At 37.2% G+C, this 72,089-nt stretch overlaps 1 protein-coding gene across 1 annotated transcript; it reads left to right on the top strand.

Annotated features, from left to right (window-relative positions):
* Positions 1-11,838: 11,838 nt before the first annotated feature.
* ARHGAP5 (Rho GTPase activating protein 5) lies at positions 11,839-63,936 on the top strand. Its single transcript, XM_034061428.1, has 8 exons — positions 11,839-12,078; positions 20,365-20,471; positions 24,508-28,406; positions 38,709-38,856; positions 50,652-50,729; positions 52,125-52,256; positions 53,967-54,072; positions 57,909-63,936. Exons 3-8 carry the CDS (start codon positions 24,684-24,686, stop codon positions 58,237-58,239), a joined length of 4,518 nt encoding a protein of 1,505 aa, XP_033917319.1. The 5' UTR covers positions 11,839-12,078; positions 20,365-20,471; positions 24,508-24,683; the 3' UTR covers positions 58,240-63,936.
* The last annotated feature ends 8,153 nt before the right edge of the window (positions 63,937-72,089 follow it).

The raw sequence follows: 72,089 nt of genomic DNA, 5'->3' as shown, positions 1-72,089 counted from the left end.
GGATTTTATGATAGCAATGGTCTCATGGTCAGCTGCAAGCTGCTGGCTATTGGTACTGTTAAAATACTTAACATGTAGCATTAAGTCATTACTCCTCTGTAAAATGTAGACCTATCTAGGAATTTGTTGGTAGTGGTCTTAAACCCTGGATTTGCCAATCAGAGTCTTTTGGTCTATGTTACAACAAATGAAACTACCATTTTCATTTTCAAGAAAATGGGAGTTTACTTACAGCAATAGTAGGTTCTCTCACATTGCATTACTTTGTGCTGACTTTCCCTAGTACCACTTCTGAACTATCTGCTGACTCTGCCAACATATTAAAGGGCAATAGCAGCAAGCACTCACAGGGCCCTCAGTGTACATGGAGGAACAGAGGAAATCTTTACAGCTGAGTAGTTCTTCAGGATTGTATTTCTGCTAGCTAGACCATCAATTTATTTTGAAAAGTACCATATAAGAAAAACTTACTGTGTTAAAAATGTATTGAAAGTGACAGCTCACTTAAAAATATTAACTGTGGGGAGAAGCGAGAGATTCTGAGCAGCTGAACTACCTTACTTCAAAATCCCCATAATTACATTTTCAGCAATGGGAAATATTCCTGTAAATGAACGCTTTGTCCTATCTCTGAGTAATTTTCGATGTTACTTGTGTCACGTATCAGAAAGGCTTACTCATCAGAATTATGCACCATTTAAAATGCTGAGGAAGCACTACTGAGTTTTTGCAGCACTTCCCAGGCAGGCTGTGTTTAGATCTGGGTTTATCCCTTTTAATGCCAGGCCTGGACCTAATTCTTCAGCCTCAGGAAGTATGTATTGGAGGACTTAAATTAGAAAACAAGGAAGAGATTTAAAGGGCCTGTGTTTCAAAGAAATTAATTCAAAATTGTGTATCCACATCAAGGTAGCACTCTGTCTGTAGTACTAACAGTCAAGGAATCTGAATAAGCGGAAATGGAGTGAAAATGCTAAATTAGATTACAGCATAAAAATAAACAGGTACTCTGAACTGAATTAAACTACTGTCATTTATCTTAGAATGTAAAGGGCTTTAAAAACAGTATATATGTTAATGAAATGCCCTCAGATGATCATGCTTAAATCCCCTCAACCCCTCCCCCCCAATTTATGTACTTCTGGAAGATTTATTAAAAATACACTTATAAAACAAGATTGAAGAAGATGACCGGGGTATTTTTGAAAACTATCAAGAACCGAGGGGAAATCTCACCTGGAACAGGAGAACACATAGCAGACTTTTGACAGATTACATTTATTTAAATGATAAACTAGAATATTACTGATTTAACCCCTCAAATTTCTGTTGAATCTTGTAACTTTGGAAGTGAAAAAAAAAATCAGTAGTGATTTTCTTATTGATTTACTGAGAAGTATGAAAGCTATATTAAGGTCTCGATTTTTCTGAGATTTATGAAAGCTGAAGTAGAGAATCTTGGTTTCAGAGTATTCTCACTTTAACTGTAAGAGTAAATGAAAGAGAACATAGTAACCACTCAGTGGGAAAAAAAAAATCAAACCAAAAAGAATGTGTACTTCCCTAGGACTCCTTAGTCCTAAGGGAAAGCACTGCACAATAGAACACAGAGTGATCTCACAGTAGGTTGATGGGATTTTTTTTCTGGATAGGTTCGTGCCCTGTTTTATACATGTATTGATATTTTTTAAATCTGGCCCTGAGCAATTTGTTGATTCTACATAGCAATTTAATGGCAAGACTAATAACATGCTTCAGTACCGTGACCGGTGGTTGTAACTCCTGCAGAGTGCTCTTGAAAGAAATTTTAAAAGCCTGAGGCAGATATCAGCAATGCATGTGACATGCAAAGGTGTAGCAAATGCCAGAGAATCTGGTTACCTCCCCTGAGAAAGGGGTTTTTGGCAGCTGACAGAAGAGTTCATTTTTTTTTAATTGTTTCTCCACAGTGGGTTGCATATTGCAATGTAAAATGGGGAAACCATGTAAGTATCTGGTCAAGAGTCTTTCCTATAGCTGTATTCTAGATGTAGGTTTGTCTCAGCCCTGCTGGGGGTTACTTGCCACTCACTTCTTGCATTTTATTGTGGTAATGGACCATTTACATGTGTGATGGGAGAAATTTGGATCCTGGTGAAGTTAACAGCAAAGATACCACTGACTAAACAGGAAACTTAGTTGAATCCAGTGAAGATTAAGGACATGGATGGATTCCTGTGGGGTGTTTCTCAGCAAAAAAATTACCTGCCCTGCAGCTGGCAAGCCTCTGAATAAAGGCAACCATTAGCTATCCCATCAACTCTAAGTACTCCAGGTAATGTATCTAACTGGAACTAGAAATTTACTGTTACTTTTATTTTTCAAACAAAGCTGAAATGACGCTTTCAGAAGTGAAAATTAATGTTCTTTTTGTAAAGCAAAAAGCAAAATCAACTTGTCAGCTTTCCAAATGCAATCTCTGTGATTAATGTGTCTCGAAATACAGACATTTCTATAAAATATTAATTACTTCACTTCTGGACTGTATTGAATTACATTTAGCAGGTTTTTTTAAAATTCCTTCCATATATTTTAGTAAATAATATTTATTAAATCTTTTGATAATAGAAACCACTTCCTGTGTAATTTTACTCTTTTTGTAAAAAAAAAATCTAACTTGGTTGCCAGGCACAACAGAAGTCCAAGGAGCTTCCTAGGAGCAGAGATGACTTTTGTGAGCAAGAATCTGAGGAATGTGCTTATTTTTCCTTATAGCTATAGCATCCAAAATTTCAGACATGTGAATATTGAAGAGTGGCTGATTTCTTTTTAAAAGAATATTTTGCTTTTTTTAACAAGATAGCGTCATTCTCGTTTTTCTAATTTAAATGACTTACATAGACAAATCTATATGAAAGTTATGAATACAGCTCAAATGCTTGATTTACCTCAAAATATCCAGAATGGCTGGAATGTGTTTAATTTTCTGTTGGGTTTTTCTTTTTTTTTCTAAAAAGAAAAATTACCCTAATGGAAAAAGTGATTTGGTGCCATATTAGTTGTTTGATGTAATAAGGTGTACAGTTCATAAATGCATCTATCACTTAACAAGATTTTCTGTTTTCCTTTCAGTCTTACTAAGATGAAATTTAAAGAAGGATTATAAGATTAAAAAAATTATAATGCTGCTACCTACTGTTTAATAAACACCATATTTTCTCTTATTCGTGTGTTCAAAGATAGAGAGGAGTGCCATACCTCTTTCATGTGCACAACAGATTTACTGTCAGAAGAGGAAGAAGTTGGCAGGCTCATGAATAACGCTAAAGGAGGAGAGCAGCTGTTAAGTAACAAAACCTTCCTAGCAGAGCCTTTCAGCCAGTTGCTGTACCATTTGACGTGGCACTCATGAGAGTGTGCACACACGTGTGTAACTGGAAAGGCAGGAATGTAGAAAAAAATGTCACTGTGGAAGCACCGATTGTCGTATTAACTAGGTAAACATATCATTTTTAGAAGAGTATTTTAGTATTTTAGATATGAAAGAAACACCTGAAAGCAACTGACTCTTATTTTGTCAGTACAGCATATCTACACAGGCACTCTGCTACTACTTGTTTCTGCAATACCCAGTTAGGTAAATCATGGCTTTTGGACAGTCAATAGAATTGTGCCATTAATACCAAGCAGGAAAAAAAAATTATCCCATGACTTTTCTAAGTGCTACCAATAAACAAACAAATAAATAGAAAATCATGCAATCGGACAGTGTACAAATTACCGAGGAAGAAACAATGAGAAATAAGAAAATCACCAAGGAAAAGTGCACCTGAAAAACAGTGAAAAATTACTTTCAGACACCAAATGAGAAAAAATGCCTGTGTTGTTCTTTACTGGGACAGCTCCCATAACTGTAAGTGCACATAAGTTGTTCCTGCCCACTGGAGTAGTTCTCTTGACTGCAAAGTCTATATGTAGAAAATGGGAAGAATAGGCCTGGTATCCTAAATTCATACCATTGGGCAAAAGGAGAGAATTGCATATCTATTCAAGGCAATTAGCATCTATTATGAAAACATGACTGTTCTGTGTTATTCACACAGATTAAAGAGCCACATACACTTCTGGTGAAGAAATAGAACACAAGAACAATAGGTTTCTAGAAGATATATTCCATAGTTGTATTTGTTTTCTGTTGTCTGGGGCACCAAATCGCATTTTTCACACCAAGGATTTAGAGATCCCAAGGTTTTTCTTTTTTATCTTTCTTCCAAATTTGGTCTCTTATACTTAATGGCAGTAATTACCTTAAAGAAGAGAGGTATACAATATAATGTCAAAAATGCCATTACATTAGTAAACTTAGATTTGTATTTAAATATGCTCATAGGAATCCGTTAACTCATTATACAGTGACAACAAAAGACCTTTCTCCTGTTTATTGTAGGTTCATAATAACTTGGGCTTTTATTTGAAAACTCCTTTTAAGACGTGTTTGCTCAACTGACTATTTTAATGGGTATGTGTTTTAACATGTGATTTAGATGTAAAATATTCAGCATAGGCATACAGAACCCATTTCAGAGTCATAGTTCAGAATCCAAGTTTTGGGAGTAAATACTCCTAATGTTTTGTTAACTTACTCAGGGCTTGGGCTAAATTCTAATGGAGTCTCATCTGACTATATACTGGATTCATACTACAGGCAAAAGAACAGAACTGTGTATCTATTGAAGGCAATTAACACCTATGATGAAAATAATGGCTGTTCTTTGTTCCTCAGATTGAAAAGAGACACATACACTTTTGATGAAAACCCAGAACACATATCCACAAACAGTAGATTGCCTTTGCCCAGGATTCTGACACATGTACAAAACAGAAGCTTATTCAGCCTCTCCAAACTGACAGTCATCTCCAGCATACTTCTTTCCTAGGTCTCCCTTTACATCTAGGGAGTGAGGACACAGGAAGGTACAGCCCTATAATTGTAAATTGAGTGAAAGTCTTGCAGCCTACAATCAAATTCTTGGTAGCTGGTGAAGATTCTTTATTTCTATTAGATTTGCTCTTCAAGATAGTTTTGCATTAAGAAAAATATTTTTACAAGGGTAGTTTCAATAGTAAAAGTCAATATGATCAATGGTGTAGTCACTTTCTAATTGTAATCTGTTGGTAAAATTAATACCTGCTTTGCTCCTTTCCATAGAGTTTGTTGACTTTAAATCTCCTCAAATATTTGCAATTTGGATGAAACTGCTCTTATTTTTTTTTATATCTTGTGATACTAAAAAAAACCCACAGTATTTGATAACTTTTTATTAGAGAAGGAAAGGTGCTTGCCCTATAAGTAAGACTGCTTTGAAACACAATGCTTAGTACCATTTCTTTAGAAATGTAATATTTTGCATATTTTCCTTGTAACATCTAAACTGTTAGTATGTGATACTACAACAACTTTGTTACTGAAATCACCTTGATATGTTTGGAATTTGACCAGTAATATTGTAGTCAAATGAAGCGATATATTATTCATGCTTAGTTAGGTCAGCCGAACACATTTCAGCATTACCGTGTTTGCAATCATCTTGACTAGTGTCATAATATTTTCCATCACCTCTCCCGAGGCACATTTGGCACCTTTTTTTTCCCCCTTTTAGAAAAAGAAATTCTCAATTATAGCTGTAAAGCAAACAGGCAACTGAAATCCACCCATTTCCTAAAGCTCTGTTATCCCTGAAGCATCAGAAACAAAAACATATCAATACTAATTACTTAGTAGAAAGCTAAGACAGAAAAACTTCTTACTCCCAGCTCTCCTCCCCTTACTCCTACAACCAATATGTCCCTATACAGAAAAGCCTGAGTTGTCTGAAAGCACACAGGGAGACATGATGATAGCAAAAGCAAGCCTCCTTTATGACCTTGACCCCAGGAGTCTTTTCCAGTATCTCCTCCTTGCAGCCTTCTTCTTGTTCACCTATGATAAATCTAATCTCTTTGCAGCAGCTCACAGTGGTTCACTCACTGATTTCAACAAGCAAGTATGCAATAGAAGATGTGCTGTTCATAAAAATCTATCCTTCTTTCCCTTCATCAGACTGATGTCTGTACTAAAATGAAGTATCATCAGCAAATCAGTAGGAACTGGTACCCAAACCTGTGTGGGTTACAGCAGTAACATCTGTCAGCTGAAGAGGATGCTGAGGGCATGCCTGCTGCAAGCCTCCAGCAAAGGGTGCAGGGTCCTATGGGTGACCCGCTGCTCTGCTGAAGCCAAGGCTTCTGTAAGGCTGGGCTACAGCAGTCAGGGGATTGGAGCACAAGTTAAAACTGTCTCATTATAAGTAAAATACCAACCTGAAACAATCAGCTATTTCTCTCTTTGTGGAGCTGGGCAATAGCTCTCTCCTTGATGTTTAGTGTTAGTATTTAGGTTTTATTAGCATATAAAGAAGTCCTGAAAGGCTTTTTTTTTTTCCTAAACTAAAATATGTAAAATGTCTGGCTAATTTTCCAGTTAATTATTGGAAGTAGAAATGGATTCCATGCCTTTACACACTGTCTCTTTCCCATGTTCTGTTGGATCTTTCTGCACTCCTCAGGGATTTTCCAGTCCTGAGGAGTCAGGGGCTCCATACTGGCAGAGTGGAATGTAGCCTGGCTTAGAAAAAGGTAGGGAATCATGGCACAAAGAACTGATTATGCAGATTTGGTAGCTGTCATTCCTGTATTGGCGTGTGATAGGGATGTTTTTATCCAACTTAAATAATGGGACAACTTCTTTTGTATGCCAGAATTCAGTCTATTGCTCATTCATGAGCAGAATTTTTTGAGCCCTGCTCAGGAGTACAGGGGGACAGAAGAAAGAGCTTTCTTGTACAACATGCTCTGATCAAAGTACCCTTCAAAACTGCTTCTTTTTTTCACTCCTATGAAGTGAATATTTTTCCAACAGTACGTAGAAATATGGTCCGTGCTGGACCATAGAGAGTGATCAGGATGACAAGTATTTGGTGTACTGGCATCTATAAGAAGACAAAGAAATGTGTGAAGTAGTAGTTGAGTTACTGACCAGGCTCAGTTCCCTTTCCTATGGTTTGCCTACATGCTGCACACCATTATGCAACATCATCTAAAATAATGGATTTTGTGTGGAGAATAAATAAACCAACAAACCCAAACAAAAAACCTTTGGATGCTACCTGATTTTCTTATATGCGTGGAAAGAATGATGGTTCTGTCACTTGCACTTAATCAAATCATAGTGAAGCCATGGAATGAGAAAAAAGTACTTAATAATATTCATGCCACAGGAATCACTAAATGAAATTATGATTTTAGGTAACAATACTGCGTATAGGCAACTTGTATAAAGCAGTGCATTGGTGTATTCAAAGATTTATTTACATGTCAGTTTTCAATAGATAAAATAGTATTTTGCTGCACAAAATGTGAATAAAACTTTAAAGGAAGAAAATCTTCCATAATTTATTTCCAAAATAATTGACTTCTAGAAACCCAAAGAGTGATCTATGGCTAATTGATTGTTTATCAATAGTTTTCTGTATTTATGTGAAGAATCCTTAAAAGAAAAAGTATTGCAGGGAAGAATCCTTGGTTTTGCATAAACCAGGCTCAGTACAATCACTGATCATGCTCCTAATGTTCCTTTTGAAATGGCAGGTCACCCAAAAGTATAAAAAAGGTGATCAATTTTGTCCATAAAAATTAATAAAATACTTGTTTAAAAAAACACAACCTCAAAACCTTAGCCTCCCACAAGAACAAGGTTGGGGATTTGGAGAAAGGCAAAGAAAGGGGGATATTCTACATGCTATTTGCTTTGCAGGTGTACTGATGTTGAGGAAACCAGTAATGCTGGTGAGCTTTCCCCTTAACACCATGGAGTTATTCAGTGGTGTGGATCTCTTAGTAAGTGGATGCATTACCTAAATGAATTAACATAAGTGTAAATAGTAGTGCAATTTCAAAGTGTGTGAAAGTTTTCTCACAGAGAAGGTGTTGTAACATTGATTCTTAAACTTGACGCAAAACAGTGCCTTCTCCTTGAAGTGAGACAGACCTGGCAGTTCTGCTGTTTAATGACAGATGTTGGCGAAGAGGTCTGAAGGGCAGTTTGTGGTAAAATAATATATGCAGATCTCATGTTCTAGAACCAGAATCAGCACATTGATTTTTGCTTCAGTACACTGGTAAGATTGCTTGCTTTGAAGGTCCAGGTGGGATAGAGAAAACAATGATGGAAGAGTGAAGGCAATTAAGAAAATGCTGTACCCATGAGGAGTGTGTGCATCGCTGATCTGTGGTTTGAAATCCCCTGATTCTGGAAGGATGGGGAAAATGAGATCTGAAGTTTTCTCTTGTTTGGCACAAGAGAGACAGAAAGAGGCTGGAAAATGTTGGTTTGCTGATACTGTTGTTTTCTATTCCTAGGTCCCTGCTGCCCAAAAAGAAAGACAAGCAAAGTGTCCATTCTTAACTCACCTTGCATAGGCTTCCAGGTATCTAGAAGGTGCTTGCTTTATTTATGTTTATAATCAGCCTATGAAGTATGAGGGTCTTTCTAAGGAGAAATCTACTACAGGAAGAGGCTCAAATAGCAGTAGGCATTATAAATAACAAATGTTGCACATCATTAATTAGTTTCTTCTGAGTTTCTCAAAATTTACTAAAAGAAATGTCTTTCTGTATATTTAACTAACCTAGCTAAATTATTAATCAGATTCTACTTTATTTTTATACTGTGTCTAAGTTATAATACTCCCTGTATTCTTCTCAGTCATGGAGAAGATTTTTCAAAAGACTTTTTCTGACAAGTATTTCTGAAGTATTTTAATAAAATTTTATATTAAAAATACTTTGAACAAGTTGTTTTTATCTTTTTTGTTTGTTTATTTATCTTATTGCTTCATTAGTGACATGACGTTAGTGACATGAAATCTTTTAAGTAACCCTATAGCTCTAATGATTATGCTTTTGTAAGGGCATAAAACTACCTGTATGTCTACTGTTTTCTTATGGATTTGCAATTTTCTCAGCACTTTCCCTTTGAAACTTTGTAAAACTTGGATAGGCATCTGAAATGGGCTATGTGTATATCTCTACCCAATAGTTAATATTAAATTGCAAAACTTATGAATTTCATTTGGTCTAGGAAAAACAGTGTCATAAATCTGCTTATAACCTTGCTTGCTGGTTTGTTGGCCATAATTCTTGATTTTTTGTAGATTTATCCAAAATCAAAGGGTTTAATAAGCTCTGCAAAATCATAGCAAGCTGCCTGCTGTAGCCTGCCAGTACTTTACCTGGAAGGCAACAAGCAAATAGATTTTCTGCACATCAGCTTCCTCTAATTGTGGTGATCTGAAGTGAGGAAATCTATATGAAAATCAATTTCTGACTTTACAGTTTTCCTTTATTATGTTAATTTATATATTTTTTTTTTAATATTTAGGGTCAGAGGAAGAATTAGCTGATCTAATTCTGCCTGGAAACTTGTTCCTTTCTTTCACCAAGGACTGCCTTTGGAGCTGATGGTGTGTCGACCGGGGACTAATAACATAGGAAGCTACTTGTGCTTGCTGCCTTTCATCCGGTCGCTATGCACCCTTGAGAAGACAGTATCTCTACCCTCCCTATAACTAATGGCCTTGCTGTCTGCTTCTAACTGAAGCACTCTTGGCTGTCCTTGCATGCTTCAGTTTTGAGCTTGCTGGGAAAGGTGTCCTGCTATTCCCAAACTCATGGCCTGCTTCATTAATTACTATTTTTTGGGTTTTTTAATCTACACCTATGTGAGCTTACTTGCTTTGTTGAGGTTTTGGGGGTTTTTTGACTGACTCAGATCAGGATCAAAGTAAGTGAGACAATAGATTACTACCTGAGAGGTTTTCTACATGGAGACTCTTCTACATGATGTGACTTTATGCTATGTAATATTAACTGCTTAAGGTAATTAATATGTATGAAAAATTTCAGAAGGGTACAGATCTCACTCCTTTAAAATTCTATTTTACTAAGCCAAGAAATCTCAAAACTATTTTTTTTAAATTTTTTTTAATCTGAGTATAATGTTTTGATTCTGGTCCATGAAACGGAGCTTTAATACCCAATGTATTTTAAACCAAAAAACCCCAAACAACCAACCCCACAACCCCACCAAGAAACTCAAAATCAGGCAATTAAAATTAAGTTCTGATTTTAGGCTTGCTTAGCCAGTGTTTCTTTGCTTTGCTTTTTTTTTTATTATTTTATTTTTTGGGTTTTGGTTGTTTGGTTTTTTTTTTTTTTGGAACTAGGATGTGATGAGAACTCTTTACTGTGGACCTAAGTGTTTCCAGAAATACTCTCCTGTAAGGCAGTGCCCACACAAGGCTGCTCACTCAAATTTTAATACAAAAAATTTTAGTTAAATTTTCTCAAAAAATCAAGTCTACAGGTAATGTGTCTTTAGAAAGGATCTTAATTAAGGATCTGAATTTTTAAACCTTTCAATTCATTTTCAGATGTAAAACCTTCAGAAATGCTTGCAAGACGTAAAGTTGCATAAAATGAACCATACTGTTACCAAATATTATGGTTACACGTAAAATACTCAAAACTTGGACTGTGCAAGGAATAAGGCTGCGAGTAAAATAATGTTTCTTTGTGTTCACACATGAAAATGATCTTTAGTAATAAATGATGCATCAAATATGCATTTCTGTGCATGCACAAATAAGGTGTACGTGCATGATGCCCAGAGATGCCCTGTTCCCTGCAGCAGATAGAACAGTTCAGCATCTCTTTACTAGTTTTTCGCTGCATCCCATGCCTCACCTATCACTGCCTGTGGAAACAGTCCCACCTCCAAAGGCAGAAGCACAAGTACCTGTATTGGCCACCATCACTGAATGAGTGTTTAACAGGTCTTAACTACAACCCTCTGAGAAGGTTTGGAGGCCTCTGGGAGCAGGAGAGGGATTCCACCTCCCCCTCACTACCTGAAACATGGTGGCATGTGGGGATAACATAGAAGATATATGTGTACTACAGTGGGCTGCTTAATTCCACTCCTAAATAGTCGGGGTGGTTGGTGTTGTTTGTGGAGCCATGTCCCACATCCCCTGTGCAGATGAACTTTATCCTTGTAGGCCGCGGAGCAGGCACTGCTGCCCGTCCTCGCTTTTTAATGATTAAAACCAGAAACAAGTGTTGTGTTACACTGGCTAAACCTGGGAAACATGGTGAAAAGTTACCGGCAGCCTGGCAAGAGTGAAGAGGTGGGAGCCTGGCCAACTAACGCAGCATTTTAGCTCCTTTTAATCCCACCCGAGCCAACCGCCATTCCCTTCGCTTGGGGCACGGCTGGCGGCTCAAAGCACGGGCCGGGCTGCCAGGCTCTAAGCCCTCACTGTCCCCTCGCGGAGCCTCCGCGCTGCGGCCGGCCACACCTCGGGGCCGCTCCCGCTCAAGGTGGGGAGCCCGAACGCGACGCCTCGGGCCCGCTCCACCGTCCGTGAGCGGGACTAGAACCCGCGACCCGCCGCCTGCCGACTCCTCGCTCGTACCCACGCGGCCACCGGGGCACACGAGCAAGGCGCCCGCGCGCGCGCGCCCGCACGGGCCGGGGAGGGGAGAGGAGGGGAGGGGCGGCGCGCGTGCGCGCGCAATGGGCGGCCGGTCGCGCGCGCTCTCCCAGGCTTCCCGGGGAATCCAGCGGCAGCAGGAAGAAGAGGCGCTTCCCCCGCGCACGCGCAGCTGGCCTGGCGGGCGCGCGCTGAGCCGCGGCGGCGGGAGGGAGGGGGGAGGGGAGGGAAGCTGCTGAGGTAAAGTTAGGGGGAGAGAGAGACTCCGTCAGCGAAGCGAGAGCTGGGGAGGCTCGGCGGCCGCCATTACTGAGACGAGAGCGCCGGGGAGCGAGCGGAGAGGTGGGACTGGGGCTGCGGCGGCCGGGAGCGCTCGGGAGCTGCGGGCCGGAGAGCGGAGAGAGCCCCGCGGGGAGGAAAAGCCGCTGGGGGTGCCGGCGCGGAGAGAGCGTCCCGGGAATGCTGCCGCTCCAGCCGCCGCCGAGGAGTCGGATCCCGACGGCGCGAGGTGAGGGGAGGAATCCGGTCCCGTGGGAGCTGGCCCGGCCCGGCGGCCGGGAGCGGGGCGGCCGGCTCGGCAGGCGGAAGGGGAGCGGGGGGAGGAGGCGGCTGTAGCCCGGCGAGCTGGTGCGGCGGCCGCTGGCTGTAACCAGTTCAAAGGGCCGGGGCTGGCGTGGGGAGCGGGGAGCCGGCCCCCCTCCTCCCCTCGGTCAGCCCCCTCCGTTCGAGGGAGGGGAGGCAGGGAGGGCAGGGAGCCGGGTGCCTGGTCCCAGACAGGTGATGAAGGCCTGAGCAATGGGAGGGTCTGAGCCTGCTGTACGAGCCTGCCAGCTGGTCACGGCTCTCCAGGGAGGGAGGAAGGCAAGCAGGAAGGGGAGCTTCCCTGCTCCTCTCTTCTTCCTTCCTCATTCCCTTCTTCCCCCGACTCCTTTAGCTTCCTCCCTTCTTCCATTCCCACCACCTTTTCCTTCCCCCCCCCCCTTTCTGTTCTCCTTTCTCTGTACTTCTTTTCCTTCTCATTGCTTTCTTGTACTCATCTTCTCTATGCTTTTCGTTCTCTACTATATTTGAACAGTTGTCAATTTCTCTCCTCCTTCCTTTCACCTTCAAATATTGCTCGATATTAAATTTCAGAAAACTTCGCTCTCCTAATGATGTGTGTGTATTTCTGCTTTTCCACCAGGTGGATTTTAAGGCTTTGAAATAGGGTAGCCAGTTGCAGTGTTGCAGCTTTCAAGCATTTTGAATCTCTCCAGCCAGCATAACCTTTAGACTCTCCACCCAAGGGAAGCACCAGAGACATACAGATATAATGCTATGGTGTTGTAAATATAGGACATAAGGAGTATAAAACATTGATTTAATTAAAAATAGAAGACAGAGCTTTTGCTTGTAAAAGGAAGACATACTTGTCACCTTCCCCTCAGAATACACCCCACCCTTCCACTGTACCCCCCTTTTGCCCTCTTCTGTGTCGGTTTTTGATACCAGCATGGAGTATTTCCTTAATAAGTAGGAGGGAAACGTTTTTATTCTAGACCAAAATAGGCCTGTGGGGGTATGTGTGTATTCTTTAGTTTAGTGTCATGCAGATAACTGGAGGATCTTCTTCCTTTTTCTTAATAGAGATCCTTGACAGAAATTTAAAAACTACGCTGCAGAGTAAAAACAGTAGAGGTAACAGCGTTTGCTGGTCAGTTGGACGTCCATTTTAAACCTGTGTACTGAAGCCAGTTGCAGCACTGATTCTTGTATACTTATTTCACATATGAATGAAGAAATAATAGGTAGCTTATCTTCTGTTGTACTGTCTTACCTTTCTAAGGTTCTCCGGTATGATAGCTGTTTTCAGCAGTGACATCAGCTGCCAGAGTTAAGTGCTTTCTCAAAAAACCCATACATACTTAAAATTATTAGTACAGAACTAAAATTAGCATGTTACAAATATTAATCCAGATGCATTTTTCTAAGGGTTTGTTTTCCTTTGTGCTGCTTTAGAAATTATTAGGAAGTGTTAACATCCTTAAAATTCTATTTATAGTACACTACTGAAACTCAGTGCTACTAGAGCTTAGAAGTGTAATGTAAAGAACATTAGTTTTTAAGTCTTCAGTACTTAAAGTATCAGAAATTGTTTAAGCTTTGTTACATTATCACTAGCTTGTTTCAGTATAACAAGTTCCTTTTAAGCTCTGAACATACTGAGCGTAAATATGAGTTTTTTAAAGTAGCCCTACATAAAGCAGCTGATAGCATTGTATATGTAAATAATTGCAACCAAGTGCCTACCACTCCCTGGTATTGGACTTTTATTTTATTCAAGGTGTTGCATATGGAACATAATCCAATTAAATGCTTTAGGCTCAGACGGAATTGTTCTAAAATGCTATATTTAGTACTAACAGAATGAAATGTTGCACATGTTTCTGAGGTTAAAGATAAAATACTCTTTCCTAAAGCCGTAGGTGTTTTTCCATGTGCAGACTTCGTAGGAAAGAAAAGCACTGATCATAATAATAGGTTGTTCTGTGTAAGCTTCCCTTTTGGGATTTGCTGTTAGAGTAGATGGTGCAAAAATAATTCCATTCTGTTTAGTAAAGGTATTAAAAGGATGCTGATGGTATCTGAAGACTTCCAAAAGTACTTTTGTAGGAGAAGGTACATCCCATGTACCAGATCCTTCAGGAATATTTTGTGTAAAATTTCAAAACACTCCACGTCACTACTTTTAGTGGATTAGCTAGTATGTGGTATGTTCTTCAAATTGCGTGTACAAGGCATCCTTCAGGGATGATACTGTGACCTTTGCTGGAGGAATGGAAGTTAGCAAAGCCAAGTGATCTGCATGAAGTTCTGCTAGCATGGCTGTGTGGGTGAGGAGCTGGACGCGGGCACTATTACGGACAGGACGTACCTACGGGAGCAGAGCCCGCCGTGCGTTCTTGCAGCATGATAAGAAAGGAATGCTGTGAGGGAGCCTGCGTGGCTCGGCACAGCTCACCGCACCGGCGGGAGCTCCTGCTGCCGGTGCGGCGGCGCCGCCGCTAGGGGGCTGCGCGCTCGTGCGGGTGGCCCAGCCCGCCTCTCGCCGGTGGCGCGGCTGCTCTAACCCTTGCAACCAGGTGCTTGAAGTCAGCGCAGAAGCTGGCCGGTTTGAAGCGCTGCACCGTGCTCCGCACTGTAAGGAAAAGTTTAGTGGTTAGGCTTTAAGTTGTCTCAGGAACGGTGGCAGTTCTGTATTAGGACTGCCAGGTTTTTTTGTCCCCCATATCTGTCTTACTCAATCTTAACGGGCACAGAAAATCTGACAGTGTTAACTTATTATTTAATAATTATTATTGGTTGAGCCCTCTCATCACTTCCTTATATTTATGTTTAATTAAAGAAACGTAAGTTCAAAATTCCTCATAGGAAAATCTGAAGCTACTGTAGTGAAGTTGTTTCGATTTGAGTAATAACAGTGCTTTTCTAGTCACTAACACCTATGAGAAGCCAAGAAGTTAATCTGTGGTTAGTTCTGCACATCACATTGTGTGGTCAGTTAGAGCTGTTTCTTTGAGTTGCAATTCCCACACAACCATAGTAAAAGAACTCTTACATTTAAAACAGTGAAACCAATACCTGCATGGAGACCTCATAGCAGCCTTCCAGTATCTGAAGGGGGCCTATAAGGATGCTGAGGAGGAACTCTTCATTAGGGACTGCAGTGATAGGACAAGGGGTAATGGGTTAAAACTTAAACAGGGGAAGTTTAGATTGGATATAAGGAGGAAGTTCTTTACTGTAAGGGTGCTACTCTGCTCTTGTGAGACTTCATTTGGAGTATTGTGTACAGTTCTTGTGTCCTCAACATAAAAAGGACATGGAACTGTTGGAGCAAGTACAGAGGAGGGCCACGAGGACGATCAGGGGACTGGAGCACCTCCCATATGAAGATAGGTGGAGAAAGTTGGGGCTGTTCAGCCTGGAGAAGAGAAGGCTGCATGGAGACCTCATAGCAGCCTTCCGGTATCTGAAGGGGGCCTACAGGGATGCTGGTGAGGGACTCTTCATTAGGGACTGTACTGATAGGACAAGGGGTAACGGGTTGAAACTTAAACAGCAGAGGTTTAGACTGGATATAAGGAAGAAATTCTTTACTGTTAGGGTGGTGAGGCACTGAAGTGGTTTGCCCAGGGAAACTGTGAATGCTCCATCCCTGGTGGTGTTCAAGACCAGGTTGGATGAAGCCTTGGGTGATATGGTTTAGTGGGAGGTGTCCCTGCCCATGGCAGTGGGGGTTGGAACTAGATGATCTTAAGGTCGTTTGCAACCCTAACTATTCTGTGATTCTGTGGGTTGCCCAAAGTAGCTGTGAAGGCTCCCTTCCTGGTGGTGTTCAAGGCCAGGTTGGACAGAGCCTTGTGTGACATGGTTTAGTGTGAAGCATCCCTGCCCATTGCAGGGGGATTGGAAGTAAATGCTCTTAAGGTCATTTCCCATCCTAACTATTCTATGAGTCTATGCATGGTTTTGGAAATATGCATATTGTTGAATCTTGGCAATAATTTATTTAAGTTGGCTAATTGTTATACAGAATAGTATTTGCTGCTTACATATGCCTTTTTACTTGCCTAAATCATAATTTAAAAAAAGAAGTGAATATCCAGAGTTCTCATTTTACACAGGTAGTAATTACACATATGCTTTGTACAAGGTCAAACAACAAACTACTGTTTGAATTAAGTCTCAAAACTTAATGGTGTCAGGTCCTGCATTCTCTATTGCAGTTTCTCATGAAGTGAAGTAACATGAAATGGTCCAGATAAGTGAATCAGTGAAGTGCTGAAACCAGGTGGTGATTTTTCTTTTTGCAGGAAATGCAGTTTATTTCTTTTTCTGTCCTTACCTTTACCCTTTGCTCATCTGCTTTTCTTTCTTATGCTTTTATCAATTCTTTTTGGATCCCTTATGTAAAATTTCTCCATTAGTTCTTTTGTGTTCTTCCTGAATAACTTTGTAAGTAAGCCTGATCAGGTAGTCTTACACTAAGAAACTTCTGTGAGTGCTATGCCTGTCTTTAGTAGGATCTTCTGGGCAAAAAGAATTTAAGAATTTGTTTTTCTTATAAACTTGTACTTTTTCCTTTCCTGTTAAAAATACTGACTTTAACCTATATTGAATACTCTCAGATATTTGGAGTTTTGTAGATGAGTAACTCAAGAGGCCTGAGTTTGGACTTATCAATTATTATCAATGCCGATAATTTGAACTTTTGCAGTTTACCTGTTTCTTGCACCTTGATCTAATTTGTGATCTAATTTGTGTAGGTTGGTTTATGTGGGGTTTTTTTTCCATTTTTTTTCCCTCTCTTATTTTTTGTGAACAGCACTAGTGATAATAGATGCCCCTGGAATGCTAGCTTCCAGCTAAAGAATTGTGTTTTGGTTTGAATTTAGGAATAAAGTTTAGGCCTTCATTTAATTTGGGTAATACACTGGTGGTCCTCAGAGTATTGTTATTAATAGGAGAACTTTAGTGAGCTTAGTAAGAACTAAGAACTTTGAACTTCTGTTTTTAAGCAAACTGTTGCATTAATATGTAATATAAAGTTGGGCAGTAATTTTTTTCCCTCTTTTTTTTTTATAAATTTAGTACTTTGCTTTTGTGTGCAAAGAATTATCTAGGCTGCATTCAGTTAGTATGATGGCCATCCTTTAGGGATGGTGTTTGGCCATCATGCAAACTGAATCTGAAATGAACAGTGGTTGGGGTAATTCATTCTCATCCTTCATTTACCTAGCATGACTAATCACTATACCACTTAAACTGAATTCCTTTTCAGTCAGAGTGTCACTACTGAAGTAATTTCAAGGCATTGTCCTTTACAATCTTGTTACTGCTTGATTGACCTTATTTCCTGATAACCAATCCGAATCTTTTTTCCCTAGTGTTGGGTGGTACTTGCTGTACTTTCAGAATTTTACCAGGGAGCATTGTATTTACCCTTACTTGAAAATAAGATTACTAATATGGTGACTTAAGTAAGATTACCAGCATTTGTGAAGATAAGAAGGCCGTGTTAGCAAAGAGGACAGGACACATTAAGTGGCTAGAACCTCAACAGACTTTGGTGAATTGAAATTATTGATGACATTGGTATACTGCATACCTGTTGTTTTAGTTTCTAAAAAGGATTTAGATCTGAAGAGATTTCTTATGCTTGCTTGAGAGAAAAAGATAGATACCTCTTGGTAAATACTGAATGAGAAGTAGCAACATTACATAAAGCTACATCAACAGATTTTTATTTTATTTTTTAACTGTTCTTGAAGTGCAAATGGTTGAATTGTTATTCTGATATGTTTTGGGTGGAGCTGTAATTACTGATGTGCTGATGGGTCTTAGAATCTGGATACCATACTCAGTATTTTCCAGTGTCAAGTTTTGGTTCTTAAAAAGTGTGAAGTAAGGGATGACTTGGTATGAAAACTTACTGTCAGCAATAACATGAATCCAGAACTAAAACTTCCTTGGGTTCATGGTCTTTGGTACTTGAAAGTATTGTGCATTCAAAAGTCATCCTATGATCCATTTCAGTGAGTTTGATTTTTGTCCTCGTTTGAGCACAGCCAGTAGCTCAGAACCCAGCCAGTAACTCAGAACCACGCAGCCACTTGCTTGCTCCCTGTCCCCCCCTTGCTAGAATGTGAAGGCAACTCACAGCACTGCACCATCTACCAAGGAGGAGAAAAATGACTGCTATGGCTGGACCCCGGACTGTTTTACTTTGTGATCTGCTGTACTGGTCACAGTAACTTTCTGTTAGTGTGTTTATATACCTCACAGACTATGAGGGTCCTTTTGCAAACATTGTCACCTAATTATGGTAATTGAAACTAACCCTGAAAAATATGGTTGGAAACTGTTGCATCTAGACAACATTACAGAGTGAGTAAAGGAAACCACTGTTATTTGCCTCTTGTCACTGTTTGCAGCTGCTTAAACATTTGATGGTCATGAGCAATTTTGTAGTTTTCTAGGCAACATTTCTGCTTCAGCCATGTTAGGTCTGAAGATAGTAAACCTTTCTAGATTCAGAAAGCAATTTCTGAAGGTATTCAGAAATACTGAGATTTTTTTTTGTGATTTTATTAGGCATGGATACATCTACAAGTTTTGTAAAAATTGTGCAGCCACAATTTCTAAATAATGATAGGTGGTTATTTTAGTATTAGTTGCTAATAATATAGTATTCTATGCTAATGTTTGGGATTCTCCTTAGAAAAATCTTGGAGACATGTTTGGAAATAGGGCTTTCTGTGGCTTCTTAATGCTTTTAGCTGACCTTGTGGGGGACCTGTCTTTGAGCTCTCTCTTGTGGCAGTGTGCATTACAAAGTGGCTGATGTTCCCTTTCCCCAAGCCCCAGATGCATTCTTGCAGGCAGAGACTTTTCTTTTAGTCTGTCTTGCTCTTTCATGTACTCTTGTTCAGAGTCCCATAGTATGTTTTCTCACGTGCAACTCTCTGCTCTGCTCATGTAAGCTGTGGACAAAGTGGAGTGCCACAGCTAGGAGGTGAGCACAGGGAGTGTGACTTACCTCCCGTCTTCCCTTTCAAGTGGTTGAGTTTAGCTTTGCAGCTAGGCCAGGCTTAGTGCAGGATTGATTGGCTACTATCTAATGATTTTGGTGGTGTTTGGTGCCACAAGATGAGAAGTACAGTATTATTGTTGTAGTGATATATTGCTTATCACTATGGTTAAACTTTTTTTTTGTCCAAAAAACGTTATTAAAAGTTACTAAGAAGATAGTAAAGCTGAGACTTTTCAATTACCTGTGTTATTCCCAAAGCAACGTGGAATTACTAGTGAATATAATTGTAACTGACAAATCAGGAAAAAGCTCTGCTGTACTGTCTTGATGTTATGTTTAGCACATACACAGTGTAGTGCTGCATCATGCTTTAAAAACGACACCTTTCCTTAGTTAAAAGTAGCTTACATCACAATTTGGTGCAAGTGCCTCAAGTTCTTTTCCTTTTCTGCATCACTGCCCTGACATGCAAAGTCTGGGTTTTGTGTGGATGCAAACTGAAGAAGTTCCATTTTTTGTTACTTCATAGCAGCGTTCCTCAGATAAAATCAACACTTATTATATACTAATAATTTGTATCTTAGTTGAGAATTCACAATCTTCAGGTATAATTATGCTTTCAATTTCTGATTTGTCACAGCCGATGAGGCTTTTTTTTAATTTAGAAATGCTGTACTAAAGATAACAAGGGTTTGAGGTAGACTGTACTTTTTTTCTTAGTAATAAAATGTATGTACATGTATTTAGACATACATTCATTTTATGTATATTGTAAATACTGACTATACAAACTTCATCATATGAAACTATGTTCTAGGTATCTTAAAATTCCAAATTCTTCTACAAGTGATTAGAGGTATTATATTTCACAATTTGTGTTGAGACACTGTAGAATCATAGAATTAATTTGCTGTATTCATTTATTTTTCAGAATAGGCTTCTGCAACCTAGATTTTGTTAAAATATGAAGTTGAACTTGTGAAATCGTAGATAATTACTTAAAAATTGTGCCTTCTCTATCCCAAGTATTAATAGCTGTACTTACAGAATTTAAATCCCTATGTTTACAGGAAGACCAGCCTGAGCTCTTGATTCTGTTTATGGGTTTAAAATGAGGAAAAAATCTTCATGCATAGGTTCAGTATTGTACATTCTCTGATTGCTGCCTCTGCATTCATGATTTTGAAATTAGTAACGAATCTGACTTTCTGGTTTCAGGTCCCTCAGGGAAGGACTTGCTGAAGGACACTGTTTAAATGTGTGACATTACTGCAGGAAGATCACAGCAGGATAATCATCTTGCTTTGCACCTTGCTTTCCGAAGGGTGAGTTTGGGCTTTGGGTCTTCATAATCTTGTCTTTAAGGGGGAAAGAGGGTGAATAAGTACAAGATGTTGCACCTTATTTTCTTTATAGCTGCCTTTGGAAATCTAGAAGCTTGCAGAGACAAGGTCCTATGATTTGACTGTAGAAGGTCAGAGATTCTTCCTGCAGTGATGTCATACACTTTGTGTCTTCTGTAGTTCTCCAGCAGTTTTGTATTTAAACATAGAAATGCTCTATTATTTTAAATTTGAAGATTTAAATTTGTTAGGGAAATCAGACAGCCCCTCCTCTGAATCTGTAACAAAGATGAAGGGGGAGGGGAGCTATAACTTGGAGTGTTTTCAATTTGTTATAACAGAATTAGGCAGATTAAAACCATATAATTGAACTAACTTACCATGAATTTCCAGTGTGTATATTTCAAACCTGTACAATACTATGAAGTACCTTTAAATTACTGATATACTGAAAAGAGAAATCTTCCATTTGGTGAGCAATTTAATGATTACATATTAAATGTGAAGTCATTATAATGTCAGATTTTTACCAGATTTATTACTTAATTAACATAGATTTAAATTTGTGACTTTGCTTTGTACAATCAGTACAAAGTAGAAACTGTATAAAAAATGAAAACCACACTAGTTTTAAATATCTGTACTGATTCAGATCCCACTATGGTGAAAATCTTCCATGTCAGAAATTTGTAAGAGACTAATGTGTTTATTTTCCCTTTCTTGGTGTCCCATTTCACCTTACTCTTTGTACTTCCTCACTGAAACATGTATTGATTTGTCAAAACATTTATTGCTGGAGAAGGAAGAACCTTTGCTGCTTGAGGATGAAGAGTATCTGAAAGTATTGATTGTTTTGTATAAAGTAGTTGCAAATTGACAGCATCTTCCTGATTGAAGGAAATAATCCTGTGGCTGAAGGTTTTTGTGTGCTAGTTTAGTCCATGTCAAATCTGTATTGTGCTGTGGCAAACAGAAAACATTTTATAGTGGAAGTGCTGACTAAGCTTCTCATTCTAATAGTCTGAGTGATGCTACTATGATAAGCTTTGCTGTAGGAAAAAAACAACTGGGCTTTTTTATAGTAATATAAACACTGCTTATGAAGGATTTAGTTTTGGTAAGTATTTTTATTCCCAGAGCCATTTTCTGTTAGCTCTAAATTCTGTCTTTCAAGAATAAAAAATCCACAGTGGGAACAGTAAAAACAAAATTTAAAATACAAGTTGTTTTTCTGAACGTGCCTTTGAGAAAACTGATTTAAATGAAAAAACAAAAAATCATTCCAAAAATACAGCATACTTCTTTCATTGCTGCATGCCTTCATGTCTGGAATTAGTTTTACAAGTGTTAAAGCAGAAAGCAGATTTTGAGAGCTTTTTGGGTGACAGATGCTACAGATGTAGTTTTTTGTTTTGGTTTGGTTTGGTTTTGTTTTTTAAAGGAAGATACTACAGTATCATTCTCAACAAATTGTTACTAAGAATGCAAGATGCACAATGACTAAAGTTGAGATACTGAGACTAAAATTTCAGTATTGATGCTTGTTATACCTTCTTCTTCATATAAAGGTTTTTTACAGGTTTGTTTACATATATTTATGTTGTTATTTTGTACTCCAGAAATGTAAAATCAAATATAAATACAGTAGTCTGTATCTTTCATTTATAGTGCTGTGTGATAAGTGCTTTTTTACCAAGAAAATGAGAGAGGTATTCTTATTAAAATATTTTCACAAAATTATAGAACAGTGTAGGTTGTAGAAGGCACCTCTTGAGGTCATTTTGTCCAGCCTCCCTGCTCAAGCAGGGTCACCGAGAGCAGATTGCCCAGGACCATGTCCAGTGACTCTTCAGTATCTCCAATGAGGGAGCCTTTACAACCTTTCTGGGTAACCTCTTCCAGTACTCAGTCACCTTTACGATAAAAAAGTGTTTCCTGGTATGGCACTTCCTATGGTCTGTGCCCATTGCCTCTTGTCCTGTCACTGGGTGTCACTGAAAGAGTCTGGTTCTGCCTTCTTTGCATCTTTCCTCCAAATATTTGTACACATTTATGAGATCTCCCCTGAGCCTTTTCTTCTCCAGGCTAAACAGTCCCAGCTCTCCCAGCCTTCCATTAAATGAGAAATGCTGTAGTCCCTAATTGGCTTAGTGGCCCTTTGCTGGACTCTCAGGTAGCTCTGTAACTTTCTTGTAGTGTAGAGCTGGACACAGTGCATCAGGTGTGGCCTCACTGGTGCTGCACAGAGGGGAAGGTTCACCTACCTTGGCCTGCTGGCAGTGCTTTGTCTAATGCTGCCCAGGTTACCATTAACCCTGTTTGCCATAAATGCATGTTGCTGTCTTATGTTCATCTTGCTGTCCAGTGGCATCCTCAGGTCCTTTCCTGTAAAGCTGCTTTCCAGTCAGTTAGCTCCCAGCATATATTGATACACGGAGTTCTTCATCCCTGGATGCAGGACTGTGTATCACACAAGGTTTCTCTCAGCCCATGTCTAACAGCTTGTTGGTGTCTCCCTGGATGGCAGCATAACCCTCTGGTGTATCAGCTGCTCCTCCCATTTTTGTCACCAGCAAACTTTTTACAGCAAGTGGGTGTGCTCTGCCCCATCATCGAAGTCATTAATGAAGATGTTGGAAAGTATTGGACTGGTACCTGAAGTAGACCACTATTTTTCATGTCACTAAACACAAGCTATTGGGCCTAGCCATTCAGTTGTTTGTTTCCCTTATAATGTAATGGTTTTTAAAACAGTAAATATTTTTCCGTTTGCAGTATGTATTTAAGCAGAGTCTTCTGATTAATAACAGAGTTTGTGGGAATCATTATACTCAATGGCAGCTTCAGTAAAGCCACTGGAACCTTGTACATAATTCTGTGGAAGCTTGAGTGTAGATATAGAAGTTTTTGTTTACAGTTATTAAAAGTTTTTGATTTTTTCCTAGAAACATAAGAAATAGTACATTGTAATCTTAAAATCTCAGATGTAAGTCTCAATTTTCTCCATGGTAGTATCTCTGTGACATTATTTGTACTTTTCTGTACAATTCAGGTTAGAAACTTTTCCTTAAAAGTAGTTTTCTGCTAGTATACAAATAAAGTTGTTCTGCAGATAGGTAGTGGCTAAGCCACACTGGCAACTTCCTGGTTTTACAGCTTCTTATGTGAAAGTTTTGTTATTGAAATCTAAACCCAAAGCTACAAATGCACACAAAAGTAGTTAGTCACACAGGTAAGCATGCTGTCTAGTTGACATATGAGCGTGACTGGAAGTGTGTATGCGAATGTTGAGTTGGGTTTAGAGTTTTTGTGTTACATTTATTGTAGTGGAAAATGCTTCTAGTGCCTAGTGCCCTAAGTTATGAAGAAAACCAGTAAATTGGGGTTTTGGGTATGGGTTGTTTTTTAGAATCACAGAATCCCAAGGGTTGGAAGGGACCTCAAAAGATCATCCAGTCCAACCCCCCTGCAAGAGCAGGGTAACCTAGAGTACATCACACAGGAACTTGTCCAGGCGGGCCTTGAATATCTCCAGCGTAGGAGACTCCACAACCTCCCTGGGCAACCTGTTCCAGTGCTCTGTCACTCTTACAGTAAGGAAGTTCTTCCTGATGTTAACGTGGAATCTCCTATGCTCCAGTTTACACCCATTGCCCCATGTCCTATCACTGGATATCACTGAAAAAAGCCTAGCTCCATCATCCTGACACCCACCCTTTACATATTTGTAAACATATGTATGTAAACATACAGTATGCTGATCTATCAAAATAGGTATGAACTATTATTAAATGGTACCTAAAGCCTGTTTCATTTAAAATTTATAATATAAATAGTATTGACATGAATTAATTGTGACTTTAAGATTTCATTTAAAGTAGTTGTAAAATTTCATACACCTAGAAAACACTTTCAGAGTGAGCAGTCAAAAGTGCTTTTTGAAACCTCTTTTCTCTCTTGAATATTATAAGGAAATACCTGCAATCTTTAAATTTTTTTCCCTCTTTGTTTTCTTTAGGAAGATGATCCTCATCAACCTGGCTATCTGAGGTTCTCTCAATGACAAGCTGAAGCAGGAACAACTGGAAACTATTTCTGGAACCTTGGATATACAACTTAAATTTGTAGGAGCCTTTCCAGAATGAAAACCACGTACAGTTACCTTGATAATTGCAAAAGGATGAGAGGAAAGTTATGATGGCAAAAAACAAAGAACCACGCCCCCCATCTTATGCTGTTAGTGTTGTTGGACTATCTGGAACTGAAAAGGATAAAGGTAATTGTGGAGTTGGAAAGTCATGTTTGTGCAATAGATTCGTTCGTTCAAAAGCAGATGAATATTACCTTGAGCATACCTCTGTGCTTAGCACAATTGACTTTGGAGGAAGAGTTGTTAACAATGATCACTTTTTGTACTGGGGTGACGTAACACAAAGCGGTGAGGATGGAATTGAGTGCAGAATTCATGTAATTGAACAGACTGAGTTCATTGATGATCAGACTTTCTTGCCTCATCGGAGTACGAATTTACAACCATATATAAAACGTGCAGCTGCCTCCAAACTGCAGTCAGCAGAAAAACTAATGTACATTTGCACAGATCAGCTAGGCTTGGAGCAAGACTTTGAGCAAAAACAAATGCCTGAAGGGAAATTAAGCATAGATGGGTTTTTATTGTGCATTGACGTAAGCCAAGGCTGCAATAGGAAGTTTGATGATCAACTTAAATTTGTGAATAATCTCTACATCCAGCTCTCAAAATCCAAAAAACCCATAATAATAGCAGCAACAAAATGTGATGAATGTGTGGATCATTATCTGCGAGAGGTTCAGGCCTTTGCTTCAAATAAGAAGAACCTTGTGGTAGTGGAAACATCGGCAAGATTCAATGTCAATGTTGAAACATGTTTTACTGCACTGGTACAAATGATGGATAAAACTCGTGGTAAACCTAAAATAATCCCCTATCTGGATGCCTATAAAACTCAAAGGCAGCTAGTTTTTACAGCAACAGACAAGTTTGAAAAACTTGTCCAAACTGTGAGAGACTATCATGCAACTTGGAAAACTGTTAGTAATAAACTGAAAAACCACCCTGATTATGAAGAGTACATAAACTTGGAAGGAACAAAAAAGGCCAAAAACACATTTTCAAAACACATAGAGCAGCTTAAACAGGAACATATTAGAAAAAGAAAAGAAGAATACATTAATGCATTGCCAAGAGCGCTTAATACTCTTCTGTCAAATCTTGATGAGATTGAACGCTTGAGCTGGTCAGAAGCCTTGAAGGTAATGGAGAAAAGGCCTGACTTCCAGTCCTGTTTTGTAGTGCTTGAAAAAACACCCTGGGATGAAACTGACCACATAGATAAAGTGAATGACAGAAGGATTCCATTTGACCTTCTCACTACGCCAGAGGCAGAGAAAGTTTACAAAAACCATGTGCAGCATCTTATATCTGAAAAAAGGAGGGTTGAAATGAAGGAGAAATTCAAAAAAACTCTTGAGAAAATCCAGTTCATTTCACCTGGACAGCCATGGGAAGAAGTTATATGTTTTGTGGTAGAGGATGAAGCATTCAAATACATCACTGATGCAGATAGTAAAGAAGTGTATGGTAGGCACCAGAGGGAGATTGTTGAAAAAGCCAAAGAGGAGTTTCAGGAAATGCTTTTTGAACATTCAGAGCTGTTTTATGACCTGGATCTTAATGCAACACCAAGTTCAGATAAAATGAGTGAAATTCATGCAGTTCTGAGTGAAGAACCTAGATACAAAGCTTTACAGAAACTTGCACCTGACAGAGAATCTCTTCTGCTTAAACACATAGGATTTGTTTATCACCCAACTAAAGAAACTTGTCTCAGTGGCCAAAATTGCACAGACATTAAAGTAGAGCAGTTACTTGCCAACAGTCTTGTGCAACTAGACCATGGTCGCTCAAATTTATATCATGATAGTGCCAACATTGACAAAGTCAATCTCTTCATTTTGGGCAAGGATGGCCTTGCTCAAGAACTGGCAAATGAAATTCGCACACAATCCACTGATGATGAATATGCATTAGATGGAAAAATATATGAACTAGATCTCAGGCCTGTTGATGCAAAATCCCCATACCTGTTGACTCAGTTGTGGACCTCAGCCTTCAAACCACATGGTTATTTCTGTGTGTTTAACTCTATTGAATCACTGAATTTTATTGGGGAGTGCATTGCAAAAATAAGGGCTGAAGCATCTCAGATAAGGAGAGACAAGTATATGGCTAATCTTCCATTTACGTTAATACTGGCTAACCAGAGGGACAGTGTTAGCAAGAATCTACCTATTCTGAGACATCAAGGACAGCAGTTGGCCAACAAATTACAATGTCCTTTTGTAGATGTGCCTGCTGGTACGTATCCACGCAAATTCAATGAGGCCCAAATAAAACAAGCTCTAAGGGGAGTACTGGAAGCAGTTAAACACAATTTTGATGTTGTAAGTCCAGTTCCTACCATTAAAGATCTGTCAGAAGCAGACTTAAGAATAGTCATGTGTGCCATGTGTGGTGATCCGTTTAGTGTGGATCTTATTCTGTCACCCTTCCTTGACTCTCATTCCTGTAGTGCTGCTCAGGCTGGCCAGAATAATTCTTTGATGCTTGATAAAATAATAGGTGAAAAGAGGCGTCGAATACAGATAACTATATTATCATATCATTCTTCAATTGGTGTAAGGAAAGATGAACTTGTTCATGGATATATACTGGTCTATTCTGCGAAGCGGAAGGCATCCATGGGAATGCTTCGGGCATTTCTTTCTGAAGTTCAGGATACGATTCCTGTCCAGTTAGTGGCTGTTACTGATAGCCAGGCAGACTTCTTTGAAAATGAAGCAATCAAAGAACTCATGACAGAAGGGGAACATATAGCAACAGAGATTACTGCTAAGTTTACAGCTTTATATTCATTATCTCAGTATCATCGCCAGACTGAGGTTTTCACATTGTTCTTCAGTGACGTATTAGAGAAGAAAAATATGATTGAAAGTTCTTATATGTCGGACAGCACAAGGGAAACAACCCATACAAGTGAAGAAGTTTTTCCCAGATCTCCCAGAGGAAGTTCTCTTGACTATAATTATCCAGATTCAGAGGATGATGCTGAAGGACCACCACCTTACAGTCCAATTGGTGATGATGTGAGGTTACTCCCAGCACCTAGTGACCGTTCAAAGTACCGATTGGATTTGGAAGGAAATGAATATCCTGTTCACAGTACACCGCTCAATTGTCATGACCATGAACGCAACCATAAAGTGCCTCCTCCAATAAAACCGAAACCACTTGTTCCAAGAACAAATGTGAAAAAACTGGATCCTAATCTCCTGAAAACAATTGAGGCAGGTATTGGCAAAAACCCTAGGAAACAACCTTCTCGAGTGCCTGCGGCGCCAGCAGAAGATATAGACCAATCTGACAACTATGCTGAACCTATTGACACTATTTTCAAACATAAAGGCTTTGCAGATGATATCTATGCAGTTCCAGATGATAGTCAGAATCGTATTATTAAGGTTCGAAACTCAATTGTTATAAATACCCAAGGTGAGGAAGAAAATGGGTTTTCTGATAGAATATCCAAAAGTCATGGGGAAAGAAGGCCTTCAAAATACAAATACAAGTCTAAAACTCTGTTCAGCAAAGCTAAGTCTTACTATAGGAGAACACATTCAGATGCAAGTGATGATGAGGCTTTCACCACCTCAAAAACTAAAAGAAAAGGAAGACATCGTGGAAGTGAAGAAGACCCACTTCTTTCACCTGTTGAAACGTGGAAGGGTGGCATAGATAACCCTGCTATTACGTCTGATCAAGAACTGGATGAGAAAAAAATGAAAAAGAAAACCCACAAAGTAAAAGAAGATAAGAAGGTAAGTCAATTTAAATTTTATTTACAACTTTTGGTATGTTCTAAGAAGGGAAGAGTCAAAATATGCAGTACACCCTGTCTTGAAACAGGTTTTTTCAAATTTTGGTGTAACATTGTTTGATTTTTGTCCAAGTTTTTACTTAACTTCCTCAGAACTAGCAAACCTGGGGGAATGAGAAGGTTTGTCTATCTAATCAGCTGTTCAGTAAGTTTCTGTTCTTTTCACCTCTGTACATGTGCAGTCTCTCTTCCATGTGACTAAGTGAACAAAGAATTTGGTTAATCATAACATCTCAAAAAAAAAAGTTGCTCTGTGAGTTCTTGGGTAGAACTGGTTCTTGCAGTTCTGGCTGCTAGAGCAGAGTTTGGGACTGGTGAATGAAAGGGGTGGTTTCTTTTTAATTCTTAATTGTCTACCTGGAATTCTGAAACAAGAACACGAAAGGAAACTTTGTTCAGTGGTTTTACTGACTGCTGTGTTTTCCTGGTATGGGCAAGCAGGTAATCATGTTGAAAGCTGTGTTACCTGTACAATTCTTAATTCAAACAAAATAAAAGGAACAAAATGCCTGCCTGGTATGGGTTTCTAAATAATGATATGTTCTATTTGAAAAATGTCTGTGTTTTTAGTTTGATCTTTATGTTTGATAGTTACTTGTCTTCTGACCTGCTGCTGTAAAAATTTTTACATTGTTATAGTGTTGTGGTGTAGATTCTCAATGTATAGACTTTGTAGTTTAGATCTTAATTTCTGACTAGCAATCACTGTCTTCGTACAGTTTATGTTTAATATTAAATCAGGAGTGTGCCTGGTCACATAGGTATTTTCTTTCTAGTCTCAAAATGAATCAACCTTAATGTTGTCTTTTGTTAGCATTTTAAAAATGTCCCTTATAGCTTAAATCTGACAGTACTTGAATAGCATTTAGAAATAAGTTTTGTTCAAGCAGAGCGTAGTTAAATTTTACTAATGGATTAAATTCTGAATTGCACTTACTAGCATGCAGCTGTGATTTGAATTACACAAGTGACTTAAAGGGCACTAAATTTTCTTAAAGCTTACTCATAAGCATAGATAATGATGTCTTGTGGGCATAAAATCATATGGTTAAAAATACTTTGAAGTTGTTATTTTTGGGAAGCTTATTTTTTAAAAACAATAATTTGTATAGTTTTGATTGAAATAGTCTTGCTACATAGAAATTTAAATACAATATTAATAATCCTTCTACTGTCTGAGCTGTGTTGAATTGGCAGAGAGTTCTTCTGACTTGGGTGTTTGTTTGAAATGTGGACCTAATGTAGTGGTATCTTCTCTCCCTGGTGTTGTATCAGAATACCCCCTAATATCTTTACCAAAGCCCCTGCTTTGGGCTTTGGCCTGTTGAGAGGCAGTCTGAGCTGGAAGTTTCAGGCTGTTCTAAATTTTTGTAGTAGGTTTAGACTCTTGAGAGTGTAATGGTTTTGGTTTTGGTCTTGGTCTTTTTTCATTATAACTTGCAAGTTGAGGTCCAGGGCTGCTACTTTCAACTTAGAGAAAACTTAATAGTAGAAGTACAAGTTACTGTAATGATGGTGAAAGCAAATTTAACTGGATAACTGAAATGTTTGCAAGCATTCAAAATATCTAAGAGTGTTGAGTGCTTATTGCTTTTGGTAAGTAGTGACTTCTATATGTTTGACTTGCATTATGTCAAAGTGAGAGTAGTTCCAGTTCATCTAAGAATCATTCCAGTTTCTAATGTACTCCTTTGGTTGATTCTTTTGCAAGAGCCATGCAGTTTTACCATATTTGGAACTTATTCCAACATGTTCACCATATTGCTGTTTTAGATGAGCATCTAGCAGTCTTTAATTACCAGAACTGAAAAATTATTCAAATGATATTTTCCTTGTTGACTGTTATTTAGTCCATGTGAGGGATGTTAGTGCACCACTACTTACTACTACTGCAAGATTACTTGCTGGGCTTTTTTTGAGAATTTTGACCCTTTGAATGGGAAAGGGATAAAGAAAACTTTTGTACTCTTTTCTGAATGTTGCTTAAAGCTCTTACTGATACATTTCCTAAATTGTTGTGTGTAAAAGGAATATAAGATACACATGTAACTACTCTTGCTGTAAATACAGTGATTCTGAAATACAGAATTATTATGAACAAAATGAATTTGTTTGGAAAAACAGCCTTTGAAGTCTGAGATCCTTATTGTCTCTGTCAAAGATTACAACTTGATCTTGTGCTTTTGCTTTGAAGTATGCTGTTGCTTTTTAAAGCCCAAATGGGATGTAACATTCTTGATACTCTTTTCATCTCTATTGGTTTGAGGGGTTTGAGATGTGGTGCTTCTGGGTGGGTTTCTTGTATGGTATTACAGACAGCTCATATGCACAGTAATTTGTGGGTTTTGTACTAGAGTTTTCAGTTACACAAAGCAGACTTCCCATAGAAACAGAATTTGCCTATGGAGACATTCATGTTTCAAAGTTTTTGTAAAACTATCTTGGGGGGTATTGTTTTGGGTTTTTTTTTTTAGGGGTGTGTGTGTTGGCTTCCCACCCCCTTATCCCTCCCCATTTATGACAACTACTTTAAAGTTAAAACCAGTGAAAGTTTCTTGAAGGGAATTTACTTTCCTCTTGGAGGCTGTTCTGGAAACTGTCCTAAAGGCAGGCTCAGAATAAGATGAGATTTAAAGATAATGTGTTTCAAGAAAGAGACACAATCTTGCTGAAGGATGCTCCTTCTGTCCTGATCCTTTCAGAGCCCCATCTCCCAAGTTACCAGATAAAATCATATAAAAGTATGGGCACTAGGACAGATACAGGGAGGTAATGGATGGACAGTGATCATAGGAGTCATGTAAAAAATTGAAGGCAGCAAGAGCTGCATGGATAGGGAGGGAGGGAGTTTCAGAAAACATTATAATAGGAAAACCAGCAGTTACTTTTTACAAACGCAAATCTGTCAGCCATAGTTTGATTCATCTACTAATACATATACCAAACTTTAAAAAAAAGAAACATTGTGAACACATATTGTTAAAAGCAGAAGTAAGCACTTGGAATTCTGCTGCGTGTTGCTATTTGTAAGAATAAATTAAGATGTTTTACAATAAAAAGTATAGCAGTGACAAATCTGTGGCAAGCAATTAATGTTACTTGCAAGGTCTAATGCTGCATACTACCCAAGGAAATTCAACAATTTGAAACTGAGGCCAGTTAAGTGTGCTTTGGTTTGATTTATTTGCCCATAGTTTTTGTTCATAACACCGTGTTTGCATTTTCAGTTCTTGCTTCCATATGCTGGTAGTCAGAACTGGAAGAACCACACTTGAGCTCTCTTTTCAATTGTCACAGAAATGATTCCTCTGAAAAGTTTCACCCCTTCATTCTCACTATTCTTGAAAACTCATTCAGAATTTGTTTCACCTATATTGGTGAGGAATTTTCTTGCAATATTCAGTTTTCACCTTTCCTTGTGTTAACATTTCTCCTGAAATGTTTTTTTTCCCCTTTGTCATTGGTCACCCCCAAAGAGATGAAGAAAATATGACTGCTTCATGACCTGTGTTTTAGAAGACTAAAAAAGTTTTTGTAATTCCCTCTGAACTTACGTTTTTGAAAGAGGATGACTGAAATTGTATATAGTATTGCAAAGAATGACATAGAAGTGCATCTTATTGTCTTAATGTTTGTTGATCTGTTCTAGAAATTACAGCCTGACACAATTGTGTGATTGCGCTTAAGTGTCTTAGCTGCAGTCCAGTTATTGTCACTTTAGAAACCTTTGGCCTTTTCTTGTCCTTTGTAATTTCCAGCTAATGACTTACTACTCTATAGTACATGCACATTATAGTACATGCACACACATCTAGTACATACATGTAGTACATGTACATTACAGTACATGCTACATGCATGTTCCAGTGTATGATTTTTTCTGTTAGTTTATGACTTTGCCCTTTTTGTTGTTGAATATCATCCTATTTCTGTCACTCTGGTTGTCTCAGAAGTTTCCTATATGCCACCATCTATTGCCTTACTAAAGTTAGAGTGGTAAAACCAGCTGATGGTTGAGGTTTCTTTGCCTCTTGAAAAGAGTACGTTTTCAGTGGAGAAGGTTGGATCAGTCTAGCATAGTCAGTCTTGTGATACACCCACATTTATCTTATGTTATCACCATGTTTCTAAAAGTTCTGAAAAAATTTATTGTATGGCCTTGCATGTGCTGTTAAAAAATGGACTGTTAAATATTTTCTGGCAGGGCAGTATATGGAGAAAAGTGGAGAGAAGGAGAAGGAGAAAGTGGTCTGGCTTCAGTCATGCAACTTCTTACCCAAGTTGATGTGGAGTTGTGTGTACACTGTGCTTGAACGCTTACAAGTGCATGCTGTGTGCCAGTATTTGTTAATGTCTTTTTTTTTTCCCCTACAGAACTTTTCCTGTAAAAGTTTCTCTTATGAAAAAGCACTTAGTCCTTTCTGCAGTTACTGCACAAAGTATCTCTCAAAATCATTTTCCAGAGAGAATTCTCCCCTTTATCAGCATGCTTTCTCTGATTATTTGTTTTCTTCACAAACTTGGAGGAACTGAGCACAGAGGACAATGTTGATCTGCAGCTTGCCTCAGCTGTTTCTGCTTTGCCAAGTCAGACCTCTCCAGCTGAGATGTGTGCTCATTCATCTGCTGCTTTTTTAAAAATTGCAGGTGGGCACTACAAGTAGATGCTTGGCTTGATTAGAATCTTCAGTATTGTAATATGAAGGTCTACTATAGAACATTAGTGTGAGTTGGTACACACCACTCTTTTTAAAAGAAGCAGCCTTGCAGGCCATATAATAAATTTATTTTGTCTTTAACTTGGTGAATTTGGAGATACAAAGAAACAGAAAGAAAATGCAGAAAATTTCAGGACATCCTAAAGGATAGGAATCTTGCTAGAGGAAGCTTTAAGTCTCAAACAGGAGGAACCTCTTCATATATCTATAACCCTAAAGCTGCAACTGTCACACAGTTTATGCATTGGTATATGACCTAAACCATAGTGCTTCTTGGCTTGGAATGTTCTTCTCTTGTAAACAAGCTTGATAAAAATATGTTTTAAATTATTTATCAGTTATTATTGATTTATCTGTTATTATTGCTACATTAAATGATTGCAAGTTATTTTTGACTGTTGTCTTAATTTAGTAATTCCCTGTATAGCAGGAAGGCTGCCTGATCTGAAAATGTGTAGCTATTCCACATAATTACAATTAGCCTTATTATTTGTCTTTACTGTGGTATAATTTCAATACTATGGGAATACTGAAAATTTACCCATCTAATTCAGAGCTCTTCATGAATACTTTGAGATATGATGAATGTTCTTGTCTTGTTATAGAAGAATTATTTTGTTAATACATTTGTAAAAGTAGGAGTCAGATTAGAAGTATATTTTCTTAATGGAAGAAATTACTTAAAGTACTTCTGAAAATAAATCCTAACTACAGAGGTCTTGTAAACAATATAGTAAATTAGCAGATAAATGATAATTCTTTGACATACCACTGTTATTAAATTTGTAAAAGTTTCAATATTTTTATTCTCTGACCTATAGTCAATAGTTTAATTACTCAAGGTCTGATTTTTTTTTTGTGATTGGAGTTTCCAGCTGTGTTGTTAAATTAAATCTGAAAACCAGTGCTTTAAAGCATTATGCCTTGCAATCTTGTTTGCAAACAACATTTGTTATTTCCAGAGAAGATAGTGAATTATGTTCTTTCCATTTTCCTTTATACCAAGGTGATTGTAAGATGCCTTTTTCTTTAATCTGTAAACTTCTCAATGGAAAAATTCATGAGCACCTAGATGAACTATCACATATAGTGTGTTCTGAAAGAAGTCTGAGTAAGTAGTACAGGTTTGACATCTATTTTTCTATGCTTGAACTTGTTTGCTCTTAAGATTTCAAAATTACATGGAATTTTATGTTGAAGCTATTACTGAAATAGTGTCAGGAGCTGTAAAGCCCATGTATGTTCATCTCAGTTTTAGTATGACTAAGGTAAACATATGAGAAATGGAAGATCAACTTACATTTGGATTCAGCTGCTCTTGTGTAAATTCAATGGTTGATTTAGCAAAGTACTGTCTACTTCAGACTAGAATGATTTTTTTTTTTTTGGGGGGGGGTTGGGTTGTTTTTTTGTTTGGTTGGGTTTTTTTGTTTTGTTTTGTTTCCCCTTTCTTGAGGAGTATAGGAAATACCAAAATCTGTCCTTTCAGGTTTCATCTGTTCAAATTTAACACTCTTAAAATGTGTATTTGGAGCCATATGCCTTCTTGAGCCTCTGTAGTTTAAAACTTAGTGTAACAGGCTGGAACTCTAAAAATGGCAGAAGGCATGAGGGGAAGAAAGAGCATGTTAGTGACCATCGTCTGCAGTATTCATATGTTGTATAATTTCTGAAGAGCTAGCCATGAAATAGAGATTACAAATGCTTTATTAAGCCTATAAAACGAATGCTGTTCAGGGTGCGTGGTTTTATGAAGTACTTTAATACACCTGAAAATATGGACTTTGCCCTCTTTGACCCTTGGGTTGACTACAGATGAAGTAGGCAAAAATTTTTCTTTGTATTAAAAGTAGTAGTGAAGTATGTGGGAGGTAGAGAAGTAGTTAAATTTCTCCTTTGATAAATAAATTATGATGATCCCACCATTCTGGTGTGATGGAAGTGAGAGGAAAAAAGGAAGGGGAATCCAGCTTAAGCAGACAGGACGTTCTAGAGTAAGCAGCTCATCCATAAAGGTGTTTGATAGGTAGGTTTGGGCAGATTTGTTTAGGTTTTGAAGTTAATTTTAATAAGTTGCATTTATGTGCATTGTACTCTGAAGTCTCAGCCTTGTTGCTCTCTGGAAGATGAGTTCTGCTTAGCTGATACCCGGGTACGTAACAGTCAGGAGGGTTAATCTGGAGTATACTTCAAATCTCTATTTTTGTGGTTTTATAATTTTTATAATGAAATTTTAAGTGTTGAAATCAAGAATTAGATACTGTACTAGAATATATGTTTTTATATTTGCCTTTTATTAGGAGGACTTTAGCTAATCTTTTGCAAAGCGTTTCAGTGATTAAACTACTGTAATTAAAGCAGTATTTCAGGTAAATGCTTCTGGTATCAGCAATGCAAGGCAAGTTTGGGATTATCAGAGTTAAAATGTTTTCCTGCCAAAATACGTAAGGATCAGCTGGAGGTTTGTTAATAACCTCTGTTAGGGTAAGAAGAGAAATTGTCTTTGGCGAGAAGCAAGTGGTGAAACCCATGCTGTAACGCTTAAGGTTAGTGCAGCAATCAGTTATAAAAACCAGATTTATATGACAACTAAGGATTTCTGTGTCATATTGTTGGGATTATGTTTTAATTATACGAAACAGTGTTATGTCAAAGAATAAGGTTTTTGCTGGGATTAACTAAGAAAATTTTTGTGCTGCTTCTTGTTTTCTCTAACTTGGTGCCTACTAGTCCCTTTTTATTATGATGTAGAAGCATACAGAATTGTGCCTAGATCAGTACACTCTGGATGCAGTATCAGCAACTGCCATATTGTGGTGAGAAGGTTTATTGGGCAAAACTATTGATTTTTTTTAATAGTAAAAATACTATCTTGTAAAAATACCTGTGGCAAAAAGAGTAATCTCTCTGCCAAAATCTGGGATTTTAAAATGATTCACCTTTTTCAGGTGCTGTTTAACTAAATCAATAATGTTTAACCATATTAAATATTCTATCATTAGAGAACTGTTAACAGTTAATTTTACACAGAAAAATTTATGATAGTCATTATCCTGATTAGCAGATCTAAAAGTTCCATCCAGAGCTGCTATTTTCTCGGAGTGGGGAACGGGGATTAAAAAAAGAGCCTTCACTAAAGCTTATTTTGGTTAGATGTAAGACCTACATTTTTTTTTCCTGAAGATGTTTGATCTTTTCACAAAGATCAGGTCTTTTGCACAGTAGTATGCCTTTTCGTTCAGGACAGGATCTTTGCTTAAGAAGTCTAGACGTGTATGGAAGCCTCAAATTAGGAAATACACGGTGGATTTTTAATACCTTGAAGTTTTGTTGTTAATTTGCAAAAGTATTAGAAGTTATTAGAAGTTTTTGTGAAGATTGTGTAGATCGTGTTATTTGCATGAAGATTTGGTATGTACTGTCATTGGGCAGTTTATCTGCTCAGATGCCCCAAAAGAAAGGGAAGTCTTGAAAGATATTTTAATAAATGTTTCACAGGAGGGAGACAAAATACATAATGGTGCATAATGGTAAATAGCTGACAAAATTATTATTGTGACTTTGTCTGCCTTGTGAAATCCCAATTTTGTGTTTGTGGAATAGCTCTGCAATGATCATCTTGTCTCCTACTCTACTTTTAGATCAGTTTGAGAAGGACTTCAGGGTTTTGGTTGTGTTTTTTGTGTTGTTTTTTTTTTTTTTGTTTGGGGTTTTTTTTTTTGTTCTTCTTTTTTCTGTAGATTCTTTTGACAAACTAGCCACATTGGCTGTTAAACTTTCAGATAGACAATTCTGTGTAAGAAAACTTCCTGTTCTTTTGAGTGTGTATTGTCATGCTTGATATCTCAGTCCCTAGCAGCCATTCTTCTAAATGCAGGACAGTTACTACAAAAAACCCACATTCTTTATTGTGGCTTTGCAGACACTTTTCACTCAGTCCTAATTTTACACCTTTAGCTTCAGTTGGCACTTTCAGCTGCTGTTCCTCTGAACTGAATGTTGCATAAATAAGTTTTTTGCCACTAAAAAGAAAATGGCCACTAAATTGAGTGCTGGGGACTCAAAAACTGTGGACTGCCACAGTGAGAAGGAAGGAAGGAAAAGCTGTTTCTAAACTGAAGTCACATACTGGCAGAACTAGTTATCCAAGATGAATAAAAGTTATTCAAAGAGTTGACAGTTGAAAATAATGGTTTCAGATGCTGCCTGCTTTGTCATGAAAGTTTATCTTAAAGTTTTATCTGAAGTTCTTTTTTTGTGAAGTTTTCATTAGATTTTCAGTTAATGTAAAACTGCAGGAGAAATGTATTGCTGGAGAGCAATTTCTTTCTAATATTTTGAAGAACTCTTCTACAGAAATCTAGAATTTGAAAGATAAGCCTATTTTTTGTTAGCCTTCTGTTTCTTCTGCAGGAACTCTAATGCTAATTTTAAGAACCACAAGCTTTCTAACGAAGAGGCATTATGCATAAATAAAAAGTTTTACTGTTGCTTAATTAGGTTACTGAAAGGCTTTGGTTAACAGCTATTTTATCAAGTACTGGAGAAATTCCAGAGGTGCTGTAGGGTGAGGGCTGGAGAAATGTTCTTTAGGCTGGAGTTTTCACTTTCTTTTCTAGAATTCAGCTTTGTCTTGTTAAGTCTCAGGGGGCAAGGTGACCATGGATGTGTACCTTGCTAGGTAGTCTTTAAGGACTGATTAAGTAAATGGCACAAAAGTCTAGAAGTTAATTGACTTGTTTATACACATAGATTGAAATTCCAGACTTTTCTAGATGTAAAACATGGAAACATGTCTTGTCTTAATTGCTAATTGAGTTTTAGTCTTATGAATTATAACGTTCTAGGAACACTGTTATTGAATTTAAATCTGGCTGTTGTGCTTTTTTTCTTTTGTACTATTAGATGTTGACTGAAGAGCTTTTTATATGAAAATGTAGCTGCTTTTAACTAACTTCTTGCTGTATATAAAGATAAAATGCTGGATTTTAATGGTGATGTTCATTCCATTTCCATGTTCAGTTGCCAATGTACAGCCAATTAACTGACGGCTTTATATGGCCATCTCTGAATATTTTCATGAACATTCAGACATAAAACATGTAACTCTTGTAATTGTCCACATGTTGTCCAGCAGTTGAACTGCTAACAGTCCTTCTTGGTGCAGGGAGGGATATGATTGTGGATAGATCAAAACAAGCAAGAAAAATCCATATAAAACTCTAATATGTAAAGACTTATTGTAGCGCTCTAAATAAGTAGTGTGTTTATTTTTGTTCTTGTAGTATTTCTGTTGCATTGTGTCATCCTGTTCCTAATATGATGCAAAAAAGACCAAATCTATTAGAAGTTGAGTGCTTTGTGTCTAATGTATGCTATTTTAAAGTACATTTCATTCTACTCAGTTTGTCATAGAAGAATTTTAATGTTTGATGTGTGATCTGCATGCTTTTACTAAATAGTTGCAATATGAGTTAGATAAAATATTACTTGAATATTGCTTAAATAACTCTGTTTTGTTGTAGCCGAAAAAGAAAACTAAGACATTCAATCCTCCAATTCGTAGAAACTGGGAGAGTAATTACTTTGGGATGCCCCTACAGGATCTAGTTACACCTGAGAAACCGATACCTCTGTTTGTTGAAAAATGCGTGCAATTCATTGAAGATACAGGTAAGACAGAACTATCAGAGGAAAGACTTTCCCACTTTGCATTGAGTAAAGCCTCTCATTTTCTGTTTTGAAGTACTTTTAAAATTTTATCCTAGAAGTAAATAATTACGGAAAAAGCATATAGTAAAAGTAGTATATATTCTCTAAATTGTATGCCTAATATGTGATGTCCGTTTATCTATATTTACACAAGTACTTAATTTCATTTTAACAAGCATTTGAAGTTTAGCATTTTTTCCTGTAATTTGAAAAGCTTGTATGACACTCTAATGCCAAATGACTTTTATCCCAATGGCATTCCAGTTTTACATGTCTCTCTGTTACCACTATTTTACTTCATATATCAAAGAGTTCTGAAATAATTTTTTTTTTCCAGTTACAGAAAACAGGTGCATGGTATGGTTTAATTAGTCATTTTGCTTTCCTTATTTTGTTGCTAAACCTGGTTTTGCATTTTTACTTGTTACAGAGATGAAAACATTTCTAAATACTGTGTGATTCTACATAAAAACATGTTAAGCAGTTTGTTTAACTTGCAGATTTCCAGTTTAACATAAAATAGTAACATAGAAGTGTTTGTACTAGGGTAAAATTTCTCAGTATGGTTTCCTCTCTTTCCTTTCTCCCTGGCTCCTCAGTTGTGTGTTTCCCCTGCTTTCAGCCTGTTTCCTCCATGACCATGGATGTCATGGCGATGTGGGACCATCTTGCTGGTCCAGAGAAGACTACGTGTAAGAGTGGGGAGTTGTTTGGTTTGGGAGTTACCTGTGGTTGGGTTTCTGTTTTTCTGTTTTGTTTGTGTTTTGTTTTTTTTGGGTGGTTTTTTGTTGTTTTTTTGTTTGGTTTTTTGTTTGTTTTGTGTTTTTTTTTTTTTTTTTTAAGATGGCAAGCACCAGTTTTTGCCTAGTGTGTAGATCTTGGTTGCTCCAAAATTGCATAAATGCTACATTGCTATATTTGAATCAAATGAGAGTATGAAACTGACTGGAGTTGAAATACAGTTCAGGACATCTTTGGATGGGTGTCTGCAGTTTGATATTGGTTAGCATGCAGTAAAACAGCACCTTTTTTCGATATTTTTTTGGTTTTGTAATACAGTTTTGGCTATAAGATGACAGTAATAGTGTTAGTAAGAGTAAAATCTGCCATCTGTGAGAGCAGTATTTCCAGAAGATCTCCTATAGGTGGTAAGCCTGATAGCTGTTTTTGAAGACTTATATACTGCATTATTGCAATGAAAGAAAATTGGGTGAAACCTCAGGCACTAATCTTTTGGGTGTCAGAGGTGTTAGTATAAATCTGTTGTTAATCTTTACATCTTGTTGATTCTTTGCCTAAAGGTAACAGCGGTTTCTGATTCCCTCTTTGCTTCCCCTCCTTCTTCCCCACCTCTTATTTCCCCACCCCCTTACCCAGGAAAAATGGGGAAGGAGGAAGACAGGCAAGGAGTAATAGAGTGGTATAGACAGCTTAATATATATTTTGTTTGGTACTGTATGTCGCAAAAGAAAATAAATATCCAAAATTAAGCCAGCATCATTTTATGTTGGTGAGTCACTGTCTGAATTTGTGTTGCTTAGAAATGGCTATATACAGCTACTAAGTGTGGCTGTACAAACCAGACAACCAGCAGTAATTAAGACCAAGTGACTTCTTGAAGTTTGTCGAATCTAGAAGTTTATCTTAAATGTGAGCATGTTTAACTTTGTGAGAATACTTCCAAACAACAAAACTATACATCCAAATCTAAAGAAACTTATGTGTTCAAAATGTGAGGGGCTTGTTGAAAGTGGGGATTAGGAGGTGCTCCTTTTCCTTTAGCTGGTTGAATATATGTTAGTTCATCTCAGGATGCTGCTGCTACTGAAAAGCTGGACAATTTTAATTCTGGTTATATGTTTAAGCTGGACAAACATTGTGCGATCCGCATGCTTGTTTTGTGGCTGTGAAGGCAGTAGTTGTCCTGCTGTTTCTGCTAAGCACTTAGTACAGAACAAGAGCTCTGCTTTTGATCTGTACTACAATTTTCTTTCTCCTACTATGGATTCTGTGTAAGTAACTTCGGTTGATCTTGTCGCCTTCCAGATGTGGCTGAGGGAATTTTATATTTAGTGTGTATTATCTTTATATTAGGTTGATATTCAGTAGGTATTTGAGTTTCAAGCAGTGTTCTGAATGGAAGTATTTGTTGCTTTTGGGGAAGGAGGATGTTAATTTGCATTACCTTCAGATCCTGTACTGGGATAGACTCACATTGAGTGACTTATGGACTGTCTGAGAAAATTCCACAAATACAGTTTTGGAGATGTCTGGCCTGCAGAAAGCATTTCAGGGTCTATTGGCTTCAGGCTGGACTCCAGAATGGTAGCAGTCCCAGCTGATAATGTTGCTTGGCTCTGGGGAGTCGTCCAATACAACCATCTCTTACCAAGTCAGCCTAGAATTAGTGCTAAGTGAACTCAATATGAGTGTTTATCATTGTCTTTTTAATCAAGAAGGTTCAGTCTTTTCCAACTTTTCTTGAATGAGGCTGATCAGTGTGTTTCTCTTACAGGGGCCATATTTTTTAGCTTTTCAGGTACTTTCACAGTGCTCAGCTCCTCCCCTTTGTATTACCACATGTAAATTTGCATTGTGGCTGAATTGCAGGTGTGTTGCAAATTTAAGGGCTGATCTTAAATTTTAATGTTGCCTCTTTCTGCCTCATGAAATTACACAAGGCAGTGCTTTGTACCCACTCATCTATATTGTGACTAAGGCTAGGAAGCATGCAGTGTGAAAATCAGTTTTCTCTCTTTTGAATTCTTAGTTGAGAAGAAAGTGCCCTTGAAGATTCTTACTCCTCCATAAACCTTAAAGAATTGAGTGCATGAAGAAAATACCATCAGATTTTTGGTTTACCATACTGTTTTGGAATATCCTCACAAAAACAAAGAAACAAAACCAAAACCTTTTATAAATCAGCAGATATTTCTTTTGAAGGAGCCATAGAGATCCTGTCAGGGTAAAGGAAGGTCTGGTAGAGATAAGGGATCCTAAATCAGGGCCTGAAGTTGTAGGTATTTTCTGTGTGTTCCTATTTAGTTGGATATTTTCCAACAAGAAGTTTTATTCTGAGCTGGTTTAGCTTTATGGAGTCAACTAATTTCTGTTTTTAAAAGATTATCTAGTGCTTGAATGCCTTTGGAATCTTTTTGATAGTGTTGAAAATAGAAACTGAAGGAGTGAAGTGTTAATACTTGAGCAGATTTAAGCCTAATGAGCAGTATGCATGCATAAAAACCTCCGTTTCAGCAGCAGTGCGTACTGTTCCTGATGCTGATAGTACAAAGCAGTAATAGCTCATAATACTTTGTCTTGTTGGAACCTATTGTTGGGAAAAAAATAGTTGCTCAGTAACATGTAAGATTATCTTAAATTCAGTAACGCTATCACTTACGGAAAAGGAATGAGAAAATCTTGACTAAATATTCTAAGCAAACTTTGTATGTTTACATGGTGTCCATGATTATAGGAAACCTTTTCTATATCCAAGCCTTTCATTTTTTAATTCATTGTAACTGTAGAATGGTGAGTAATCTTGGTTGGTTGTCAGAGGTCTTTCTTGTTGGTTCATTGAGTAAGACAAGCAAAAAAATTTCTGTCTTTCAGATAAGTAACTTGATAACGGGGAATTACCAAGTTTTCCACTAAATGTCTTGGTATATATACATAGTGTTTTCAGGAAAACTTTCTGGAAAGTTGGTCTGTAAAAGGTGACAGAATCACACTATCTAAACACTTCTGTAGTAAAAGGTGACAGATAGAATCACACTATCTAAACACTTTTATCATTAGTGACAGCATAATGTATAAGCTGCTGATTTTATGCTTTTATGTCTGTCACATTTGCACATCAGTATCTAACTTGCACTTGAGGGCAGCTACTTAAGTTGACTTTTTGACAGTGGTAGTTATTTTCAGTTATGGGCTTCCAAAAGATTTTGGTGATACAGTTGTTATGGTATATTTTGTTGCTTTCTTCTGATGGACTGAATAGAAGGTTGTTTTATGAACATCGCTTGAAATGAACTTCTTAAGTGTATTGGTTTTCTATAAACTAGATTTATGGAGATGTATTTAGTAGAGAAACTAGAGTTCAGGTTTTTTTAAAGAAAATTTTAGTGGTTCTGATCAGGCCAGTTAGGAAAAAAACAAGTGCTAATTTAAAAAAAAATATGTAGAAAGTTACTTTTTTAGTGAAACTTTTTTTTTCTAAATGTAGGCAGCAAAATTGAGATAATTTTTGATGCTAAATTGTTTGTTAACTGTATTAATAGCGTGAATTCTGTGTTTCTATATATCAAGAGATACCAGGTAGGGGGGTAAGGAGGATACTCTGAGAATTTTGTTTTGAGAGAAAGGAATGCAGATTTCTGAAGGCTAATTTAATGTTTCAACAGAATGTTTATATGGTTTGAATTTTATATTGCACTGCCATGTAAAAGTATCTATTGAAGGTCTAATTTTTTTTAAGTATAAAGTTTTACAGGTTTATGGCAAGTTTGTAGCTGGCATGTTTTATTAGTAATATTTTTATGCTGTTTTTACATGCTACCAATTTAATTTCAAGTACTGTTTGTGTGCTGTTTAACACATACCATTGTTGTTATTTTTAGCTTTCCCAAACTTAGAATAATTTGGGCACAACTGACGCATGCTAACTGATAGTATTAGCATATGAAGGGGGTTTTCATATTTCAGTATTTTTTTTAATTGGTGTTTCGAATTTACTTTTTGTATGTATCCTTATGCATAGGCAAAAAGTTTGTAAAAAATTACATTTCATTCTATTTATCAAGTAAGGAGGCATCAAATTAATATTAGGAATACTATCTCAGTTTTGCCATTTAATAAAGTTGGCTCTTGACTATATTTAACTTTATTAATAATAGAAATATTTTAGTATGTTTTTTCTGTTTTCAAATATTTTTTTAACTTGGTAGAATATTGATATCCATGTACTTCATTGACAAGATGAGAAATTTTAGATTCTGTACTTTGTAGGGAACTGGTAGCATTGATATAGTGTTAATTCTACATGAAACAGTTGAGGGAAGAGAAGCTTATTATTTTAATAATTCAGTTACTCAGGTTACGTAAGACAAGGAATGGAATAAAGAAGGAAGAATGAATTTCACAGAGCCACATCTCATTTAATGTCTCACATGGTCTCTGTGGAGAGCTCTAGGTGAAATTAAAAATTGCATATTTGATGTATGTACAATAATTACTGCTTTTGATATTTATACCTTTTTGTAATGCTGATAAAATTATCATTTTGGAGGTAATTCAAGTAAAAGAATATTGCCTTTTCTGAATTTCCTTCTCACCTAAGTTATATCCAGGTCTTTTGCAGTGAAGTATAGTTAGTGGAAAGTTTGCCTCCAAAGAATGAGGATTGAGTAGAATTGAGATTAGTAGGCAAAGAAAATGAGTCTGCAGTGCCTGTTGTAGTAAAAAGGCTCGTAAATCATTGAAATACATTTGTAGTGCCTGCAAAATCCAGAAATTCAAGATGGATTATCTCCCCTTTTATTCAAAGGGCTTGAGGGAGCTAGAGGCTTCTGTGAATCTGCTCTGTTAGAGAGAGAGAACAGACCAGGACAAGAATGGCCACCCCCTTGGTCCTGATGTATGAGGCCTGGCATTCTGAGGGTAGTTTCATGCGAAACAGTGAAACAGCCAGTAATATTCTCTCCTGCTGTATGCTTCTGCCGCTTTTCTCTTTGGGTACTTGTCAGATGTCTCTGAATCAGAGGAGTTCACTGTCTTGGAAAGCTCCATCAGCAAAAATGGACAAGGTCCTGCTGTTAAGTATTACAGCTGGTAAGTTAAGGGTCAAATATGTGTCAAAATTAGGTCGAGGCAGGCTTCAGAACTATGCAGCTGTGAGCAAGGGAAGGATGGAAACTGACTGAGGCAGAGAGTTAGACCAACTTTTTCAGTTATAATGCTCAGTTGACTCAACTTCCCATGAAGCTGTTATGTTTAGTAAAAGGAAAAAAAAAATCATAGGCCATGACTGTTACTTTTGATTCTGGATAGATACAGTAACAATACTGTTAAATAGCCCTACAGTACATTTTGTACATTCATCAAGTTTGTGAATGATCCTAGAGCGGCTGTGTCGTTAATATATTCAAGGCCAGAGCCTTGTTCTTGTTCAGGGGAACATAGACCAGCTGGAAGAATGGGACAACAGGAACCTGATGGAATTCAGCAAGGACAAATGCCAAGTCCTGCAGCTCGAATTGCAGGGACTAAACACCTGCAGTAGTACACTCTGGGGACCTGACTGGCTGCATAGCAATGCTGCTGAAAAGGATCTGGGGGTCATGGTGAATAAGCTAAGTGAGTAGTGCATCAGTGGATGCCTTCTGTATCGTGCTGTCCCAACAGAAGGGTAGGCACTACAGCAACAGAAGTGATGATTTGTTTTTACTGTGCACGTATTAGACCTTATCTAAAATACTGCAAGAAAGGTGTTGACAAACTAGATTGAGTCTAGCAGAAGAGGGTCAGGAGATGGAGCTTGGAGTGGGAAAGGCTGAAGAAATACCCAAAAGTGGCTTCTCATTGCTGTGAAGAAGTTACTTTAAGAGTGCAGCCAGGCTAAAGTACTGAAATATGTGGCAGGAGGGTTAGAGGTAACGATAATTAAAATATGAAGTTCCAACTAGAAAGAAATGAAAAGCTCTTGTTCTGAGGATTATTTAAACACTGATTCAGGTTGCCCAAACACATTATGGGCAGCTACTCTTTTTGTAGTTGATATTCAAGATGAAATTTTGATAAGCAACTCAGTCTGAATTCAGAATTGGCCTGGTTTGAGCAGAATGTTGGACTAGATGACCACAGAGGATCCCTTCTGTGGTCACTTCAAAACTGGCATGGAATAGGTTTGTGTTTTGCAACTTTGGAGTCAATCAACAGGGAGGAAACCCTGTCCAAACTTGAGAGGAAGGGAAAGCAGGCATCAGCCATTTCTCTTCATGGAAGACTGACTACCAGACGGATGGAGGAGGAGCACATGCGCTAATTTATTAGTGTGCGAGAATCGCTGAAAACTGTAAACAAATATGTTTTGAAATACTCATAAACACATGTTGTGCACTTGATCTGTATTGCTAATTAAGGTATCTTCAGAGAGAACTTAATGGCAATTGTGTAAAGAATTTCTGAACAATGCAGATTGGACCAAGATGTCAATATCTTTTGCTGAGTACTTAGGGTACCTATGCTACTCCTCTTATTCCCCTCCTTTCTCCAGGCAAAAAGTGACCAAGCAGTTACTCTAATTTTCCTAGCATATTATCTTCAGATGTCACCAGTTTTTAACAAAGTAAGGAATTCACCTTCCTTTCCCTAGGCATGTTTGTCATGTCATATTAATTGAAGTCTTTTATTCTTTTTTCGAAATGAGCAGGCCATGAAATAAGTGATTGAGTGACACTTCATAAAATGATTGAGAGCTTGTTTAATAATCAGTTAACGTAAAATATAGAAATGTTAATTCAGCACTGAATAGGAGCTTTCTAATGAATCTTTCTAAAAGCTGTGCTTATTTTCTTACACTACTTTTTATTGAACATTTCAATGTTATATATTTTATTACAAGAAGCAGTAAGACACTTTTTTGGTTCTGATTTTCAGTGTGTGAATTAAATGTCATAGTTCTTTAATTGCCAGTGTTGGTATGCACAAGTAAGAGCACATTAAATGTAGAATTTTAAATGTGTTCTATGTGAGTAAATTTAGTGCTAGACTCTTACTTGAAAAGGCTTTGAGTTCTTTGCTCTGTAATTGCATATATTCTAGGTATACATAGAAATTACCATTCTGGATCAGTAAGGTGGCAGTTCCTTTGGTCTTGTGTAGTCTGGGTAGCATAGGGATTGAGAAGAGGTACATGAGGTCAATCTGTGGAATAAAATTATAGAACTATATGTATTAAAAATGTACAAAGGTAACTGTGGAATGATAGATATTGTAGTGGAGATTCTTGAAAAGTTTGAATGGTCACTGTAGGTGAAGGGATTAAACTGGGGAGAGGCAGACGTGCTGTAATTAGGTGGCATGTATTCAGAAACCTGGTTACAGATGACAAGTTGGCAGACTTTTCAGCAGGCAAAATATTGGTATAGCTTTTGTCACTCAGGAAGAGGCTTTAAAATAATCATAGTCAGCTGTCTGAAAACTTCAACTCTCAGTACTTGCTATGAACCAAGCAAAAAGAATAAAAAGAATTATGAGAGTGATATGGGGATAAATGTTATGTATTTCTGTGCTATACATACAGTTTGAATACTGGGTACAATTTGTGTTGGTCTGTTTTGGAGCAGAAAAGATAACTGCATATGACATTAACAGTACCTCTTGGGTAAAGAAGGACTGAATTGATTAGTTTAGATGAGAAGTGATATAAATTGAAAAAACTGGTGCTGGGAAAGAGTAAAGAAATTCCTGTTTCTTAAGGAAAAAAATTTCATGAAAACTGGGAGGTTATACCACAAAGATTGCTGTTTGGAGGAGGGGGAGGTTGGGTTGTGGGTTTTTGATGTGTTTTTTTTTTTTTGAAGGGGTGGTTTTTTTTGGTTGGTGTTCTTTGTGGGTTTTTTTTGTTTGTTTGGTTTTGTCTTTTTATTGTTTTTTTCTTTTGTTCTCCTGCTGTTCCTCAAGCATATACAACTTTACAGGTGTGGAAATTGGATATTATAACAGGTAGACTTTGGTCTGGTTTTGTGCAGAAGTTAGTATGTTCTATGGAGGAAGAATTGTGAAATATCTTGGGTGTTTAAGGGTAGAAGTGTTCTACAAACTAAGTGTGCATGTAGGTGCAATCAACTTTTGAAGTGTTTTGAGCCCTATGTGAAGTTGCAGTTAGATTTGATGGAACCCTGATCACAACTGGCAGCACAAAAGATGGGTCAAGAAGAGAATTTTTCGGGTGCTAGGAGGCACTTTGAGGAAGGAGTAGTCTAGACAAAGCAGGTGAGCTTGAACTTGAAGTAAAAACAGGCTGTTGTGATGTGAAATAATGTGATTCTTTAAGCCTAAAGGTATAGTAAAGGACAGGGAAGCAAATAAGGCAGATGATTCAGATATATAGTATCACAGAAGTCACTGTGTCCAGTAAGGATAACTTGAAATTTACAGCTGAACCAGAAGGGAAGCAGGATAAGAACATAGGTAAGAATTCTGAAAAAAAATCAACAGACTTGCAGATGGACTGAATTTTAAAAACAACATCAAGAAAAAATGCATGTTGTGTATTCTCTCTCTCAACAGGGAGGGATGTACATTATAGATATGCAAGAAGTTTAAAAGCTAACTAGTGAACTAATGTCTTATACTTGATGAAGATCTTGGTGTAACAAGCATTACATAGACCTGGTTGATAATAATAAACAACAGGGAGAATTGAAGCATTATTTAAAATTACACTTTCAGACTTCTCTGCATACTGTGTGTAAGCAGAGAAACAATATGATGACAGTTGACCAACCGTTTCATGAAATGTAACTTTTTAGAATATACAAGCAGGAAAAACTATTTTTTGCTTGAGGAATTTTAAAACACAAATTTAGTTAGCTTAATCCAGAACTGCAGCACTTGGCTTTTTTTTGGAAGATGCTTAAATTCAGTAGACATGCCCTTGTTTAATCTGAAAATTTCCTGCAGTACTGTAAATTGTCTTTCTATGCTTCTCAGAACTGTAGTGGTCTGAGAACAGAGGTGCCTGCTACATGATAAAATAGGGAATTAAAAACATAAAATCCCAGATACTGCAGTAGAGCATCTCTGTCTTCAGAGCAGCCCAAGGCTTAAACACTCCTGTTAAACAGTGACTGGATCAGACTTCTCAGCAAATGCTATTGCAGCACATTCAATTCCTTTTCTGCAGAAAGAAACTGAATAGGAGTTGGATAAAACACTGAATACCCTGGGGCTGTAGGGCCTCCAACTGAGAATTCTCTTACACTAGACAAAGGGAATCTTGATCCTAGCTTGTTCTTATCTGCCAGGGTTTTCTTTTTTTGTGTGTGGGTTTTTTTTTTTTGTTTTGTTTTGTTTTTGTATTTATTTTCAACTTCTGGAAGAGAAATGCAAAGTGTTCCTGTCTGTGATAGCAGGTAGTGCATTTGGGGCATTCTTTTGAAAACAGGTTTGAAACCCCTTTCAGCTGTGGAAACTATTGAATCCACTTTGCCCTGTGCCACCAAATTATGCCTTCTGGTGCTTTTTGAGGTCGTTAGTGAATAAGGCTTAGTTTTCTTGAAATAACTGTTTAGGTGTATGTTTCAAGAGAAAAATTTTGGCTATGGATTTGGAAGGCTAAATGGTAGGCATAAAAATTTATTGGAAAAAAGCTTGCTTAAATAGCCTTGATGCAGCCAGTAAAGAGACATGTGAATTGTTAATGCATTAAGAAGGAAGAATTACGTTAAAAGAGTTGACATCAAATTAATTGGTAAACATTCCTGAGCAGCATGAAACAGTTATGTCCCTTCTGTACTTTGAGCATTGTAACAGGATTCCTAGTGTTTCTTGGTAACATAAAAAGGCACCCTTGGTGACTATGGTGTGACAGAGGAGTTATGTATTGATCTGATAATCTGAAATGTATTCAGTCACTGGGCAGTGATGGTAGAAAGCCAAGAGATTTCATAAAGCTCAAACTTGTGGATTTTTAAGTAGAACCCTGTGCTGTAATGGAGATCTAGCACATAGATAATTTTACACCCATGAAGATAACTTGGAGAATTACGGAACTATAAAAACTATAAACTGCTTGTATTCCTTAATGGGTTCTGAATTAACAAAAGAAAAAGATCTTTGGTAATGGTGTGATGAGCAGGATGACACTTTCTGTGAGTAGCTGTGGCCAAAAAGATAGCAATGTGAAAGGAAGCATAATCACTGGAGTGGAGTGAGTAAGTTTACGTGTGCATAATAAAGGTGTATTTTTTAACGTTGTTTATCTGGAATGGTTACTGTAATCATAACGACTCTGTAACACACAGTGAAATGAAATAGTAACAAGAAGCCTGAAGAACCTCTGCTTCCTAACCGCCATCTCCTTTTCCCCTCTTTGCTCCTCCAAAAAAACCAAAAACTTGTAAAAGATGGGATAACTTACCGTAGAAAAATGAGGAGATGCAAAGTTTATAAAATGTAAATGATAAAAAGGAAAGTGTGTTAGATTAAGTCCTTGTCTCACAGGAGTGTGTTACACCATGAAATTAAAAAATTAGGAATCAATTACAAATGCTTGATTTTTCTGCAGAGTATTAATGTATTGTTGCTTGTCATTGTAAACTTTTATGCCCAAACTGTGAAGACTGTATTTAAGAAAATAAGTTATGTGGTTGTCAAACCCCAGAATTAATATTTTTTATGATTAAAAAAAATAAATAAAGACAGCAAATAAGAACAATGTGGTAGAGATCAGGAAGGGAATAATTTTGGGTAAAATTGTTACACACATGTCTGTAGTCAGGTTCTTGTTATCCTACAGTGTTGTTTCCTCTGAATTATGTTAAATGGAATAGTGGACTAAATAAACAACTGGTGTTTTGTGTATTGTTACTTCTATATCACTATAATGGTTAACATGTTGCTTTTTAAACACTTAAGATTTGGTTTTCTGCTTTTGGTTTTTGAATTAGTAATTATGGCTGCCTCTGTTTTGATCTTAGGTAGATAAACTTTTTTTTGAATATTTAATATTCTTTTTTTCCTCCCCTGCCAAGGATTATGTACTGAAGGCCTATACCGTGTTAGTGGGAATAAAACAGATCAAGACAATATTCAGAAACAGTTTGATCAAGGTAAGAGCAGATCTTATTATTCAAAGCCAAAATAGAACTTGAATTCTCCATGGAGTTATCATAGTGCAATATAAAAGATTTGCACCTTCAAAATGACTTCCATAGCACTGAGTACCTAATGCTGTGGTAGGCTGTATTGGTATAGTCCAGGTTATTATGAATGATATATTTGTATAAACCAAACATGGAATAGAATCTCATTACAGTTGACTTTAAGTGCTGTTAAAATATGTTCTGGGTGGTATTCCAATATTTTAAAGAATTTAAAATGCAGTCCTACATGGCCCTTATGTTAGTAGTTCATCAGTCCTAGGCATTAAGACATTCACTTCTCCCTTAAATCCTCCCCTGTATATGTAATACTTATTAATACTTATTTTGTTGAAAACTCCCTTGAATAATATGGATTAACAATTAAAACTTGATAATAAATTTCTATCACAACCTTCTTCATGCTAGAATATACTGGAAAAAGATTGGTAGATCATGCTGTTTACGTTGATGTGTTAAAGAGAGGTCAGTGTTTTTTCCTTCTGTTTTCTCATTTAATTTATGATCTCAGTTGATATTTCAGAATGAAAACACTGCTTAAAAGTTCTTGGATATTAATCATGAGCTTTTGCCTCTGAAAAATAGTAAAATACCTCTTAGAAGATAAGGAAGATAAATGTACTAGTTATTTATACTGTGCTGTGCTGTTTCAGATAATCTGAGTATAATGCTAGATTTTCTTCAGCCCTTATTAAAGGATGTTCCAGAGTTTCAGGTGAAGTGGACTTCTGAAAAGTAAAAAAGCATTTTCAAAATTTCAGTTTTTTAAATACTCGAGTTCTCCAGCTTCAGTGCTTCCACTTCTGGCCTTGGCTTAAAAATTACCTAGTGCAGCTTTATTGTTATAACTTTCACTTAAAAAATACCTCTCTAGTTATAAACCATCAAGCTTCTGTTATTTGGGAATCTAGCAGTAGATTATATGGCTAGGTGTGGTCACTGGTATGTTTTGTTATCCTTCTTTAAAAGGCTTCATGTAGTCACATGAACACAATCACAGACCTTAAATTCGATTTACCAAAATTTTGTTTAAAAACTTATTATTGGTCAAAATTGATAAATCTGAAGCCAGTCAGTGGCTACTACAAAAGCATTTAAGTCTGCATGGAGACTTAGACTTTATTTTTCTGATCTTCTGCTGTTTTCGTACTCAGTGAGATTTTCTTACATTTGATTGCATGTGGGTCACAGTGATGGCAAATTATCTGTAGGTTTAATTTATTTGTACATTTTGTAACATTTGGCAACATTTAAATTTTTGGATGAATTCTTTTTTTCATAAAATGCTGTAAGGAATGACAGCTGTAGGTTTTACTTACACTGCTGTTTCATTTTGTTTTACAGATCATAATATCAGCCTGGAGTCTATGGGAGTAACAGTAAATGCAGTGGCTGGGGCTCTTAAAGCTTTTTTTGCTGATCTGCCAGATCCGTTAATTCCGTACTCTTTGCATCAAGAGTTGCTAGAAACATCAAGTAAGTAATAAACAATCTTGTCTTGACCTAATTATGTTATATTAATTGACCTTATTGCAGTTTTTACTTCATTGTCAGTTGAAAGCACTTGCTGCAGTGAAATATTGTTAAATTGCTTAGACATGTACATTCTTTTTAGTCTTTAAAATTAACACAACTGTATAATGGAATAAACATGGTATTTCTAAATAAGTTGATATTTATTATGTCTATTTTTCCTAGGAAATTCAGTTGCTGAAATATATATTTTTTCTTTTTAGTTTTGTTTGGGTTTTTTTGTTTTGTTCATTCTTTATTAGTGCTACATATGATGAAAGTTCTTGCAAATGTTTTGCAATTCTTAACAGGGGAAAACCCCCTTGCATTCATAAAGTCTTACATTCAAAATAGGTTTTAGAAATCAGGCACATCTATGGAATATTAGGTAATTCTCTTCCAGATACAATTTTTTTTCAAATTCTTTTTGAACTCCCTATAAGATGAAATGCATAATTTTGTCTATCTTACATTTTTCAGACACTTCAAAGTGAAACTACTAAATTCTTCCTTTTTTTGTAAGAATATCTCACTTGTATTGGCAGCAAACTTTCAGAAAAAAACTGCTACACATTTTTGCAGGATACAGCTGTGACATACTGTATTCTTAATGCTTTTTTGTTCAAAATGTGAAAATATTAGTGTAAACCTAAGGCTTGAGCCTGGACTTGGTTAATACAGTCCATTAGAAATTTTGTGCATTTGAATGATATCTGTAGATACTTATTTGTGGTATTTCTGCTGTAGTCTTCTGACAAATTGCTTATTTAATGCAATTAGTTAGGGTTTGTTTTTTTTTTTCTTAAAAGTATATCAGTTGAATTTCAATGAAAACATGCAATAGCATAGAATAGAGGTGGACTTAGATAAATATTTTTCTTTTAACAATCCAGTCAAGTAATAGAGGTGGGCTTTTATTCCTTTCTATGATATGAATCATAATTCTACAGAATGTATGTTTCTATAGTACTTTAGTAGTGCTTCCCACAGGTGTTTTAGGAGCAGCATTCTTTTTTTTTGTTTGTTTGTTTTCTGGTTACTTTTTCTTTAAAAAAATTTCTTAGTTGGGGGGGTGTTTGGGTGGTTTCTTTTTTATTCTCTAATTCTTCTTTACATGTTGATTATTTCCTCTTTGAAGCATAGATAATGTCCCTTGGGCCTGTGAAAATCCCTGTTCTCCAGTATGTTTAAAATACCTCCACCAGGGTCAATTCATAATTCTTTATTTGAATAACTGCTAAGCTTAAGGTATTCTAAGTTCATGTGGATATCTTCCTTCCCCCACATCTTTATGAAGCTTCAGTCTAAATAAATCTTAGTTATATTGAAGTCATAACATTTTGCAAGCAGAGGAAAACGTAACAAGGAGTAACCCTGTCATGTTGTTTATTATCATTCTACAAGCCAACAATGAGCTAGTCAAGTCATTCTTTACTGTTAAACACAGGTAAATAATTCTGCTGAAATATAGAAAAATAATTTCGTCTTTAGATACTTCTGTAGTTAAAAAATATTTAATGCAATAGTATATGCAGATGGGAATTGTATCAAATTCTCACTCAGCATTTTTCTGTGGGTATCTTATCTGTACCATTAGGCTAGGAAAGAGATTTGGAAATGCTTTGTTCAGTATGTCTTTCTAGATGTGTCAGTAAATGTCACTTATTCCTGTAGAAATCATCGATAAGACAGAACGACTACATGAGTTAAAAGAAATTGTGAAGAAATTCCACCCAGTGAACTATGATGTCTTCAAATACGTAATAACGCATCTAAACAGGTTAGTATTTTTCTACAAAAATTAAGTTGAAGCATTGCAAAAAAAATACTGTTTTGACTATTAGAATTGCAAATTCCATGCTGCATTGCTCATGTTAATATAAATGTAGAAAATGAAACTAAGAGGTTGATAAAAGCATGTATATTCTGTTCAGATTTTACTGACGTAAAGTATGTGGCATCATCACTACTATAAAGTTACACGAATGGTGTGCATAGTGAAAAACCTCAAAAGAACTACTTTGCACTGCAGTTACAGAGATTTTTATTTTATTTTATTTTATTTTATTTTATTTTATTTTATTTTATTTTATTTTATTTTATTTTATTTTATTTTATTTTATTTTATTTTATTTTATTTTATTTTATTTTATTTTATTTTATTTTATTTTATTTTATTTTATTTTATTTTATTTTATTTTATTTTATATTTTCCTTAAAAATGAGCTTGAGTCTTGTGGGTTTGTGTTTTTGTTGTTTGGTTGGGGTTTTTTTCTCTGTTTCTAGACAGAATCAGAGGCTTGTTGAGGTTTTAAGGGACCTTCGACAATTGTTTAGTCCAACCCTGTTGCTTTGGAAGAGTCAACTAGAACAGATTGCCCAGGACTGTGTCCAGCTGGTTTTGCAGTTTTCTCCAAGGAGGAAGACTCCACAGTCTCTTTGGGCAACCTGTGCTAGTGCTGTCACCATCACAGTAAAAAAGTTCTCTTACCCATAGCTAGAATTTATTATGTGTGTTTTCTGCCTGTGGCTTTTTGTCCTGTCACTAGACACCACTCAGTCTATCTCAGTCCATCTTCTTTACACCCTTATATTGGATATCTAAAACTAATTGTAAGACTTTCCCTGAGCTTTTCCAGGCTAAGCAGTTCAAGCTTGCCCAGCCTTTCCTCATTTGGGATTCTCTGTTTCTTAATGATCTTTGTGTGCCTTCATTGGCCTTGCTTTAGTGTGTCCATGTGTGTCTGTTGTGCTTGACTGTCCAGAGCTGGACCCCATACTCCAGCTGTGGCCTTTGCAGTGCTGAGTAGAGGGAAAGGATCACATCCCTAGACCTGCTGGCAGAACTCTTAATGCAAGCTAGGATACTGTTGGCGGCCTTTGCCACAGGGGCACATTGTAGACTCATGTTCAGTTTGCCCTCCAGGACTTTCAGGTCCTATCCTACAGTGGTGCTTTCCAGCCAGGCAATTTTGCATATGTATACACCAGTAAGCTTTTGATGACATTTAAGATGGTAAATTAAATTGTTCCAGAGTAGTGCATGTGTCTGCGGGTTTTTTTGCAGGTATTTGTAAAGATTTAACTGAGTGTGTAATGTTTGGGCAGACATGGACCTTTTAACCCTTTTTAGTCCATACAGGAAATTCAGCCCTAAACCAGATAAAATCGTATCATGAATGTAATTATTCCATGCATTTACATCTTACAGGATTGCAAGATACGCTTGCATGTATCTGGAGTAAAACAAAACATCTCAAATTCAACACAGTTATTAGTTACCTAAAGTGTTCAGTAGCTCTTAATGGACCTGATAGAAATTTCTGTGAAAGAGTGACAACTTGAATTGTCGTAAGTCTTCAGCTGGTCACTTATTTGCATAGTACAGCTGACTGCTCAGTGTCAGGTAATTGGATTACTGCAAGTAGAAGAGCCATGTCGCTCATTTACATGACTTTTGAGCACTTCCAGGGATGGTGATTCCACCACTCCCCTGGAAAGCCTGCTCCAATGCCTGATCACCCTCTCAATGAAGAAATTTCCTAATATCAAGTCTAAACCTCCCTTGGTGCAACTTAAGGTCATTACCTCTTGTTCTGTCACTTGTTACTTGGGAGAATAGGTCAGCCACCTCCTCACTCCATCCTCCTTTCAGGTAGTTGTAGAGAGCGGTAAGGTTCCTCGTAAGCCTTCTCCAGACTAAACAACCCTGGTTACCTCAGATGTTCCTCATCAGACTTGTGCTCCAAACCCTTCACCATCTTTGTTGCTCTTCTTTGGACCCACTCCAGCACCTCAGTATAGTGAGAGGCCCAGAACCGAACACAGTGTTTGAAGTATGGCCTCACCAGTGCCAAGTACAGTGAGACAATCACTTCCCTGACCCTGCTGGCTGTGCTATTGCTGATCCAGGCCAGGGTGCTGTTGGCCTCCTTGGCTTCTTGGGCGCAAGCTGGCTCATGTTCAGCTGCTGTCTGAAAAAGTGCAGTACTGAAAGTGCACTCGATCCCCTCATCCAGATCATCAGTGGAGATATTGAACACCGGTGGCCCCAGTACCAATCCCTGAGGTCACTAGTGACTGGTTGCTGACTAGATGTGACACTCTTTACCACTGCTCTTTGGGCTTGGCCATCCAGCCATATTTTACCCAGTGAAAAATCCACCTATGTGGCCCATGAGCAGCCAGTTCCTCCAGAAGAATGCTGTGGGAGGCAGTGTCAAATGCTTTACTGGAGTCCAAATAGACAATATCTAGAGCCTTTCCCTCATTAACCAGGTGGGTCACCTTGTAGTAGAAGATCAAGTTGGTCAAGCAGGTCCTGCCCTTTATGAACCTGTGCTGACTGGAGTCAGGAGGAATTTATACACAAACAAATCTGGTATATGAAGAAAACTCTTTAACAATGCTAAAGAAAGTGTAAGCTTACATTTATATTTTCAGGTTCTTTTAGCCTTAAATAAAGGTAAAATACAGTTTTTTAAAGAAAAAGATTTTGAATATTACTGTCTCTCAGAAATAGTATCCAGATATCCCTTGGACCAAGCTTATTCAAACCAGATTGAGAGGCAGTATTTGTGTACTCTCACACTATTTGGAATAAGTAATGCACATGCTAAAATGGAAGTCTACCCTTTATAGTTACCACTGTACATGCAGTGTAAAGGAGTGAAAATATTTTCTTATAGCATTAATTCTAGTGTTTACTATGGTTTTCACAGCTTTTGAATCTATGGACTACAGCCAGCTGTCAGAAATTCTTGCAGTCTGCTCTTGTTGATCATCAAAATTAAAGCTGACAAGTAGCTGAAGTTTTATTTTCTCTCTGGTTCTGCAGGACAACTGTAGCTGTTACCTTTGCACTGTCTACTGTAATTTAGCAATTGCATGTTCCCAGCTGAATGAGTATCTTAGGTGTTTGTTGGATTTATTAACACATATTTTTTCATTCATCTCTCATCAGTTACTTCTAGAAAAAATGATGATGTTGCTTTAGAATGCAGAGTATTTTTTAGAAAACAGAGTATCTTGACTCTTTCTAACTTATGAGGAGCAGTGCATTTTTTTCTAAGGTGGCATTTAATTGTAGATAAGTTTTGTAACAGGATGGTTTGTTGTTGGTTTTGTTTGTGTTTTGTTTTTTCCTTTATCGTAATAGTATTGTAATAATTAATTTAGATCATGAGCGTCACAGATGTTAATATTGACTGTCCTAGAGTAAGAAGTCGTTTCCATAAGACATTCCAGTGGATCTCTTGTAGACATTTTGATGTATGAAGTGTTACTTTTATGACATCCTGTAGCTGGTTAAGAAATTTAAAGTTTATTATTGTCACTTCAAAATGTTGGTGGAGTGTTGAACTTATTTCTTGATTAATAGCTGAATCAGATTTATATTTGTTACCTATTCAAATCTGAAAAATCGTGGCTTCTAAATTTTCTTCTGCATAGTAGCTTAAACAAAACCAAGAATGGTTGTTTAAATAGATAGCTGTAGAAAAGTAATAAAACCCTTGAGATTGTTTAATAAGAATGCTTACAGTGAGAGAGCTATGAAAATATTTGTAGTTGAATGCATACTGGTTGTATTTCATACTGTACATGTTCTCGTTTCAGGGTTAGTCAACAATATAAAACCAACTTTATGACTGCTGATAACTTATCAATTTGTTTCTGGCCTACTTTGATGAGACCTGATTTTGAAAACAGAGAGTTTCTTTCTACCACCAAAATCCATCAGTCGGTTATAGAGACCTTCATTCAACAGTGTCAGTTTTTCTTTTACAACGGAGAGATTGTAGAAGCACCTAACCCAGTGGCATGTCAGCCACCTCCTTCCAACGCAGTGCAGATGGTAGAGCCAATGGTACCTCTTCAGTTACCACCACCGCTGCAGCCTCAGCTGATACAGTCACAATTACCAGCAGACCCTCTTGGTATTATATAAACAGAAGATGATTGCAGGCAGCCTGGCACTGGACAGTAAGGACAAGCTATAGACATGCATGTTTCAGGATACAGTAATATACTTCATATTTATGACAAATAATTCCCATCCAGCTGATTGGACATCTTTTTGTTATATCCTGTACTGTGTTCCTCATTTGTACACACTGCAGATAAAAACTGTGTGATAAGCATGACTGGAGAGGTTTAATTTTTAAAAGCAAAAATAGCTATAAAGTACAAAGCTGCTGCTGCATGATACCTTATTGCAATCACTATATCATTCCTGTGACAGTTTGTCACAATATATTGTGAATAAAATTTTTCTATAGAAATTTAATGATTTAAAAAATTACATTTATGAAACATTCAATGCTTACAGCCTGCTTTATGGCTGTTTTTGTTATTTAACATGCTATTTTTGGCAATTTTATTCACATACGAGCATTCTGTGTAAACAACTAAAGCCCAGCTATAGTTTATTTTGTAATCTCCTGGCTACTTATGTGATGGTATGCTTAGGACAGTTTATGGAAGAATGCAAAATGCACTGTTGAGAATTTTACAGTCCCTCACCATCCATCTTTACTTGTAAGTAAACCTGTGGACAGTTTAAGGGTGGGTGAACTTGCTTATTATTTCTTACAGCACAATACCAAGGACATGCTTGTTGTAAAAGTGAGTTTCAAATATTGTACAAAAATTTTGATGTTGCTTACTTATTTCTTTCTGTTTCATTACTGAACTAAACATTTTGTAAAACTGTTAATTCTGTAAACAGCTGCATGTTTAAAAGATCATTGATGGTCTTGTAAACTTAATCTAATATATTTTAGATATTTTAATTTTTCCCACTTGGGAATACATGTAGTGTTTAGAAAATAGTTCATGACATTTTCATATAAGGTTATATAACTTTTCATACATAAACATGGATTTTGTTGTAGTAAAATTCTCTAAACCAAACAATGTTTTAATCTAGGACTTCAATTAATCTATTCTTTAAATCTATTTTTATGTGACCCTTTAAAGATATACAAAAATGCATTGCTAATACATAGCAATAAATACTTTGGGTACTGACAATTAACCTCTTTGGAGTGTGTATATATAAAATCACATAAACTTGTTTTTTCCTGTGGTATGTTGTACTAAAAATTCAAAGGACTGATTTTTTTTTTCACCATGTTTTTAAATTATCTCTTTTTATTTCATTTATTTTACTTTTACTTTGGTACCAGTTTTGCTGTAAAAGAATGCTGCTTAATTTAAACAAATCTTTGGGTTAATTATTTTGTTAGTGGTAAAAAACTTAGAAGGTTACAAATTGTAGCGAAGGAGAGACCATAGATAAACACTACCTGTGAGACTTTTCATAGCAGCTTTTTTTCTTTCATGCTCGAAATTCACCTTTTTAGGTCTGCAAAGAAGAAAACAGTTCAGGCTCATTCAGCTGCTAGAATGTTTTGTGTAGTTAAAAAAAAAAAGCTTTATGATGGTCACTGTTGTAATCTTCACTTATAACAAGATTTAAGATCGTCTTGTATGTATTATAGTAAATAGATGATTTTGAGAATTAAGGCTTTTAAGAGTTTGATTTGCTCCATTTTCCCAAAATAAAAATTGCCTTTGCCACTTATGTCCTAGGTATTGTACTTCTAATTATGACTTGGAGTATCATTCTAGATTCCTACGATACCATAAACCGGGCTGCTGTTTGAAGTACATGTATATTATAAATTATCTTGATATTGTGTTATATTCTTGCAAGTAATTATCTTTTCTAAGAAAACATAAACAAAAAAAGAAAAGTCAACCCTATTCCTATTGCAAAGCACACAGGAGTTAATAGTACAATAAAGTCTGTCATGTAAATTGTAGTATTCTTAACTTGTTCTACTTTACCTGTTGTCTATATAGCTTTTATTTATAGTTTTCAGTCTAATCTTGGCATGTTTAGCAAAGAAAACGAAACTTCAAGAGTTTTATAAACTATTTCTAGGTTGCTAAAGAATTTATTTTTCTACTGTATATGGTATAGGCAGAGCATCACCTGTACAGGAAACAAGTCTATTTCTAATAGAAGTAAGCTTAAAAATAAAAGCCAGTCATATCCATATTTGAAAGTTCTACCTATAAAGTATCTCCAGTCTTTGTAATGTGAATTACATTTTAAACTTTCTACAAATTCAAGCTGTTTGCCATACTATTTAACTAATCTTTGAATACTAATTTTTAGAATCATTTACATTCCATTTCATGACAAGCTTTCATGTTGAACTTGTGATCTTCAGTATTTGCAGTATCATTTCTTTCTTGTGTGTGATGTTATGGCTAAATTACATCATGATTTTTAAAGGTCTTAACACTTAGATTTGGCCAGATATGAAAGTGTTATTGCATTTACTGGATAAAACATAAAAAGAGAAATAAGAAAGCATGGCATGTGGCGCTTGATGGTCGCATGGAGGAATCCCTGCATACTGTTTGCATTACAGAAGTGTTACATGCAGGAATGTGTATATGTGTAATGTGTACACTTTATTTTTTATGTGCTTGTGTGTTGATGTACACAGGCCTATGTGCGCAGACTTGCGTGCACATACCCCCATGTAGTAAAGTTTTTAAAAGAAACTCGGAAATTATACCATCGTTATTAAAGATTTATAATAGAGCTTTCTCTATTTTTTTTTATTAGTGCTATAAAATGAGGAAGCATGTCATTATATACAAATTCCTCATACCTTGGCTCATGTAGTCCCTTCTAGTTTTAATGAAAATCCAAACAATAATAACTATATTTTTTAATGTGAGCATTTTTACAGTAATATTTATCTTGATATAGATACAAATGTATATTATTTTTGGTTGAGCATCTCAGTGACACTTTATGGAGTAGGGTTTTTTATGTAATATTGGTATAGACATACTGCAGTGCGTTGTCTTTTATTGTTTTTAGTAATTTTTAAATCCCAGACATGACTTACAAAAGTGCCATTTTAAGTAATGCTTAACAGGTTATTTCAAAATTCCTTACACTCCATGATCTGTTTGGAATTTACCATACTTAGTGTAAATAGATGGCAGATGTCAACTTAAGTGAAAAGAAACGTTGTTGTTCTATGTTTTCTCCATTATTTGAATCCTGGTTGCTAGGAAATCATAGAAATGTTTAATTGCTGGAGTTTAGCTTCTGATATTTATGATAAATACAGGAAAACTATCAATTTGAGATTAAAAATAATTGCCTTAGCTTACACACTTATTTCAGGTTTTTCCAGTAATTGTGATGCTGTTTGTCAACTGAAAAAATTACACTTATATAAAAAATTAAAGTAAAAATTTTGTTCTTTGTTTATAATGTAATCTTTTTTTGCTACATCAGCAGAATGCTGCAGTGAATTAAACACCAGTGAAGCTTATTCTGTATAAAAGATGCAACAAATAAAATACTAAGAAGCTTACTGTGTATAATGTTCAGTTTAGTTGCCTACTAAATTTTTAAAGGCAAAAGCACCCTACTTTTCACATACCCAGGGATGAAAGTTAGCAGTAAATCTTGCTAAACTGCATTCATCAAGTGTTTAAGGCATTCTTGGGGGGAGGGTGTCTCTTACAGATCTCATGAAATTACTTTTTCCTGTGGAATTTTGAAACCTGAAGAAAAAACTGTGGGTTTTGAGGTCAGCTTTATATTTTGGAGTTGTATGTTATTGGTCATAACTGCTATGTGGGATGAAGTCAACTTGATAACAGTACTGCTTTTAGTTTGTGTGCATGCAGCAAGTATGCATAGGTCATTTCTTCAGAGCATCTGGAATCATGGCTGATACACAGCCAACTGCAAAAACTTCCTGACAGCATTCAAATCTGAAACTGTTCAACTTTTATTTTCTGTCTTAACATATTGAGATACTGGAGCATTTTAATCTTTAGTAGGATGTGTTTTACCTGTAATTACCTGTCAGTGTGCAAATCTCAGGTTTTTAGATTGTTGTAGCAAAACCCATCTTGACCGAATCTGAAACATAATGCTATTTTCGGGCTCAGCAGCAGGCCAGGAAATTCTGATGAGCAGCAGTGCTGGAGAACCAAGTGTAACTTTACTGTTCACTTGTGTCAGATTTGGTTCTTCAACTAATTCATAGTTTCAATGGAATCAGAAGGGATAAATTTAATCTGTCATCATGGCTAGTGAAAGCGAACACTTCCTTTTCTTATTGACACTTTCTTTCCCAAGTGTGTAGATGGTGCATCTTACGGCTGTTGCCCATATGTTTCTCATCTTCCTTAGAAAATACAACACGTGTGTTTAGACCTGGTATTTTTGTTGCTGAATTGAGTGTTGTTGATGGCCAGCCAACATTCTGGTGCTTTTATATGGCAGAATAGGGTTTAATATACCTGATTACATTAATAATAATTTGTCCGTTACTATTTTTTATTTGGTGTGATTTAGACAATATGGAGAATTAAATATTTTCACTCAATGCCTACAGTGCAGTAACTGTGTTTTTTAGAGTGTAATTATAACGAAAGGCAGTTGTTGCTTCTACTTGCAAGCTGTTGAGTTAAGAAAAGACGGGAAGGGAATTTTGTGATGTTGCTTCTAGCCATGGCGGCATGTCAGTGCTTCTGGGGTGGATACACTGACTTGAAGAGTATCTCTGACTGCTTATGTGACTGACTGATTTATGTAGTGTAGCTGTAGCTTGTGTTTTCCCCAGAACTGCAGTACCACAACCTGTCTGTTCCTACAGATTTTTCTCCTTTGCTGCTGGAGAAGTGAAGGCAAAGCAGCCGTTCTCATCCCTTCCTGCAGTTCTCTCAGTTTTGCCACTGATGAGAATTGTCAGAGGCTCCTAAGTTGCTCTTGCAGGGTGTTACTGAATTAAAAGTAAGAACTGTGCTAAGTGGTAAGATAAGAGCTGAAGTTCTCTGGTTAACTGGCACTGAGTGCAGTGAATTGGTGAAGCATCTGCAAATAAGCAAGTTGCGCTATTGAATTACAGGCATTGTGTTCTCCCCAAAGGTTCCACCATTCATCTTGGCTGTGCAACCTGAGTTTCCACAGTGACTGCCTTTGCTTGATCATATTGACCCTGTACAGGTTGGGAGTGAAGAAGAGAACAAGAAACCTACCTCAAAAAAAAAAATCATGTACTTTGAACAGCTGCCTCTTACAACATTTAGATGATATTACTATATATAGAATGTAGCAAAAAAACAATATGGAGAATGAAATGTCCGTGGTTCATTGTTGAAATATGTATGTATATGCACATATGCTTTTTTTAGCTTGGTAAAGAAGCAGTTGTTGATACTGTGGTTCTAACAGAGTAATGGGTGGCCAGCCTGCTACAGGCAGATACTGCTTACAATTCAGATGTTAAGGTTTGAAAACTGAATGTAAACAGATGTGTGTAATTTTGATATCTGTGACTTGTCTAGCTCTAAAGTCGCTTTAATTTTGTTACCCTGTGTGGTTACACAAATCAACCTGGTTTTATGTCCTTTATTTAACTGTATTAGAGTTGAAAAGTTTCATTATCTCTTTACAGACTACTGCTTTCTTTATTCTTTTTTCTCTTAGTATTTATTTTTGACTTAAAGTCAAAACTTACAACTTATAACATGGTTATGATACTTGTCTCCTGTAAAATATGCTGGGTCCCACATAAAGTTTATAAAAGCCTGTCAATACTCTTTTGTCCCCTTTTGTCTGCACTTGTCTGTGTGCACTCATTTGATGTTTTGGGGATGCAGGACTTGGGGTGATGTAGCACTTGTCCACATCCAGACATCCTGGTTGCTAGGAGATAGATATTGGAATGGTCCTTTCCTTATCTTAACCTGCTTTTAATAAAGGAGTGCTGGAAGGAGCAGCTAGGAGACAGTTTAAAACAGTGAAGGGTAGATATTACTAGTTCTCAGTATACAGTGAGGTGAAGACACCTGCCTCAGTTGGGCTTCATCTCTGTGCTAGAGGTCTGTGAGTAGGGAGCCTTTTTTTTTCCACTTAGAGTGTAAAGGGAGGAGATGAGAAAGCTCTTACCTGTACCTTGCTCTCTAACCTCAAGGGCCAGCATTGTTCTGGCAGAATTTGGGGCTCACTAAGTCTTCTATGTCCATTGTGGAGCACAGCCCCACAGAAAAAGGGTCATGAATTAATATGTGTCCTTCAATCAGAACTGATGCAGCTGAACAGTGGAGACATACATACCAAACTTAAATGTTCTTCAGGATCCCTGTACCTGAAACATGCTGCCCTGAGTGTTTCATTGTTATTTTTTAATATAAAACTCTTGAGTGGAATTACAGCCACTAGCCGCAGTTCTAAGTCATCTTTATATCTCCTCACAGCTGATCAGATTTATTTACGAGGGTACAAAGCTTCTCTGACCTGAAGTACTTCTGGGGAAGTAGATATCAAGCTCTCTTGTCCTTGGGCTATCAAGTATTATTTTTTTCTCTCTTCATTTCAAAGAAGGCAGTTTCTAAGAAAAATAGGGGCCTGAACTGTTACCTGTCAGAGGTGTGTTTTCATAGCATGATAGTGAACTTAATACCCAGCTCATTCAGTGAAGACATAGAAGTAGTCTATGAAGACATTAATCTAGCTGGAATCATTTGGAAGATTGTCCATGGCAGAGTAAGTGAACTGTGGAACAAAATATCCTTTCAGTCATGGCTATAGGTGCTCTTTGAAGTAAAATTGGTACTTCCCCCCCACCCCCACACCTCCTTTTATTCTCCAGAAGGGAGGTGAATTAGTGTGTGTGTAATGTGATTGGCAAAGCTGAGCTCAACGGGGAAATAAGCAAACAATTGACACCACAAACACCTAAAAGACTGCAGACGTCTGTGTCCAATCCTAGCATTCAAAGTGTTAGGAGGACCTGGGTGCTTCTGCTTTTCTCCAAGACTGTACTTCACGTAAGCTGAGAGGCAGGGGCTCCTGGCTCCCTTTGGATTTTGATTACTGCCCTGCATCCGGTGTTCTACTTAAACACTGGCCATAACAAATGTGTTTTTTAAGCCTGATCTGTAAATAGGCTGAGCCCGATTGCTGGAATGTTACCCTCCCCTTTTTTTTTTAACCTCTACTATTTCTTTACTTATTTTCTCTCCCCCTTTGCTCCCCCCTTCCCATTCCCCCTAGAAACACCAGTGCTGCTCAGCTAGAGTTCCTTCAGTATGAAGAGATTCTGCTGCAGGGCATTCTCATTTGGGAGTACTTGGCTTTAGATCACACCTCTCCTCCTTAGCTCTACAGGAATGTGTTTGTTAACTTATATGCTTGCTACAAAACCTTTCTTTCCCCCCTCCCTAAAGTTGCTGAGGATGAGTGGGCTGAAGCGAATGTCTACAGGCAGTTGTTTATCTTTGTGCATTAATTTATGGGACAGGTGCCCAGAGCCCTACCATGGCAAGATTTGTTCAGAAATGGAAAGAGAAAGAAAGAAGCTTACAACTTCTGTGAGTCTCTTGCCTTCTGATGTACTAGTTAGGGAAGCTTACAGCTATTCTTGCACTGAATGAATGTATGTTTGGAGGTATGTTCTGAACTCATTTAGATGGGAAGTGTATATTTTGAATTGTCTTGCCAAAGAAAAGTAATTGTCTTCTTGCAGGTGTTGGATGTACAGCTGAAGTGAAGGAGTACTAGAAAACATGCTAAATATGAGCAGATAGGACGTGTGACTAGTTTACTCATCAGTGGGAGGCTAAGACATAATGGGTATTTTAGGAGCTTAGAAATTTTACACTGAATAGAAGGAAATGTTTATGGTGGGCATTTTTTTTTTCCTTCTAGTGTTTTCAGTGACTTTTCTGCATTTTATAATATGGGGACATGTTCCAACACATCCATTCCCAGGGCTGCAATGCTCTTAACAGCCATCTAGTTATATGCAGAAGACAGTTTGCACAGCTTTTTCACTTTCAGCATTAAGAACCAAGCACTTTTAAAGACATGCCTGCTCATAGGATGTCTTTTCTGGTTTTCATGTAGGGTGAGAGAGTTCCCTACCCTGCCAAAGTTCTCTAGAATGTACATGGTTGGCGAGAATCACAATCTTTACAGTTTCTGTGGGTTTTTGGGGGCTGGCTGGTTTTTAAATTTTCATTCTTTTTATAAGAAGGAGGGGAAAAATCCCTGGCTAATACATGTTTTTACTGTGGAATTGTAAACAAGGTTTTTATTTAGGGGGTGGAATTTGCTATTCAAAGAAAGAATTGGCAAAGAAACCCTCTGGGGATACCAGTAAAGTGTTCACATTACAGAGGATAACCTTTTATTCCTTTATTGTTAGTTTTCCTAGTGGCATCACAGTTACCTGACTAATAAACAGATCCTTTCTTATGGCTTTGTACATTTGATTTGCAGGTATATGGATGCTATTTTTAAACTATTATAATTGTATTCAGTAGTTAAAAATCTTGTGTGGATGTATCTGCTTATGGAGGAGGCCCTATACTATTCTTTGTTCTGATGGTGAGTAAAAGGGATCCAGATTTCTTGCTAAGATTATAAAAAGAAGACAGCTGACACATTCTTCCTCATTAAAGAACACGTAAGATGACTTTTTTTGCCTGAAGTGGTGGAAGTTTGTTTTCAGCTGCAACTGGCACTACTGCAGCTGCAACATCTGCAGCACCCATGTACAAAGGAAAAAGAGCCTGTTCTGTATATGTAGCTTTACAAAGACAGAAGCAATAGTTAAAGCAGATGAAAGCATGTCTTAATTCTTCCTTACTGCTAATGTGACTACAAGAATGTCTGTCATAGCCTGTTTTATAGTTGTCCCATAATCTGGCTGAGTGCAAATTCCAGGTTTATATTCTCTACCCATCTCTCAAAAATACTGAGCAGACCTGTGTTCTTGTTGTAGACTTGTTATAGTCTCATTTCCGACCTGTACCCAGCTTCCTCTTTTGAAAGTTGCACCTACAGAATCAGGATAACTCAATGGCAGTATTAGCTAAATTTAGAAGGCTTGGTGGATGTTGCCAGGAAACAGTCTTTGGTTAGAGTTTATCTGACAAAGTTAGACCAGTTCCTGTGTTGCTGTTAAAATGCCTCTCTCCTTCACCTTGGAAGTGAAGCTGGCTTGGGATATCAATGTTGCACTGCCTGCTTTGGTAGAGGTTCAGTTAGGAAGGAATTACAGTTTTCATTTACTTGTGAAGTCCCTAATAGGCAGCTTATACTTGATCAGTGGAAGTCTCACATATGTGCATGTACACACTGCAGGGTGATGAAAGTAGCTTTGTAACACTTGTTTTGTTTACATGTTCCTCTATTATTTTTGTGTCCTCAAATGTCTTGGATTCAGCTATGTGTACAGCACGACTTGCTGAGTTTTCCACCTTGTGTTGAAAACTAAATTCTCAAATGCATGTGTTTTTAGTCTCTGCTTCCTGAAGAGCATCTATGCTTTATCCATACCTTTAGTATTCAAGAAGCTGAGAAATTAAAAGTGGGTGATTTTTACCTCTCTTAATTTCAGAAAAATCTGGGAGGTTTTGCACTGGGAATTGGCCCGTTCTGTTTCTGTGACAGAAGTCCATATGCACCACTCCTGCTGGTGCACTGTGGGTATCTGGTCCCTTGAGTCTTGTTTCTAGGTAGGGCAGAGGCTCAAGGGCTGGCCTTTCATGTGCAGTTGTATCCTTGAAAACCTGTGATACGTGGCTGTGTCCTGCCCTCCTTAAATACTGCAGTGGGAAACACGTCTCCCTCTGATTTCAAAAACAAGTTTAGAAAATTATCCTCTTGTCTCACATCAGCAGTGTGAGTATTTGCCCTTTCCCTCAAGAGGCTTGAAGGAGCCTGCTTCTGTTCAGGAGCTGCACACTTTCCCTGATCCTTCTGATACTAATTGATGTGGAGATACAGAATTGTGTAAGCAAGTTTTCAGAATAATTGAAGGGCAAAATGAAAGAGAAGTGGAGATAAATGCATGAGATCTTCATGTGCACATACTCACTGAGCAGGAAATAATGAAGTCTTTTTCCCTTCTGATTCTGAAAAATAGTTATATTCTGTTTCAGAGATGCGTATAAAAATGCACAGGCACGAGTATGGTGGTCTTCTCATATCTAGGCATCTGATCTCACCCTTTGGTTGGTTACAAGAACCACAAATGATATTCTTAGCAAGCTTACTGCTGAAAGTCCTTTGGCCCTCCCTCCCTCCCTAAATGAAACAAGTAGTGAAGAGCACAGAATGACCTTGACTGACTCCCATTGCACATTGATATACTGTATATTGCCTTGCCCATTTGTTATAGCCAGCTGTTGTCTCTTACATTATACTTACATCACATGTTATTTGAACAAGAAACATTTCATGCTTTGGGGTATTTGGCACTTCCTTGGTGGTGTATTTAGGGGCCCACCTGTACAATAAAAAGAGTAAACTGGGTAATGCAGGTACAGTAGCTGGGATTATGTAGATTTTTATAAATCATACTGGTGACATTTCACATAGGAAAATGGGTAAGAACTAGAGTTAAAGCAAAGGTCTTCACAAAGTGGGAAAAACTTAGTTTTTAAACAAGGTGAAGATCCAGCTGAAGATGTGAAAGTAAGCTACTTCAAATAGGGAAATGGCCACATGTGTTTATGCAAAAGCTCAAGATACACAAGTGGGTTTGACTGCTTCTCTATATTCAAATTGTTGTGCTGGTTTAATCAATACAAATGCTTATTAGATTTGAAAATTTACACAAGTGTTGCGATACAGCTCTTGACCCACAAGAGTTTATGAAAATGAAGATATTTGAATATATAAATGTAGGTCTTAATCATTCCTGTATCTGGTGGAAATTACTCTACACTTTTCTTTTAAACCTGTGAAACAGTTTCCACACCTTTCTCCATGTCTTGTTTCAGTGATTCAGTATCCTTGTGGGAAGAAAGATTCTCCTGGTAGCCAAGCTAAATCTTCTTTACTGAAAGATGAACTGTCTTCTAGTTCTATTGCAAGTGCACTTGGTGAATATTTACCACCGTCACCTTTATGGTGATCTTTAGGTGCTGGAAGACTGCTATATCCTGTTCCTCAGTGCTTTCCACAGCTGTCTTTTCTTTCTCCAAGTAACACATTCCTTTAAGGTTTTTTTTTGTTACAGTTTGTGTTTGTGAACCTTGTAGTATTCTTGTTGCCTTTCTTGTAAGCATACCAGTGGTCCAAACTGGGCACAGTCTTGTCCACTCTACTAACACAAGTTATGACAGTGTCATAGCTCTTGTATCATGTAAATTACATGTACGGCTGATGAGTCCCTAAGTCAATATACTATAAATCCTGAATTTTACCAGTGTGTGCTTTTAAAATTGTATGGGTTTAAGCGAAGATCATGAGTCCCAAGTCTTTCTGCTACACTGTTCAATGTGTGTTTCTGTCTGCTTGGGTAGCTAAAATGGTGTGAGCTGCTGGATCATAGGTGACTCCTCAGTAGGTGTGTGAGTAATGGGGGGAAAGATGGGGAATGAAGCATTCTGCAGTTCTGCCTTTCAAAGAAGTTGAGAGGTAGGCAATTTTATATTAGTTTATTCTGATATACTAGCTATGAAATCATGATATAGCTCTGTGATCCAACACTGTTACTGAGAAGGATGATAGAGAAAAAGCAAAAGACATAGTGAGCATAAGATAAAAGCAAAGGTGGACTTGCAAAATGGTTACTGAATTGAGCTGTGAGGGACAGAGGATGTGTCCCTTGTTAAAGCACGTGTACTTAATGCAGATTTGCTGCTTTCCTCAGTTGTCATGGCTGGCTTGCTTTGAAGAAGTATTGAAATTGCTTTGTTCAGTGAGGATTCTGGAGTTAATGTTTGTTCTTCAGTGGATGCTTACAACATTCAAGAGAGAAATACTGTTAGGTGGTGTAAGACAGACGCCTTCATTTCTGAATTACTTCCATGTATCCAAAATGTTATAATACTTTCCATTTGGCAGAGTACCTAATTAACATTTTATAAGTCCTTATTCTAAAATTGAAAAAAATGAAGATTTTAGCTTTGTCTGCAAAGATGTATGTGATGTTGTATAAACAATGCAAATATCTTTGGCACTGAATCCCGTAATAAAGATCTCATTTAGTACATGCTAAATTTAAGATTTAACGTCACGTTTCCATAGGGTTTGTTGACTGTTAAATTTATGGCTCCCTTCATCAGTTCCAGGGCTAGATAAAAGCAACAAAAAACCCAATAAATCCTTTAACTTGTGAAATAAATACCACCATCTGAAAGTCTGTGGTTTGGCATTTTAAAAGAACAGCTCCCCTCCTCTCCTCCTTGCTTTCTTTACATTCATAAGAAGGTAAATCCATAGCACTGCACTGTAACTCCTCATTGCAATAGAGGCCATTAATCAAGTTATGCTGGTTTTGGAGTGTGATATCAATATCACTCCCTTCAGCCTTTAGTGTTGACAGTACATTCCAAAATACTGAAACGGCAGTTTCTTACATGGCAAACCAAATGACTTACAGTACACCTGTAAAAGGTGATAAAATGAAAAGATTGCTTTAAGAAAAATATCCTATTAGGAAGCATATTTCTCTAACATTTTGTTGATATATTTCTAGATACAGCTATGAATACATGATGTGATGTAGAATGCCATGTATATTGTTCTAGAAATGCAGTCTATTGTGGTGTGAATGGGAAGGTTTTACTGACTTATGTGCGAGATAACCATAGGACCAACTGATTGCAAAGCCACTGCAGAAAGCACTAGTATGTGTACAACAAGGAATATAGATATGGATTTGGTTTTCACAGTCTTGACACATTTGTGTGTTGTTGAGACATTAATACAGGATAAATTTGTTTTCTTTCTACACCAATTGTCATCAGTATTCAACTGGAAATTTATTAGGGGATGTCTGAGGACAGAGAGGGGATTTACTGGGGTATTCATCATATTACCAAAGATCATGTGTCTTTGAGTTCAGAGGGGAAGGGAAAGATCATCAAAGCAGTTAGGCTATTTACTTATATTGTGGTGCTCTTGAATAGGTACCAAAACAATACATAAAACAGTGACATGTGAACTCTTGTGGCTAGCAAAGTTTTGCTGTGAATGGTAGGCTTAGACTTTAGGTAGGCTTCCTCCATTGTCACCTCAGCAGTTTGGGGCATCTGATGACTAGCTAGCTGCATATAGTATTATTCATTTGGACTGCACGTAGTTATTTTATTCTCAGCAGCAGCCCACTGCTGGGCCCCAGCAGTGAGGTTGTTCTGGGTTGACATGTGCTGATGTGCTCTCCATGAAGGCAGGGTAAGGTGCCCTGTGGGCTGGCATTTCCCACTGTAGTCCCAGAACAGTCTGCAGACTGCAAGCAAGATACCTTCAGCTGAGATTCACTTTGAAGAATATGCCTGCTTTAACAATTCAAAAAAATAACACATTTTCCTTTTTGCTTAAAGTACTTTGGCCGGTTTTCACGTTCTTTCTCTTAGCCAGTTTTGTACATCTTGATGTTCATTATTGAAAGCATTCACTGCCAACAGCTTCAGGGCTCTTAAGGCTGAATTAGACATAGGAGTGATCCTTATGTTACCTTTTCAGTCTGAATGCCTTTCTGCTTTCTCTCCTTCCTTTTTATGGGGGTGAAGGGATCAGTGCTGGATGGTTCTGCTCAGCAATGCTGATCAGCATCTAGGACAGCAAATCAAGCAGAACTCTTGCAGACATTTTGCATGAGGGAGTTATTGAGCAACATCATGAGAGTTCCTTCTCTCTCCAGCACTTAACTGTCATTCTTTTGAGGTGATGGTTTGTGTTGGCTGCAGGCCTCTAGCCACAGAATATTTGCTAGGGGACAGGAT

Source organism: Melopsittacus undulatus, chromosome 4 (assembly GCF_012275295.1).
Source record: "Melopsittacus undulatus isolate bMelUnd1 chromosome 4, bMelUnd1.mat.Z, whole genome shotgun sequence".
NCBI lineage: Eukaryota > Metazoa > Chordata > Aves > Psittaciformes > Psittaculidae > Melopsittacus > Melopsittacus undulatus.
This window is presented reverse-complemented; position numbering and strand designations above follow the sequence as displayed.

Coding starts and splice junctions, on each gene's coding strand:
- ARHGAP5 (XM_034061428.1), top strand. CDS start 24,684: ATGATGGCAAAAAACAAAGAACCACGCCCCCCATCTTATGCTGTTAGT. Junction 38,857..50,651: donor GCAATTCATTGAAGATACAG/GTAAGACAGAAC, acceptor TCCCCTGCCAAG/GATTATGTACTGAAGGCCTA. Junction 54,073..57,908: donor GTAATAACGCATCTAAACAG/GTTAGTATTTTT, acceptor TTCTCGTTTCAG/GGTTAGTCAACAATATAAAA.